Here is a 72,089-nt window from a genome sequence, read left to right as displayed (position 1 = left end):
ACCTGAGTCACAGCCAGATGACACAGTGCCACTGTCTGTCTGTCTGTCTCCATCCTTTGTGGAAATCCACCCACAGAACTGGCTGGGTGAAGGTGCAACCTCACCCAGAGTTAAACCTGAGGCCATATAGTATGATTGTTCCCCATACCCACTGAGAGGGGTTCCCTGTAGCTGCAAACACCAGTGATGCCCCCTCACAGCTGCAGCTGCAGATGAGTGCTCAGCATCCAATGCGGGTTTCCCCAACATAGTGCAGACTTGCAGCGGAGGGGGTCCAACAACATCATGTGCCACAGGTAGCCACTAACTTACAAGAGGCACTTGCAGTCAGTCTGTGGCACTTGAGATCAATCAGGAAATGTGTTGGACTATCATGCAGGTACAGCCTGAAGTCACACAGTCTATCATAAACTTAACTGCTATGTTGTGTGGCATTCAAGAGGAAATTTCCCACCAGGACCAGCTGCAACATGAGGTCATGGAGTCCAGTGATTGCTGCGATGAGGTCTCTGATGGCATATAGGTTCATAGGTTCATAGGTTCATACTAGGCTATCTGCCCGAGGGCATTTACAAGCCTAGCCCATAGTTTTGTGGCTTACGCCACCCCTTTAGTATGGGGAACTATACCCATTATTTTGCTGTGCCTCTGTTGAGCAGTGACACTGAGGTAATCCCTGGGGTATATCTGCGATCTCCCATCCATTGGTCAAGATTTCTCTTGAACAAGGCCAGCGAGGTGCTCTGCCTCACATATACCGGGATTTTATTCCACAGCATAGGGAGTCTTTGGGTGATGAATCTATCCCTCCAGCACGTCCTATTAATAGCCGTGTTGAGGTTTACATCTCCCGCCCTTGTGGCTCTGACGGATCTAGATTTTTTGAGGTGAAGCATATTCATCAAATCTGGGTTTGACATGGCCTTGTATGTTAGGCAAAGGTCACCTCTGAGCAAGCGGTAAGCGACTGAATAGAGCTGGAGTTCTTTCAGTCGGGCAGCATAGGACAGATGTTTGAGACCCTTTATCCTTTTGGTGAGGAACTTTTGTGGCCTCTCCAGCTGCTGCAAGTGTCGGGTCAGATACATTCCGAATGGGGCATTGTACTCAATCATTGGTCTGATGAGTGATGAGTATAGGGAGACTATGACCTCCCTTGATCTAGATGAGAATCCCTTCATGATAAGGTGGGCAATGTAGAAGGTCTTCCTAACTACTTTAGCTACATGGGTGTCGAATGACAGACTACTATCAACCTGGGTCCCCAGGTCCCTGATAACTTCTTCTGTACTCAGTGGATTGCCACCTATTTGGTAGCTAGGGGTAACCTTGTTTTTCCGAAGGGTATGACTATGCATTTTTGGCATTTAACTTTAGGCCATGGCTCTGGCACCAGTTATCCGTTTCTGTGAGACCCTTCTGAAGGATATCTGTGTCAGATGTGTTTTCTACTATGGCGCCCAGTTTGCAGTCATCTGCAAACTTTGTCAGCCATAACCCTCCTGTGTTTGCTTGTACTTCGGAAAAGTAGATGCCAAACAAGAGTGGGCCCAGGACTGAGCCCTGTGGTACACCACTTGTGACAGGCTTTGAGTCTGACATGGCGCCAGCAACTCTGACCCTGTGGGTTCTGTCACTCAGCCAGTTTGCAACCCATCTTGTGATGTATGGATTAACATTTAAGCTGATGAGTTTTTCAATGATACCCGAGTGGGGTATTGTATCAAAGGCCTTCGCCAGATCGAGGTAGGCTGTATGGACTGCCTTTCCCTCATCAATGGCTTTGGTGACTGTTTGAAAAAGTCAACCAAGTTTAGAAGGCATGATCTGCCTTTGACAAAGCCAAACTGGGATGGATCCAAAGTCTGCAAATTCCCTATGTCTTTATTTATGAGGTCCATTATGATCCTCTCCATGGCTTTGCAGATAAGGCTTGTCAAGCTAATGGGCGGTAATTTCCAGGGTCGGTGGAGGCACCGCCTTTGTGAAGTGGGACCACAGTTGCAGTGCGCCACTCCTGGGCGTATCCAGAGGTAAGACTATGATTAAACAGCTGTCCTAGCTGTGGGTTTAATTCCTCGTTGAGTTCGTGGAGCACACAGCCGGGGACACCATCAGGTCCCATGGATGCTGTGTTTTTGCTTTGGAGAGAGCAGTTCTCACTTGGGCGTTGGAGATGTTTGGGGGCTGCAATCGCTTGGTATAGATATCTCTCCTTTTGGGGAGGGGAGAAGTTTGCACTGAACCTGTCAGCCAGTATGTTGGCAATGTCTGTAGGATCAGTAATCTTCACATCATTTTGAACTAGTTCTGAGCATATCTGGGAGTTTCCTCCCAGGTTTCTAACATAGCTAAAGAAGGCCTTATGATTGTCTTTTGAGTCTTTAGCTATTTTTCTCTCAAAATTTGCTTTGGATGATTTTATGAGAGCTCTTAGTTTTTACTTATAGTGATCAAGGGTGTCTTACCTTTTAAGGATTTTGCTCTATCTTGTAGTAGCTTCCTCCTTTTGTTGTAGAGTTTGTTTATGGCTGGGGTCCACCAGAGTGGACGCTTGCCTTTGGTACAAAGAGTCTTTGTTTTGCTTGGGATTGCCTTATCCATACAGTCCTGCAGGTGCTGGTAGAAGGCATTTGTAAGTGATTCAGCGGCTTGAGTAGTGTTTTCCGTCGGCTCGGGGGCCTTAAAGGAGACCACACTAGTCTTTAGAAGTGTGAAGTCGGCTTCGAGAAGTTCTTTACTGTGGTCTTTTTATTTCAGGTGGGGTGGGATGAGGACCTCCAGCGAGATTAGTTTGTGATCTGATCTCACCAGTGAGGGGTATACTTCCGGTATTGAACATTGTGCTCCCATGTTCGTGATGATGAGATCAAGTATGTTTTCTCCTCTTGTGGGGATGGTGACTAGTTGTTCCATGGCATTTGAGTTTATGAATTCCAGGAACTTTTGGGCTAGGGTGTTTGGGCTTGAATAGTGTTCCCAGTCTATATTAGGGTAATTGAAGTCACCTAATATGATGGTGTTTGGTGATACATTTATCCCCTCTAGTGTTTTCAGGAAGGCCATGTGAGGTTCCTGAGTTTGTGAGGGTGGCCTGTAACATGCTACAATTTGCAGGGCAGTCTTGCCTATGGTTAATTGCACCTGGATGGTCTCCGATGCATCGTGCGTTGCCACCAGTCTTGAAGTGTGGGTGTCTTTGATGAATATGGATACCCCCCCTCCTTTCTTGGTATTGTCCGGATTTTGGGGCGGAACGCATGATAAGAGGTAAAACCTGATAGTGCTGGGGTGCTCTCAGGAGCCTTGAACCAGGTTTCTGTCACTGCACAGACATCGATGTTCTCCATACTGAGAAGGGCCTCGAGTGCGTGCATTTTGAGATTTAGACTTCTGGCATTGAGCAGCATTACCCTTAGTTTTTTCCTTTTTGTGTTCTAGGGTGGTAGGTTTAGAATTTGAGCCTTGCCTAAAAAGGCACTATGGGGTGGCAAGAGCCTTTGCCAATATCCGAATCCCAGGGTGACAGGTGCAAGCCGTCCCTTGCGAAGCAGCGTGGCTTGTCCAGCATGTCATCCCAGGCAGACAGACATTGGATCCCCTTTGAATGACACCAGTGTTTAAGCCAATTGTTAAAGCTGATCATCTTATCTCTGTATTGTGGCATCATTCTTGGTGAAGGTAGGATACTGCTCAAGGTCAGGGTCATACCTGCCTGGGCTACATAATCAGAGAGCTCCTCAATGTCTCTTTTCATGTAGTCCAAGGAGGTACGTCTCAGGTCGTTTACACCAGCGTGGACAATGACTGAGTCATATTTGTACCTGCTGTTGAGAGACCTGAGTGCTTGCGTTATGTGGCGGATTCTAGCGCCCGACAGGCAGCTTACTGTGACCTTCTCCTTACTCAGTCTGGTGAGCGGGACGTCAGTGTGTCTGACTATGGAGTCACCAATGACTAGTGTGTCTGGCATTGTGTTTGGCCTTAAGGGCTGTGACTGTTTGACACTCTGACTGTGAGGTCTATGTGTTGCAGGTGTTGTGTTCTGAGGTGGTGGTTGTTTGGGTGTCTGCTTTGGTGGCCTCTGCTGTTTTGGTAGATTTTTGATCAGAGCCGCCGAGTATGTCTTTGTGTGTTTATGTGTATGATTTGAGGTTGTGATGGTACTATGTGAGACTGGGTCTATAGTGTGTGTGGTAACCTTCTCCTCCTGACTGGTCTTGCCAGTCCTATGTTGAGAGAGCTCAGCCTCCAGTTTGGCCGTATAGTTGCATCTCTCGCATGTATTTGTGTTTTGTGGGAGGAGGAGAGGGTTGTCTGTGTACATGAGGCAATTGTAACATTGCCTCAATATTCCCAGGTTCACCAGCTGAGCAGGAGAGGACACTAGCAACTGATCCTCGACATGCTAGAAGGACTAGACAAAAAACTTTAAAAGAGATTCCGGGGACGTGGTGACCGAGAAATGGGGGTTTGCCTTTTGGGGTGCTATCTATAAGAGTGCCGTATCAAGGTAATAAGTACTGTAGGAGCAAGTGCTAGGTTTAACAGATAGAGAAAAGTCTACTTGGAGTCAAGTAGAGATGATCTTATTAGGTATTAGAGAAAGTGCTAGTAACAGGGATGCTTAAAGGTAAGATTGAGAAGAATGCACTCTGCAGTGTGCACTAGAGAAGTTAGATATGAAAGTAGGTAACTTGAGTTTTACCTGTTTAAAAAGTTAAGGTTTAGTGGAGAGTTACTATTTTTAAAACAGCAAGATGGACTGAAAGGGGTGGTTATTTTTGTATTTTGGTACTATGAAATACTGTAGGATGGCCAATAAATTTAAATAATTGAAGGGGTGGGATTTCAAAAGTGATGGTTTTGTGATTACTCACATAAGCCAGTGAAAGTAGAGAGAAATGAGATATATGGTCAGATTAACATAAGAGGCGGGCAACTAGAAAGACAGTAGTATTTAACAAGACAACTTAAATGGGTGGGAGGGAGGAGAAAAATTCTGCCTGACTCAGAACAGAGAGAGCTGTGGTCTCTTTTGAAGTTTTAATATGCTGTTAAACAGAATGCAAGCAAAACACAAGGTAAAGAAAACAAACTACAGTATTCAAAATATAGAAAGGCAATACAGAAATACAAAATATAACAGCAAACTAACCTTTCCTTCACAGCAAAGTGTAGCAGAGTCTGGATGAGCCTTTCTGGTAAAGCTCTGAAATGTTTTAGTTTACTCCTTAAATAGAAATTTTAGTTCCTAGCTCCACCCCCTCTGTTAACAAGTGATTAACCTTAAGTGACCTTTTCTGTCTTATGAATGAGTCCTTAATTAATCAGTTCTTATTTCTGCCTGACTCAGAACAGAGAGAGCTGTGGTCTCTTTTGAAGTTTTAATATGCTGTTAAACAGAATGCAAGCAAAACACAAGGTAAAGAAAACAAACTACAGTATTCAAAATATAGAAAGGCAATACAGAAATACAAAATATAACAGCAAACTAACCTTTCCTTCACAGCAAAGTGTAGCAGAGTCTGGATGAGCCTTTCTGGTAATATTGGCATATATAAGCCAAATCTACTTCCATATCCCTGCATTTTTTTATTCACAGTGACTTACCTCTTACATTAAAAGGTTTGAAAAGAGAAACTGTAACATCTCTGCAGATACTCTGTATATAGCTGCACCTATAGGTTTGATAAGAGAAACTGTAACATATTTGTATATATTTCTGAATATAAACTGTATTCTTCATAGGCTTGAAATGTGGGACTGTAACTTGTATGTTAGTACAATATGTTTGTGCATATACTGTAACTTGGTTGTCTTTATCTGTTTGTAAGTTTGGAGCTTTTCTCCCTGGGCCTCCGCTGAAAATGGACATGTATCCAGTCGGACTATCCCGATCAACAAATGTAAAATAAAATAAAAATAAAAATAAATAAATAAATAAATATACCACTGCCATGTTCACCTCCGTGCAGAGGACTGCCACTCTTACCATCATTGCCAAGACTGCTAGTATTGCCAAGGGTCAGGGTAGGGTATGTAGCTAAGGTGATTGTACAGGGGGACCATCACAAAGTATACAGTCCTCACCTATTTCAGGGAATGTATAATAGTATACCATTCCTCACTGTGGGCAGCAATAGTACCCAGCAGGACATCTCATCAGAGGACTCCATTCATGTTAATGTCCCACAACTGCTCACCATCCCTGTCACAGGAGGCTGGCTGTCCTAATGCAACACCCAGGACATACTTCTCAATTGTCCAGATTTTCCCAGAATGTCTCATATTTTTGGCCTGTTTCTCATAAAATCTATGGTTTTCAGGCAAATCACTAAGATGATCAGAGGACTGAAGTCGCTAAATAATGACATACATTTGAGTTTCAGACTTCATATCCATCAGAAAACTGCACACCAAGACAAATCCTGTTATTCTAGCAACTTTCTAAATTTATAAGAACAATATTTAAAATCTGTCCCTATTATTGGGCCTTTGTTCCCCCTATATTGTCAGACTTTGTCCAAATTTCTTGCGCTAAGAGGTTGAGAGGTATGACCCAGGGGTGTAACTGCAGGACATGGTCACATAGTGATACCCCGCCCATTGTATCCACATTGCAGAAGGGTATCATCCCTGAGTACCTGTCATCTGGAGACCCCTGTCTCTACCTCCTGTGATATATACCCTCATTCAGTGTGTAGATGGACATGTAACATTATGTCCATAGCTCACTGTGCACATGATGGTCACTGTGATCTACTCCACCCACTCCATTGTGTTATATGTGGGACTGTCTGATGCACAGTATGACCATTCTATGCACTGAGCAGCATACACAGATATTAACACTGCATTTGTCTTGTGACCCATCATTGTCAATGTGTGCTTGTCAGGGGTACTATTTCTGGACTAGACGTTAGTGCTTCACCTCTGTTACTGTGTACTTTGTCACCATCTTGGGGTTCTGTGGTTACACTTGCTTGCACTTGCTCCTCTTCTGCACCACTCTCATCTGATGATGGTGTTGATGCACTTTTCATGCTGGCCATGTATGGGCTTGGCCTGAATTTACTGGTATCATGGGACTGGCCCTCTTGTTTCACCACAATCATGTTTTGTAGACTTCAGCTTGGTGTGAACATCTGACAGGCTGTATCAGTATTATACTGGAGAAACCACCAGATATGTCAAGGAAGTGGAAGTGGACTTTGAGCAGACCAACCACAGACATTCAGTTTGTGCATGTGAGGCTTGTACTCTAGCTATGATCTGCGGGTTCCCTTCTGGCACCATTAACTAGAGATCTAATGGATATCCCGTATCACCTGCAACAGAGTGTCAACATATACAGAGAGAGAGATGGAGGGGAGTTAAATAGATACAGGTGACACTGTCATGACTGGATGTTTGGGGCACTCCCAAAAGATCCCCAACTATAAATTTATATATAATAAAAATGATGTGTCCTAATAGTGAGTGCTTGTTATCAGTGGATATATATTCATGCACTGCTCTCTTGTGTATATAAATGTACCCCTTGACACATTACTGTTTGGAATTTAGCTTTAATGTGTACCAATATCAGATGACAGGTACTCAGGGATATCCTTCTGCAATGTGGGTACAATGGGTGGGGTATCACTATGTGACTACATCCTGCAGTTACACCCCTGGGTCATACCTCTCAATATATTAACATTCTAGGGACTAGTGCGATTGGTATCAAGGGGGGGATCAAACCAAGCATGTCTGACTTTTTAAGCATGCTCCATAAATTTATATGTTCTGTTATATGTGGGCAACAACTACTTTGATTGTTTTTGGAACCAGGAAGAGAGATGGGTCCACCCAAGCAGACTTGTTGCTTCCATAACTGCGTATTCCACAAAGGGGAAGCATGCAAGTTTTTTACAGAATCATAACCATGATGCATAGATACAGCTTAAGGTAGCACCTTACACTAAGTGTAAATTGTTTTAGGAATATGCATGGTAAAGTTTCGGTAGAAATATTTAAAACTTCCAGGGAAAACACTGAATTCTGAAAGATGAAACCTTCAGGGTAACGTGACATAGTTTATATTTCTACTTTTTCATACAGAATAAGTCTGTGATGCAGCTGTATTTCTGTTTTCTTCTTGCCAGCCCTCACGAACCATCTAATGGATTATGTCTGTTACTCACCTCAATATACAGTTTGATACTTTAGCACTGAAATGGCTTCTTCAGAATTTCTTAATGCTCCAGTTCATGTGATATTGGTTCACCAGTATCCATGCATTCTGCGTTTGTAAAGTATGTAGTCCAAGTCCCAGATATTGCCTCCTCCACTCTTAGATCAACTGTATACAATTAGGCTGTAGATAGGCAACATGCTGGGGAGGGTTGGAAATACTTAGAAATGACAGGCAACCCTTTCCTTAGTCAGTCGCAGTGAACAGTAATGGTGTATATAATCGACTGCTGGAGCTGCTTCTGACAGTATAAGTTCCAAGGCACATAACACCAGCCTTGTATAGGATATTATTGATATAGTCAGCACATTCAAAATTGACATTTAGCTGACAAACAACATCAGACTAAAATTTCAGTTCTAACACTACAGATGTACAATTGCTTATCTCACTTGCACATACTGATTTCTGTGTGACTCAGAGCCGCTCAACTGTCCAGATTTTTGCCTTATATTTTTGGTCTATTCCTCATAACATTTGTGGTTTTCTGGCAAATCACAGGGATGATCTGAGGATAGAAGTTACTAAATAATGACATACATTTCAGTTTCAGACTTCAAATCCTTCATAAAATGTATGTTAACACAAACCCTTTCACTCTAGCAACTTTCTATGTTTATAAGAACAATATTTAAAATCTGTCCCTGTTTCTTGGCCTCCCCCCTCCCATTTTGTCAGGTTTTGTCCAGATTTATTGTACTTAGAGGCTGAGAGGTTTGAGTTGATAATCTATGTAGTAAATGAAGCATTGGTATGGAAAAGCCCAGTAAGTAGCCATGCCTAGTGATGTCCATTTGTACTGTCCACATAGTCTTGCTTTTGGTTTATTTTATTTTTGTATTTATTTTTTGTCAGTGGGGGTCTGTGGGCTTGTCCATGGACCTTTCTCAGTCATGATCTGAACCACAGGGGCACAAGTAAGTAAAATATTCATCAACAACTAAGGGCAGCAAGCTAATCAGTGCATTTCCATGAGACAGGAGGAAACTAAGCAACCCAGAGAAAACCCACATAGCTACAGCAAGTGCCACACAGACAGTGATGGGAAGTCAGAAGTGAACCCTAAAACTGTGAGGCAGTGATCTTCTGTCTTGCCATATCCTTGGCTGAAAACCTATGGAAAGAGCATGAAGACTCTCCCCACTTACCCATCTACAGCTATGCTTTCTGAAACCCCAAAAACAAACACCACTCTTCGGAAATAATCATGACAGTTCACAGTAAGACTATATTGACATACAGGGACCACATTTCTTGAAGGGATACTTGTTCCTAACAGGAAGGAAGTTTATGATGAGATCATGATGGTACAGATCAACATGTGAGTGGATTTAGTGATAAAGAAGAAGTACAATGTGAGGCCATAACCAAAACAAATGCATACCAGTGGTCAGGGTTGGTACAGTGATGGACAGTGATGCCTGTAGGAGATATAAAACATCTATATTAAAGTAGTTTTACTACTACAAGTACTTTAAGGTGTTACTAAATGTCTCAAAAAACTGCCATTAGGACTGCAAGAATTACATTTAGAAATTAAGTTTATGCCTACTTTACTTATATTTCAGCAGAATATGCAGTAACCTTTACACTTTCAGAAATACCTCTCCACTGTCCAGAATTTCACAGAATGCCCAGAATTTTGCCTCATATTTTGGTTTTCTGGCAAATCATTGGGGGTTAAAGTCACTAAACAATGAGAGAAATGTGAGATTCAGACTTCATATCCATCAGAAAATGTATACTAATGACCTGTTATTTTAGCAACTTTCTAAGTTTATATTAGCAATGTTTAAAATGTTAGTCTTGATTTTGAGCCTTTGTCCCTTCATTATTTTTTGCTTTGTCCGGAATTCTTGTGCTAAGAGTTTAAGTATATGCTTTCGCAGATTTTTCTGTGATTTGGGTTCGCAAATTGCAGACCACTGTTTAAATCTCATAATTAGACTGAATGACAGTGGAATATAAACCTTTATTCAGTAGTGAAATTCACAGTCTTGCAGTTTATCAGGCTGGGAGATGCGTATGAGTTGCTATCATCTTAATGTCAAATCTGGAATACCCACATCCAAAAGCACGAGTATAATAAGAATGTGAAACCATCATTCAGGAGAGCCTGTTGAAATGAATTTTTTGCACTGGTACTCCAAGTAATAGAGAATTGTATGCTAACAGAACAAGATAATGTGTGTGACGATAACGAGATAAGCTACTTGATTTGCAACTGTTATGTGTACGAGGTCTCCTTGCCTAGGGCATCTTGTCCAAGGATTCTTTCATTTACTGTTTCCACTTTATGGCTTTATTTCAGTACTAAGCAAAGATACCTCACTGACAATATCTTATTCATATTCTGAAACTTCAAAATGTGTGTAAGGGTGACTTTCAGGTAATGAACTCCATTGTGCCACTTATAAAATACTGACTTCAGATTCTGCAACTGTTGTTAGCATAATCTTAAGTAACATATTAATACCATGTTTAATAAGGCTTACTGCTTTGCACATAAATGTATCAATAGCTTTATACTTTAAGCACCAAACAACTAAACATCTAGCAGACTAAAGTGACAGTTCTGTTTACTAGCTAAACTCTTAGCCTTAACATTTTCTACTGCAACAGATTACTTCCACATGACATCCAACCAATACAGGACCAAGAGATAAGCCGGGAATACCCTTAAACCTGTTTTTTAAACTGTTCAGCTGGGCAAGTGGTTAGCTGTTGTCAGGGTAACAAATCTGTTAAATGAACTACATTAACCATTGCTGAATCTTCCACAATTAATCATTTTAAGAGATCTTTGCAATCTCGTGTTCAGCCTAATGATGCTGTGATTCATGACATTTTATTTGGTTTGCAGTGTTCTGAAGTGGACTGCACACACACACACACACACACACACACACACACACACACACACACACACACACACACACACACACACACCAAATGCATTTGTACACAGCTCATTTTAATTTTTACTTTGACATTCATTTTGTCTGACTTGGTTACCCAGTCATCTCTATTACCATCATTTTGAACTGTAAGGCACTCAGAAGAGCCCTGGCAACATCTCTGCCAAGATCTACTATTCTCTACTTAGGATGTGCCTTTTTCATAATAGAGTAAGCAGAAACACAGGTAGCTATATTCTGTTTAGCAAAAGGAGCATTTAACCATCCCAATGATATGAGAGCACCTAACCATCCCAATGACCTGACAGCCTTCCCCCTCCAGCCCTATTCAGGTTCTTCCATCGGCGAGCTTTTCATACTTCAACCAGCATTATACTGTGTGCCATTTTCTATGAACCTGTTTAACTATTCACACAGCCATTTAATTTCAAGACATAGGTCTGCCTCTGTAGCTGCATTGCTTTGACAAAGGCTGTTTTCTTTGATGAATGTAGTATCTGTTGACCTTTACCCCTATCCACTCCCTTCAAAGGTATGATATTACATCAAAGAGGTTGTAAAAGGAGAGACTGTTAAGTCTATTTTGTCATCCTAAGTACTGCAGGTAGCTTGAGGCAGCTGAAACTTACCATTCGTCCTCATACTTAGGAATCCAAGTTTTTGAAGCTCTGAAATGTTTTATCTACTGCCACGTGCTGTAGTTATTGATGTTACTCATTCACTACCCTCTCTGTGAAGAAGTTATTCCTTATTCCTAGAGCGGCACAGTGGTGCAGCAGTTAGCATTGTTTCCTCACAGCAAGAGGTTCCCCAGTTTGATTCTCAGTGGCGTGCCTTCTGTGCGGAGTCTGCATGTCTCCCCTGCATTTGTGAGGGTTTCCCCCGGGTCCTCCAGTTTCTTCCCACATTCCAAAGACATGCGTCTGAAGCATTTTTCCCCAGGCCTCCGCTGAAAATGGGCTGTATTCCAGTCAGACTTTCCCGGTAAACAATGTTAAATAAAATAAATAAAAATAAATATATCTAGATTAAACCTTTGTTCTTGTTAAGTGTATTGCCATCAAATCTCCCCTTCAGTACTTTATACACCAACATTTTATGTCTCTGTCCTGTTCTCAGGCTATCTGACTCTTTCTTTACTCATCACTCCCTCCTTTCCTCTCACCATCTTCATTGCTTTTCTGTACACATTTCTAACAGACAATCCTTCATCTGTGGTATTACCAACAAATGATACAGTTTTGTTAATTGCTGAAACCAGGTTCTACCAGCCTGTATTTCCCTGGGTTGCTTCTTCTTCTGCCCTTATAAAATGGCACCAGTACTGCCTACCTTCAGTTACCAGGAACTACACCCTCCTCTTAATGGAACTTGTTAAAGAGTTTTGTGAAAAGACTCACTAGTACCTCAGCAGCCCATTTTAGGATCCTAAGTAGGACATCAACCTCATCTTTTGTTGTGTGCTCCTTTAGCACCCTTAACATCATCCTAACATCTGCTAATATTTCTCCATCCACCCACCCTCCTTAATCTGCCCTGCTTTCCCATATTGGTACTTCCCCTTCCATTTCCTTGGTGAATACTGAAGTAAAGCATTCATTAGGAATTTTAGTCTGATCTGTGGCACCTCTGTATATCCACCCTTCCCCAGTTAATTCAGAGATTCGTAGGCTAGTATCGAGTATATAGTTTGAACGGACATATAAAGCCTAGACCTGACCCCTAGGAAGTATCCTATATTATGAGTGTTATGAGATTAAGAAACTCTAGTAAAATACAATCTTTCATAGCCTGAAATGCAAAACAGAGAGATCCATGTAGGAGTCTGTATAAGATGAAAAAAGATAAATACTTTAGTTTATCTCAATAGCAAAGGGAACCTAATACTTGGATTCTTGGATTCTCTTGATTAAGAAAAGTTAAGGTCTTTCAAGCTAGGATAAGTGTTTGGTAATATGCATAGCAGTAAAAGTGCTGTATTCAGTGACCATGATAATAAGAAAAGGTGATGAAGACTACTTTTAGATCTTGAGAATATACATTTTTTTAATTAACCCAGCAATAAAAAAAAGATTTCATACTGTAGCACACATCAGTCTTTTTTCCTACTACTTGCCTCCATCTTATTTGCTACATACCTGAAAAAAAGACCTTATTTTCTCTTTTAATATTATCTCTAATTTTACAATTTCCCCTTTCCTCTCCATCATACAGATTGCTGCCCTCTTTTTAATCTGCACACCACCCTCCCAGTGGTCATCTTCCTTTCTCCCTATAGTCCCTGTACTTATGTTTCTTATCCCTCATGGAAGCTTCAGTAACAGTTTTTAATTCAAAGACTCATTAAGTACATGCCCTAGAATAGGAAGACTGAATGTGGGAAAATGGGGACTTGAATATGTTATATTTGAGATTACTCTGTCTTTAAGTATTCCCTTTTCTCCAAGATACAACAATGAATGAGGCAGATTGCATGATTAACTTAGACACAGGGGGTGGAGGCTGTTTCTTTCCTGGAAAAAATAACTTTGAAAGAGAAAAGTGATTATCAACATTCAATGTTCTCCTTTAGTTTTACAATTTTTTGTACTTCCAGGAATCATACTTATGGGTCTCAGAATTACAACAGGGAATCTAGCCTCAGTTCCTCGGTGAATCATAAAGATTTTCTTCTTCTCCTTATCTTGGTTTTCCTATTTAAACATTTACAACCCTTTCCCCAAATAGTCTCCTTTATGTCATAACTCTTAAATTCTTCTGCTTTATACCCATCTTGTTGTTTATTAGCCCCATATCTTTTCATAGTCAGCCTCTCCTCTTCCAGATTCCAGTTTTTGTTCTACACAGAATATGATCCATACTGTTTATAGTAACAGTTGGCTGGAGGAACTCTAACTTGCAAATCACTCACCTCATTCTTACTCTTTTTTTTTTCTGCCAGTACTGGATGAAGGATTGCTCCATTTTGCCTCAAGCAGACATGCTGAGTCTCTCATCAGAGCTACTCACCTTTTCCCTGCCTATCCACGGCTCTTGTTTACTAACTCATCATTATTTATGCTTGGCTTGGATTGGATGACCTATAGACAGTATTAACACATTGGTTGTTCCCTTTGGCCACCAGTAACTTTATTGTCATATAGTTACCATGCTCTCATTTCTCTTATCTTTGTCCTTTAGCTGCTCCATTCCTCATTCCCTACTCTCTTAGATAGGTAGTAGGCTAGCTGCCCTTATGGGCCATTTTAAGCCTAGCCATTTTCCCTTTTTGTGCTCAAAATAACCTATCCCATTTGTTTGTAGAGTGGCCTTATCCATTCCATAGTTGATAATTATATATTATTACTAATGAGAATAAATGGGACCAAGCCATAGATCATCTGATGGGACCCATGCATGGGAAAAAGCATTTAGGAGCTGCAGCTGTCCATTGGTAGTACAGGAGGCAGTCCTTGGGTATTTTTTTTTTATTTCCCATCCATAGAGCTAAGTTCTGTTTGAAAATGGGCAGGGATTAACTTTGTTTTATGTGGATGGGAAGTCTGCTCCATAACTGCTGTTTTCTTTGCAAATTATACTTCTCCTGCCAAGCTGTTTTGCTGATGTTGCAGAAGAAGTTTAGATCCTTAGACCAAGCATTTCTGATGCCATTTGACTTGCTACTGTGCAGTAAATCCATCAGTAATGGGTCGAAGGATGGTTTGTATGGCAGACATAAGTCACCTCTTAGCAGTCTGTAGAATACTAAGTATAGTGGCAGGGCTTTAAGTCAGTCCATGTAGGACATGTTGTTTAGGCCTTGTAACCTTTTAATAAGGCATCTCTGAGATCGTTCTACTTCTTGCATGTGTCTGGACAGATACATGCCAAAGAGCACATTATATTCAATGACTGGCCTAATGAAGGCTGAGTAAAAGGGGTCAATGGCATCCATAGATCTAGACACGATCCCTTTGTTTAAAAGCTGTGTAATATAGAAAGACTTTTCTTTACAACAATAGACACATGCTGGCCAAAAGTTAGGTTTCTGTCCACATAAATTCACAAATCCCAAACAACGGGTCAACTCCTAGTGGCATATTATCAGTTTGGTAGTTCACTGGGGTATATGACTTCCCAAAGGATACAATAATGCATTTTCTGGCATTTAGTTTTAGACCATGATTTTGACACCAGTTATTTGTTTATTTATTGTGACAAACCTTCCTGCAGGATGGCTAATTAATTTGGGAATTCAGTGACTGGTTCCTAGCTTGCAGTCATCTGCAAACTTAGTCAGCCAGAGCCCTCTGATATAAGCTTTTACTTCAGGAAAGTAGATGCCAAAGAAAAGAGGTCCCAGCACAGTACCCTGGGGGGCTCCACTGATGACTGGTCTCTTTGTGAAGGTAACTTCTTATTTTGATTTCCCGTGTCCTGTCTGTAAGCCGGTTGGCAATCCAGCAGGTGACATAGGGGTTTATCCCCAGTTTATTTAGCTTTTGTACCATGCATGAGTAGGGAATTGCATCAACAGCTGTATACCATGTTTGCCTTCATCTATTGCTTTGGTGACCTTTTCAAAAAAATCCACCAGGTTGAGTAAGCATGACCTGCCCTTGATTAATCCAAACTGAGCTGGGTCCAGTGTTTGGAGGTTCCCTAACTCCTAAACATACCTCTCAACCTGGAAACATCAAAAATCTGGACAAGGCCCATGAAAAATAGGTACAAATCTGTACACTGATTAACATCTAATTTGCATACATAATTAGATAACCCCACCCGCTCCAATGGAATTGTGGGATATCAACTTTCAAATGCAAGCTGAAGAACAGACAGCCAAAATATGGCACCAGAGTCCCCCTGCAGCCATTCCAATGTCCTATTACCTGGCTATTTCGCCCCATTTACCATAAACACTAATGTGTGCATATTGCTTTACTTCTACAATGATTTAGATTTTTTTACATTTCACAGCACAAAACTGCACAAACACTAACATACATCTGCTAAACAAAGCTATACTGTCTCACAATAAAAACAGACTTGGCTGGCATTAAAACTTCTCTGCCCTTGAAACTCGCATTCATTCACTTCTCACTATAGTTCTCAACCTCTTAGCACAAAAAATGGACAAACAAAGCCAATAATGGGGGGATAAAAATTCAATTCTCACTTCTCACCATAGCTCTGAACTCTTAGCACAAAATATATATATATATATATATATATATATATATATATATATATATATATATATATATATATAAAATATACATATGTGGATTGCTTTTCTGCTAGCTTTATCAGACATTTTGAGAAATTAAATAAGCTGAGAGATAATTTCAGAGGAAACATTGCAAAAAACAACTCAACATGATTTGTAAAGACTATGCAATAATGAGATTGGATTAACTATTTTAGCTGAATTAATGTACAAAGGCCTATGACCCATGTGAAACTAGTACAGCTCTTTTTATACCATCTTTTTATAGATTTGAACAAAGCTTCAGATGCGTTAAAGTCATAATTATTCTAAACACTCTGAATGACTTGGGGTGTGAGCCTAGATATCAGCTTCCTGTCTTACATCTAAGAAAGTCTATCACTACGACAGAAAAAAATGCACTTGCCAGAAGTATCTCTTTTGTTTCTATGAACCAAACAATGGATATGAGCACTTATCAACAACCAATAAGTCCAAAAAAAGTATCTTTTGTTTATATCTTTATTAGCTCGAACACTATTATGGGAGAAAATTTGGGGTCACATTTATGAAATATATGTTCCTATATACACTCACATTTATACTATGTTGTCATTTCTGTGTCTGCAGCAGTGCCAACTCCACAACAATAAAATTTGGAGATATGTAGTGAATTTGCTTATGGAAACTCCGGTGGGTTTCTTAACTACAATATTACTGTGAGTACGTGAGTATGGGGCAGAAAAAAAAAAGAGGATGGGGCATGTTGAATGGATAGGTTTATTTCTATCCACCTTTGATTATAAGACTGGGAAGTACGTGATAACTAAGAACAGGAAAGTGGGGATTTTATTTCAACTTGTTCAGCTCTCCGTTTTGGCTTACATCCCTGGCCTGGATATGGATCTGTCAGGAGATTTGAAGTTGTAATTAACTCCGGTAAAAAAGAATTGACAGGTAACTGTAGAAAAGGTAGCGATATGGAGGATTAATTTTTAATGTGGGGTTGTAAGCGCACACCTTCGTTTAGTGAGAGGACAGACGACATCGCTAAAAATAGAGAAAATAATAAACGTGCCTGGCTAAAATAAAATAATACTTAGCAATACGTGTTTCCATACTCTGCCGAAATACATTAACATAGCTGTTAACTTCTTGTTAGAGTTATACACTGTATATTTCGTAGTGAAATAGATGTCTTATGTAGTCAGTAAGGCTCGTGTGTGGATTCGTTTTGCAGTCTCACACACACACACACGGGTCACGTACTCGTTCCTTACCTGTTTCAGCTTCTGTTCAGTTGCTGCCACCATTAATCCACTGCTCTGCGCTTCAGCTTCCCGGCTTGGTGAACTGCTCTTTGCTGCCATTAATCCCTGCTGTTGTTGCTGCCATATCCCTGCTTCTGTCGAACTGCTCTGCACAAGCGTCTGCCATACCATATCCCCTGAACTGCTCTGCAATGCACAACCAATCCTGGCTCCTCGGTGAACGAACTGCTCTGCAGAAGTGTTTAGCTTCAAGTTCCTGTTCTGTTCAGTAATCCTGCACAAGCGCGGCCTGCCACTTGTAATTCCCGCTATTTTAAAATTTAAGTCAGCCAGCCGGAAATGATGATATGAGCTCCTTCAGCTCAATTCCGACTGGCTGGTAGCCTGACGGAGCTGACGTCATTGCGCACGTGATGACGTCAGCTCCGACAGCGCGAAATTTTAAAAAAAGCTAAGAAAAATCGGAAATGAAGGGGTGCCACTCGGGAATCGTGGCACCCCTTCATTTGGACCCCAAAACTCGGTAAAAACCGAGTAATTCGGAACGGTTGGGAGGTCTGCTCCTAAATGATTAGTTCCATGATAAGTCTTTCCATGGCTTTGCATATATGAGGCTGGTCAGACTTATGGGTCTGTAATTGCCAGTGTTGTAGATGGTCCTCCCTTATGCAGGGGAATGACTGTAGCTGTTCTTCATTTACTTGGCACAAAACATGTACGGAGGCTGAGACTGAACAGTGTTGTTAGAGGTATGGCTAAATCGTGCTTCATACTACTTAAGTTACATTCAGGGATATTATCAAGACACATTGATGGAATATTTTTAGCTTTTGTAGCACTTTTAGGACATGGTCTTGTGTAATTGCTGGAAGTGAGCCAGTTTCAAGTATATCTTGAGGTACAGACAGAGGGGAGAGAGGGGTAAAGTTAGAGCTAAATTTATAGGCCAGTAGTTAGCTATATCTTCAGCCTCAGTGTAGATAACATTTACAATTAGCTCAGTGCATTCAAACATAACTAAAAAGTGCTTTGTAATTGTCTTTGGTTTGGAAGCTATTTTAGCCTCAAATTTGGCTTTGGGTGATTTTATTAAGCTCATGATTTGTTTGTTTATTTCTGTGACAATGTCTCTAACATTATGGGAATTATTCTTCATACTTTTGGTCAAAATGATTTTCCTTGTATTATAATGCTTGTTGATATTATGGTTCCACCATGTTGGTTTGTTTCTAGGGTTTGCCCTGCACTTGTTCCTATGAGGTACAGCTGCATCTATGCAGTTGTTTACATGCTGGCATGGTGTGGTGGTGTACATTTCTGGGTATTCAGTGGAGTTAACTGGGTTTAGTGGTGATGTGAAATTTTCCAAGGTACCACTTAGGAGTAGGTAGTTTGTCTTAAAAAAAATTCTAAAGGTACCTTGGGTGAAAGGGATCTCTGGTTTCAATTTTATTTTGAAGGAGACTGCTTTATGGTCAGACTTAACAAGCAATGAAGGTATGCAAGGATGGTGCAAGATACTTCTATATTAGTATTTCCCCTAGTGAGTACTATGATTCATTGTTCCAGGTCATTTGTACTGATAAAGTCCAGGAATCTCTGTGGTTGTGCAGTAGTGGTAGAATAGATTTCCCAGTCTGTAGTTGGATAGTTTAGATCGCTTAGGAAAATGGTATTGGGTTAAATACTGAGTAATTTTAGTTCCTTTAGATAGGCATTATGGCTTTCTTTTGTCATAGAAGGAGTTCCATAGCTAGCTAATATATGGCATGGGACCTTTCTGATGGTTATTTGGATATGAAGAAGCTCTAGTGCATCATGCTGCTTTAGCAGCATTGATGTGAGTCTCTTCTGAATGTAGACTGATACATCTCCACCTTTTTCCCTTCTTGTACAGTAGCTGCTCTAAACATGTGTAAGGCGTTATAGCTTTACACACCCGGAGTGCTCTGTGCTATTGTAAACCATGTCCCAGTCACTAAACAGATGTCAGCATCTTCCAGGGACAGAAGGCCTTGTATAGAGTGGAGTTTTTTTTTTCAGGCTACAAGCATTGATCAGTATATTTTCCTTTGGTTGTTTCATTATGTTGGTAGGTTGGCACTGCCTATAAAAGGCACTATGGGTGTGGACAATGTCTTTGCCACTAATGAAAACCATAAAAGAGATAGATGCAGGCCATCCCTACAGGAGCAGTGTGGTCTTTTGATCATATCCTCCCAAGCTGACAAATGTTGGACCCCCCCCTTTGAATGACACCAAAATGTAGCCAATTACTGAAGTCAATTATTTTTTTGCTCATATTGCAGCATCATCCTTGGAAATGGTAGAGTGCTGCTCAGTGCTAGGCTCATAACTAGCTTTGGACACATAGTCTGAGAGCTCAATCATGTCTCTCTTAATAAAATTCAGGGAGGTACATCTCAAGTCATTGACACCAGCATGAACTAAGGCACAGTCATACTGGTGTTTGTTTTTCAAATGAATGTGCTGACAGATCCTGACACCAGACAAGCAACTAACCTTCTCTCTTTCCTTGCTCAGCCTGGTAAGAGGCACATCTGTATGTCTTACAATGCAGTCACCTATAGCAAGAATGTTTGGTTGGGTTGATGCCTGCCTTACGAGCTCAGCATCTGCAACTTTGGGACTCCTTATGCTATGTGAGGTAGTAGGCTTAATATGCTGAGTCTGCTTTGTGCCTGTGTTGTGTTTTGGAGGTCTCTGAGATTTAGGCAAGTTAATGTTTAGAACCTCAGCATATGATGGATTATGTGTATTGTGATGGTCTTGGTCAGGTGTGATGTGTGGTGTACTGCTGTGCTGATGATTTTGGTGTCTGAGTTTACTGTGTGTGAAATCTTTGCCTTCAAGGATATTATATATGTACATCTCTCACACACTGTATTATGCTGTTTGAATAGTAAATGATCATCAAACAGAATGAGACAATTCTTACACTTTCTCAAGATAAGCATCTCAAATAGGCAGACTAGAGAAGTTGTGGGGAAGTGCTGGTCCATGATACCGACATGAATGACTCTGGCTGCAGGGGTAACTGTAATTGATTGGAGTTCTATTTTAGAATAATGTTTGGGTGGACTTACTACTGAGTGTTTAAATTTCAGTACAAAACAACTAGCCTGGAAACCTTCTTTTGCCACCAGCAAAAAACAGTAAACTAATTATAGTAAAAAAAAAAATCACTAATTCGATGCTAAAATCAGTGCAAGCAGTATCACTATACTCAATATTAGGCAATTTTATCAAAGGTCTTTTAGCCTTTTGAGTAGTTTAATGGGAGAGACATTGCAAAATTAGCGTGAATTTGATGAAGTGGTGATGACAGTACCCAAGGGTGAGAGAGTGGTGATTGGAGCAGATTTAAATGGGCATGTTGGTGAAGGGAACAGTGGGGATGAGGAAGTGATGGGTAGGTATGGTGTTAAACAAAGAAATGCAGAAGGTCAGATGGTAGTGGATTTTGCAAAAAGGATGGATATGGCTGTGGTGAATACGTATTTTAACAAGAGGGAGGAGCATAGGGTGACATACAAGAGTGGAGGAAGATGCACACAGGTGGATTATATCTTATGTAGGAGGGGCAGTTTGAAGGAGATTGGAGACTGTAAAGTGGTGGCCGGAGGAAGTGTAGTTAGGCAGCATAGGATGGTGGTTTGTAGGATGACGTTGGTGATCAAGAAGAGGAGGAGGAGTGTGAGGGCAGCACCAAGGATCAAATGGTGGAAATTGAAAAAGGGTAATTGTGAGGTGGAGTTCAGGGATGAGTTAAGACAGGCACTGGGTGGCAGTGAAGAGTTACCAAATTGCTGGGTAACTACAGCAGAGCTAGTAAGGGAGATGGCTGGAAAGGTGCTTGGTATCACATCGGGACAGAGGAAGGACAACAAGGAGACATGGTGGTGGAATGAGGAAGTACAGAAGAGTATACAGGCAAAGAGGTTGTCAAAGAAGAAGTGGGATTGTCAGAGAGATGAAGAAAGTAGACAGGAGTATAAGGAGATGAGGTGCATGGCAAAGAGAGAGGTGGTGAAGGCTAAGGATAAGGCATATGAAGAGTTGTATGAAAGGTTGGACACTAAGGAGGGAGAAAAGGACCTGTACCGATTGGCTAGACAGAGAGACCGAGCTAGGAAAGATGTGCAGCAGGTAAAGGTGATAAAGGATAATGAGGGAAACATACTCACAATCGAGAGGAGTGTGTTGAGGAGATGGAAAGAGTACTTTGAGGGGTTGATGAATGAAGAGAATGAGAGGGAGAGAAGGTTGGATGATGTAGGGATAGTGAATCATGAAGTACAATGGATTAGCAAGGAGGAAGTAAGGGTAGCTATGAAGAGAATGAAGAATGGAAAAGCTGTTGGCCCAGATGACATACCTGTGGAAGCATGGAGGTGTTTAGGTGAAATGGCAGTGGAGTTTTTAACCAGATTGTTTAATGAAATCTTGGAAAGTGAGAGGATGCCTGAGGAATGGAGAAAAAGTGTTTTGGTACCGATTTTTAAGACTAAGGGTGATGTGCAGAACTGTAGTAACTACAGAGGGATTAAATTGATCAGTAACAGCATGAAGTTATGGGAAAGAGTAGTGGAAGCTAGGTTAAGAATAGATGTGATGATTAGGGAACAGCAGTATGGTTTCATGCCGGGAAAGAGCACTACAGATGCAATGTTTGCTCTGAGAGTGTTGCTGGAGAAGTACAGAGAATGTCGGAAGGAGTTGCATTGTGTTTTTGTAGACTTGGAGAAAGCATATGACAGGGTGCCTAGAGAGGAGTTGTGGTATTGTATGAGGAAGTCAGGAGTGTCAGAGAAGTATGTAAGAGTTGTACAGGATATGTATGAGGGTAGTGTGACAGCGGTGAGGTCTGGGGTGGGAGTGACGGATGCGTTTAAGGTGGAGGTGGGGTTACATCAAGGATCAGCTCTGAGCCCTTTCTTATTTGCAATGGTGATGGACAGGTTGACAGACGAGATCAGACAGGAGTTCCCATGGACTATGATGTTTGCAGATGACATTGTGATCTGTAGTGAGAGTAGGGAACAGGTGGAGGAGACCCTGGAAAGATGGAGATATGCTCTAGAGAGAAGAGGAATGAAGGTCAGCAGGACTAAGACAGAATATATGTGTGTGAATGAGAGGGAGGATAGAGGAATGGTGAGGATGCAAGGAGTAGAGGTGGCGAAGGTGGATGAATTTAAATACTTGGGGTCAGTAGTTCAGAGTAACAGTGAGTGTGGAAGAGAGGTGAAGAAGAGAGTACAGACAGGATGGAGTGGGTGGAGAAGTGGTTAAGGAGTGATTTGTGACAGACGAGTACCTGTAAGAGTGAAAGGGAAGGTCTACAAGAGGGTAGTGAGACCAGCTATGTTATATGGGTTGGAGACGGTGGCATTGACAAAAAGGCAGGAGTTTGAGCTGGATGTGGCAGAGTTAAAGATGTTAAGATTTGCACTGAGTGTGACGAGGGTGGACAGGATTAGGAATAAGTATATTAGAAGGTCAGCCCAGGTTGGAAGGTTTGGAGACAAAGCCAGAGAGGCAAGATTTGGTTTGGACATGTGCTGAGAAGGGATGCAGAGTATATTGGGAAAAAGATGCTAAGGATGAAGCTACCAGGTAACAGGAAAAGAGGAAGGCCTAAGATAAGGTTTATGGATGTGGTGAGAGAGGACATGCAGGTGGTTGGTGTGACAGAGCAAGATGCAGAGGACAGGAAGAAATGGAAACAGGTGATCTGCTATGGTGACCCCTAACTGGAACAGCCAAAAGAAGATGATGAAGATCATCATCATAACATCGACAGCTTAGGTTGTTGAATCCAAAATCATCGACACCTAAGCGTCGAAAACTAAAAACAGCGAATGGCCAAATCATCGAATTCTTTCCTAGGCAAAGAATTCACCTAGCCGTCCGCAAACAAAATAAACAAACACACCCAAACTTAGTGGGGGGCTTCACACCCCACCCCCCCCCTAACTAAATATACCAACTCCAAGACTGCTCTTCATTGGGGAAAGGGCAAATCCCTGAGAACGGCCTCGCAAATTCTTTCTCGAGGAAAGAATTCAATGATGTGGCCATTCGCTATTTTAAGAGTTCGACACTTAGGTGTCAACAACCTAAACTGTCGACATATCAATAGGGAACCCAAAATTATACTTATATGCTTATTGTCAACAGCCAAGAAACTGGGAGAGGGAGGGAATTATGTTGTCAAATTATCATAAGGGGCAGACAACAGATACACTGGGTATAAGAACACAATTACAAAAGGATAGCTATGAGATAAAAACAGTTAGACCCTTAGCTCTGAGCTGACTAGCCTGGAGCTGCCCCAATGCAAAGACAAGTCCTTAACTAGCCTGACATACACTTGGAACACATGAATGACACCAGGGCTTAATAACAACAGTTAAACCACTTATAACAACAAAAATGCAGTACAACTATGTACTGGAATTGCTAATACAGGCGTATAGATGTTAGCTAAAGCAGATACAGACTGTTAGAATGAATTTAAAATCATATCATGAAATTAAAATGCTTACTTGTCTTTCTCTGTGTTGTAGAACTATTACAGTGTAACTCTTCATGTTGCATTTCTTCATCCAATATCACCTTTCCCTTTAACCTTTCCTGATGCATGCAGCTACCCCCCTCCATCCTTACTTAACTTTACATTCCTAAAGGTCTTGCTTTTATTAATTATAATGCTTCATCATATTCGGACTAATTATATCAAGCTCAGCATATCACCAAATATTCTATAGCACATAAATTGAACATAAAAGTAAATAACAGAAATCTTCAAAAATCACTTACTACAAGCATTTTTTTTTTTCAAATTTCCATTTTTGTCAAAGTTAGACACCACCAGAGTTCACAAAATAAGATAATTACATCTTTGTTCCTTTCAGGAACTACTCAATAGAGTGACCATAACAACTTCAGAAGCAGTTTGGCAATAAAAAGAATCAGGTGACCAAACATTATGCATATACCAAGCCATGACTAAACAAGATATATGACATTCAAGTAATCCCAGTCTTAATCTTTGTCTATTCAGGGCCATCATATCCAATACCCGGTTATCAATTGCTTTATGACTTAGTTTAACAACCCATATCACTTTATTCTCAACTGTTATGCTTTCCAGTTCAAACTGTAAACCGAAGAACAAACTAAAATAAAAAGAAAAGTACAGTTTTGTACCTACCATAAATGTAGATGTCCGAACAGGATAGCATCTGCATTGTTAGGACTGCAGATGCATCCTTGAAGGACATAGTACAGTTTTGTACCTACCATAAATGTAGATGTCCGAACAGGATAGCATCTGCAGTCAGGATTAGGACTGCAGATGCATCCTTGAAGGACATCAATAGGAAACTCTCCAGCAACCCTCCGGTAATCTGAACCAAATCACTTGAAATGTAGAAGATGAAGAAAAGAATGTTTATTTAAGCTCCACACAAGCTTTTCGTCAGTTTAAACAAAACCAACTTCTTCAGAATGGATACAACGTCATGACATTAAGCCTCCTATTATACACTTGAACTTCCTCTCACATGATCTCATAAAAGTAGTAAAAATACAAAAGTTACATTGTAAAATTAGAACTGTACAACAAAACATATACTATATAATCAATCACTGTACAGGTGAAATTCCTAGGTACAACAAAAGTGCACCGAACCAACCTGAACAGAGAAAACAATTAAAATATAAAGCATGCTTTTACAAACATTTCCTACTTAAAACTGCTAAATTTAAAGCACATGACATGTAATGTAAAATACTAACAAATCCTGTTTTAGGATATATTAAACTAAACTATGTTAGTAAACAATAGCCTTTGCCCATATTCCTACCTTGGTCTTAAAACTTTATGTAGGAATACTACCTCTGTTCATTTAATGAACTTGTATCCAAAATTTACAATTCATCTATGTATGTATATATATCAACAAATGCAGCTGGGACTGTTAAGAACCTTTCCAGTTCATCTATATTACTGCTTAGACCTCTTTCTTGACTCCATTATTCTATCTTCCTCTGTTTGCCTTCACTTTTCTCACCTTCCCTAACTGCATCTACTGCAGGAATGTCCTTCTTCACTACTGTCAATACTCAGTGCTCTTTGTCTCTACTTATCCAACCAGTTTTCATTTCTGTTACTCCTGCTACTTCTGCTACTTCCACCTGTCTTCCTGTCATCCTTGCTTCCTGTACCATCGCACCTGCCTTCTTACAGATTGTTTCTGCCTTTTCCCTTCCATCATTTCCTCCTTTGCATTAATCATCTAACTTTTAATACTATCCTCACATCTTCCATTCTGTCTTTCTACTTTCTCCCTAGCATTCCCTCATCATCCATGTATCTTCTTATTGCTTTCCTGATATCCTACTCACGTTTCCTCCTTGTACCTATCATTCTCCCTTTTTATTTCCCTGTGTTGCTTTGTTGCAGACTTTTCCACATTGCCTTCCCATTCCTTTCTTAGTTTAAATGCATAATTACCTGACTGTGCTTTTCTAGCCCTTACTTCACTGAGGCATTCCTCTGTAAACTGAGATTCAGCGTGTCACTATTGTCGATTTTCTTATCCACCAGAGCTCCCCATAACCATCCACTATTCCTATCCCAAAATACCCTTATCCGTATCATAGTTCATAAGCCACAAGTTAAGTTTCTTATTCTTCATAAGACTGCCTACCCTTGGTCTAGTAGAACTTAGGAGAGTGCCGCATTACTCTCTAGGACCCACCAGGTCCCTGGTCCTTGCTGCCACTTCCATGAACCTTTATGTTGCCAGTTCCATGATCTCTTCTACCAGACAGTTTGTATCCATACAGAGTGCTATATCTGGGCATCTAGCCTTTATAACCAGCTCAGTCAGTGTTTGCCCAGGCCTAGCAAGTGTTAGCTCTAAGGACTTTTCTGCTTTACCAAACACCTCCTCTTTACCTACCTGCAATGTCTAATACCTGTAATGACTAAATATTTCAATAGCAGTACCTCCTCCATTACTCCTAGTCTAGGTCTATCTTCCCCACCTACCATGTATGCTATACTTACAGTTCCATATCCTTGGCAGCCTCATGCTAGACCTACTTTCTCCTGACACCCTATGTTGTTCATCTACCTCCTAGCCCCCTATTTCAACTGATTATCCATCACACATCCATTGCTACTAACTGTTTAACTCTCTGTTCATTACGTCCTTCTTCTGCCTCCAGTGTGTATCTCTCTTACCAAGCCATTTATGAAGCTGTCTCCCCTTCTGTCCTTTCCTTTTCAGTTTCTGCTGTTTCCTTCACTGCTGCTATATTTCACATCTAATCCTTACCCCTTTGTATGATTGCACCTACTCCCACCTACGTTATCACATTATTTGTTTCCTATCTCCTTCCCCTCCACGTTACCCTTTTGCCACTGCTCCCTATCTACTTCTGACAACATACTGTACCCATAACCCCCACCTTTTCCACCACTTGTTCTCTCCTTCTGCTGTCCTCTCTTCTCCATTTCTCTCAATCCCTGCTTTTCTGATTCGTCAATCCACTACCATTTATAACTTCCAGAGTCCCCCTTGAAGTTCCCCATTCTCCAGCAAATCATATATCCTTATCTCCCAACACATGTGCCTGTTTTGTTTTGTGGGAATACTGGCTCTCCTTAATATACAACAGTTTTGTATATTATCTTCAAAATTACTTTAATCTAGACACCCAAAAAGGTTCTAAGTTTTGTGATGTTGGCATCCTACCTGCCACTCTTCGTAACAGCTGTCTAGGTGTATGTCCTTGGTTTGGTTCCCCATCTAAGTTTATTAGCTGCATTATTCAGCATTAAATAATAATGGAACCAGCTCACTGTGGGCCTCCTGAGATATAATGAACTAAAGTTTGCTGAATGATTCTGGTTGAAAGGAAAATAACTGAATTCAAAACCAAAGAGAGGCAAATCCCCTGCATCTTTTTATGGGGAGAGCTACTACCTCACAGTCTTAAAACAACAGACTTCAGGATCACAGGGACTTGAAAAAGTAACCTTCCTGTTTTCCAGTGGTCTTGTTTTCAGACAGTTCTATTCACTGGAATGCATTTAGAAGTTTCTAAATCAGTAAATCACAATTCTACTGAAACATGGTATGTAATGTTTTTATCAAATAATTCTGACAATGAATTAAGGCATGATCCAGAAACATGATCCCATGCTCATTCATTTAACAATTAGAGCAACTTGCCTACAATAGAAATAATGGGACTTACCCCTGCTGACAATGTGTCTGGTCATGTTCCCCAAGAAAAAAGTAAAATGGAGCCACCATGTAAGCTTACCACATGGAAGGCAAAAAGTTTATGTGGGAGGGGGGTGCCAGCTGCAGTGTCATTCAGGTGGCAAAATGAAGAATGGAAAATTAGGTATACTGTACTCTAAAATGGAAACTGGCTCCTCGGATATGGAATAGCATGTCACTGCTGAGAAATAAGCCAGTATTTGTACAGAAGGTTGAAAAATACTAGCTAAATGTAATGTATCTTACCTCTTTGCACAAGTGAAGCAAAAGGCAAGCAATTCATATCAGACTTATTATAAAACCAGACTTCTCAATCAGGGGTGGTGTCTTCTACTCTGAAGTTGTCCCTGGGACAGTCACTGATTGGGTGTGGGAATGCTTGCAGTTACCTTGCTGTGTTCTGTATAGTTGGGGTTTGTGTCATTATATGAGAGGGTTGCCTAAGTTTAATTGTGAGCTGCAAAAAGGAAGAGTATTTCTGTGCATAAGAAGATGCATGATTTGGAGGAATAGTTTACCTGGTCAGCATATGAGTACTGAATTGTTATTGCATGTCTTTATAAGATGTGGACAGTCCATAATGAACTATGTGCCAAAACACAAAGCTGCTCATGTGCAGTCGATGGCAGAACACCATGGGCTAAAGATCACTGATAAATTCTGCAGCCATGCCATCATGCAGAGAAACTGTATGTTATGGATATGCAGTTCAAGTGAGGTCCTTACTTGTCAACTTATAACAACTTAATGTGGATTTATGTTAGATGGCAATTGTGACAGTTGTACAGACCCAGGGAAATCTAAATGTGAGAGTGCCCTGAGAAAACCTGGCAGATGTTTCTTTGTAGGATGTGGTCAAATTCTATTTGCAGAAAAGCTTCTTTGGTATACAAAAGCAAGTCAGGGACATGGAATCTGATAGGATGCCTTTTATGACCTGCGTAGAAGAAGCAACAGCAAGGACCAGAAGGTCATTGGTAACTGTCATGGTGGTAAGGCTAGGAATGAATGGTAATCAGTGAGGGAATTTGTCAAGTTAGAGGCCTTCTGTGCAAAACCAGCAAGCTGGTTACGAGATCAGACTGAGAGGTACTAAGAAGCTAGATATGTAGCATGTGCAGCAGTCAGCAAAACAAAATCCTGGGTGTTGTAGGAGATTTATCAATGTATGAAAAATGGCAATTAAATGACCTCAAGGGTGTTTTGGCAAACTATCTCCAACTTCAGTGGGTGACTACCCTGGCTGCCTTCAACAAGGGCACAGATACACTAAATTTTACTTAGGACATTGTTAAGACGTAAAAGGAATATACAAAGGAACTCCTGAATATAACAGATATGCCCTTCTTTGGGAAAGCCATTCCAGAAGCAACTAGTAGAAGTGGGCCCAGTTGTATAGATGAGGTCACAGTAGCTATGATGGAGTTGTACACTGGCTAGACTCCAGGAGAGGATGACATCTGGTTGGAAATGCTGAAGATATTGAATACTCTTGAGTTGTTATGGTTAATGTGCAATGGAAGGTGGCACGGTACCTCTAGACTGGTAAACTGTGGTGTTTACCTACATTATCAAGAAGAGGAACAGGGCAATGTGTGATGATGTGGGGTATTGCCAGCTATGCCAGGAGAAATAAGGCAGTGGATGTATAACGTATGCCAGAACAGCTAGCTAGAATTTAGTAAAGAATTATATGTTATTTGAATATCAAACTGATTTGTACAGATGCTTGTGCTGAAAATGTATTTCTAAAGCTGCTTGTGTTAAAAATGTACCAACAGTGTGCCCTGCTGGACAGAAATAGAAATAGAAACAGAAATATATATGTATTATTATAACTTTTGAAATGTATGTATTGTAACAAAGGATACTGGAAGAGAAAGAGTTCATCTCAGTCCAGCTGCAGACAACTTTGAAAAATGTTCTGAAATTAAATTACTGAGCCTAGGCCATAAAGATTGTATCTTACAGTTCTTAATGCAGCCAGAGACAAAAGGTCTGTACTAGGAAGCTCTCTGTATTGTTATTGGGGTGAACTAATTGTTACTTTGGAAAGATGAATGTTTGAAATTGTTTGATGACTTCCAGAAGCTGTGCCAGATCTTAGCAAGCACTATGCGTATGTATTATTGACACATATGTGCTAAATCCTGGCAGTTTCTAGCAATGGGGGGGGGGGGGGTTGCATGGGAACCAGAAGTCAGATGACCAGATGTGTATGATGTCATTCTGTAATCCATCACTAAAATAATGCTTAATATAAGGTGAGCCTGAAGTCTCACGGCAGTCTGTTTTTGTAAGCTGTCAAGGAAGGACCCCTCACCTACTTCATCTTTCCTTGCTCTAGTAAGTCACCAGAAAATAATAATTCTTTAGATCAGTCAGGAAAATATATTGAGATTAATCAAGTATTGTTTTTTTTCCTGTAACTGTGTAAACCTGTCTACCTGTGTTATTTTTAATATTTCCTGTTATTGAAACTCTGGTATTTGTTGTAAATAGATATTTAGTATTTTCATGTTCTTTTCTTACTTATTATTAAATACATTTAAACTTTCATTGTGGCTGGTCCTTGTAAGCTTTGAGAGTGCCTATATTTTTATTCAGTGGCACTGCGACCACTCCTGAAAGCCATGCTGTTTGGTCAACATTACCATTTGTATTAATATTAATTTCACTCAGTATAATTGGGTACCCTTGCAAGAGCCTAAAAGTAGCTGGAATCACAGAAGGCAATTTCATTGGTTAGAGTGGATCGTCTTTGGACACAGACCTGTGGCTGGCTCAACCAGTGTACTCTGTGTACTCTGCCGGTATCACTAACCTACCCCTCACTTCTTTAGTTCAAGATAAAAAAAATACAGTTATATCAATAGGCCCCTGTGAGCTCTGCAATTGAAAAGCAAAAAAAACAAAAAACAAAAAAAAAAAAAAACTGTTCTTTCTGCTGGCATGCCCCCACCCCATCTGTTCAGTTCCCATTTCTGCGTCCTGCCCTGACCCTTCTTCCACATTTTTTATTTAAAAAAACATATTTTCCTTTTAAACTGTAGCAAACTGCTTGCTACAAATGCAGCAAACAGTCACTACAGCTTATATTCCACCTACATGGACTGCTACTGTCTGAAAATCAAATGTCTGCCATTATTTTCTGACTTCAGTCCTTAATGATTTGCCAGTGATTTGCCAGAAAACTACAATTTTATGAGAAATGCACCAAAAATATGAGCCCAAAATCTGGACAGTGGAAAGGCATGAAGGAGACTGAATTAGACAGCAGATATAGTGCAAATAGGAAGAGAATAACATATACCTTAAGGGCAACAGCATTAGTAAGGACAAGGAAATATTTTCTTACTGAAATGGCCAGTAATGTCACTGTTGTCTATGTACAAAAATAGCAAAGAAACCTAAAAATCATTTATCGGATAAGAGGTACTGCAGTGGAGTTTTTCATACTATTTTGAGATACCATGATTATAATAAATAGCGGGCACATGGGGACAGAGTCCCTACATAAGGAGAGAGGGGTGAAGTTCTGCCCCAGCAATAAAATAGTATTTACAAAAGTTTCCCAAATGAACAGCTGGATGACTTTTCAGCATATTTGTCTATTCAGGAAACTAGATGTTAGCCACAAATCATAAATCACATGGGCATAGTTTAAGGTTGATGGTCAACATTACAAATGGTCACTGTATGCTGAAAAGTAAGCCGTCACATAAGAACAAGAGAACCAGTGGGATAAAGAGTTATCATATGATGAAACAGTGACATAATACTATGAATCATAAGAAATATAGCACCATAATTAGCAAATATGCATAGCAAACTCTGCAACACAGAACATGGTACAGAACTTATTTTAAATGGTAGCACCTATTCAGACCCAGTAGGTATAGGTAATATACTTTCAAATAAATTTAGTGTAAATTTTACACCAGAGATGACTATCCAAAGATAGACCAGATAACATAGCAAGCTGTTTGTTAAATAATATTAAACATGCTCTGGGTGAACCCTTCCATAACCTATTTAACCTGAGCCTGGCTACAAGCTCGTCTCAGAAAAAATGGTGCAGAGAACTGGGAATCCCACTCCATAAAGGTGGACCTACTACTGACCCTGGAAACTGTAGGCCTATCAGCCTGACAAGTCTCATTTGTAAGGCCAAGGACTACATTGTAATGGACTTAATTAACATGGACATTAAAATAATAGATGATAGATCTGCAGAAATTTGGTTTTGTAAAAGGTAAATCCTGCCTAATGTACCTGGTAAACTTACTCAAAAAAGTAACACAAGTTGTCGACAGTTGTCATACTGTACACACAACCTACCTTGATGTGACCAAGGCATTTGAAGCCATCACAAATACTAGCAAAATTAACAAACTAAATGTTACGTTATAAGGTTGATTAGAAGACTATATAAGGGATCGGAGGTGTGAATTAAAGTGGGTGGGGGTCCTCTCCGATACTTTCTGTGTGAGTAGAGGAACCAGGTAGTTTTGTCCACTTTCCTCTGTGTTGTTTGCATTATATTTAGAACCATTGGCAAAGAAAATAAGGGACTCAGACATTCAAGGCTACAACTAATATGGTAGTCAGGAAAAGCTGTCTCTATTTGCAGACGATACTATTTTATACATGACAAAACCAGAAAGGGATATTACAGTGTTGTGGGACATTTTAAGATAGTTTCAGATCTTCTCAGGGTACACAATTAATGAAGCTAAAACAAAGGCAATAGTGGTAAATTATGTACCAACACACAGATTGTTCCAACAATATACATATTTATGGGGACATAATAAAATGAAGTATTTAGGAGTATGGATTTGAAATGACTCTGTGGTGGCAGCTAAGGATATGTGGGAAAAGACTAAACAGAATTTAATACAAAAATTGAGAAACTGGCAGTTTTGTTATATGGCTATGGATACTAAAATACAAGCCATTAAAATATCTTTAGTCCCTTTAGACTTATGCACAGGTCAGGCATACTTTTATCAACCAGAGGAGAAGTTGTGGATAGCGATTAAAAAAACAGTTGAAGTATTTTATCTGGGAGGGGAAGACAGCAAGGGTCAAGTGGGATAAGATGATTCTACCAATAGAATAAGGTGGACTAGGATTACCTAATCTGAGGGGGTATTTTAGAGCAACACAATTAAGGCTCTTATACATAACACAAGCAGAAAACTATAATTCAAAGTGGAAAGGAATGATGCTGGCACAGGGAGGAAGCTCAAGAAATAAGGAGAGATTGGAATTTTGGATGCAGACTCTTAAGGAGAGCAACCAAAATCATGCAGAGTATTATATTCATAAAATAGCAGGTAGTATTCGAAGAACCAATCCAGCACTAGAATGGAGAAAAGAGATTTTGCCAATAGGAATGACTGTGGTCACATATACAGATAATAGGGACGAGGGGGCTGGAATTTATTGGAGAAAACTGGCAAAGGAACCAAGGTATTGGGAGTAAGTCACTAGAAAGGGAAAGGTAATAGAATGGAAAGAGGCCAAGAATTTATTTGGACTGCAGGTTATAGATTACCTTTTCTAGCAAGGATTGATATCAGAGTATAGGCAAAGAGAAAGAAATAGGGGGCTCCTAAATGAAATACCAGCACTGGTAGAGTTTTTAATAGAATCTTGAACAGAAGCTGCCATTAAAAAAGAATAATTAGTAAAGCATATAAAATATTGCATGAAAATTATAAGACTCAATCAGAGAAGCTTAGCAAGGATTGGGAAGAGGGGCCGAGCCTAGATGGCCAACTGAGAGCAGTGAATTTTGAGAGCTCCAAAAACTAGTATAATAATATAGGAAAAGTGTATTATTTTCAAGTTTAAAACATCAGACATCTATAGATAAACTACTAAACTACATAAATATCAATTTTGGTGGAGATATACAAAAAAAATTCCTGTCAAAGTAACTTGGAGATATATTGAGTCACTGAATATGAACAACTCAAGGAATTCTCATCAAGATACTGTTTTGAAAAAAGAACTGCAGTTGATGACATCTGCCTTACAGGAACTATCTTTGAAGATGGATGTCTTTAAAAATGACTTAGAAAACCTCAAATTAAATTCTCAAAAACAGACTGACACCCTTAAATAACTATTACAGCAATGCCATACAAAAATAACAAATATAGAGACTTTTCTAAATTACACTGAAGGGAGACTCAAAGAGGAAGAATTCCAAAAAGAATTTCTACTTAAACAAAATACATGGCTGCTTAACAAAATAGATGTCTTAGAAAACAGGGAAAGGAGAAACAACATAAGGATATTTGGTCTGCCTGAAAACACTGAAGGAGAAGACATTATTTCATTGTTAACAACCTGGATTCCTGAATTTTTAGACTTGAAAGAGGGACTTTCATTTGGAATTGAAAGGGCGCATACAGCACTGAGGAAACCTGCTTCTAACTCAACAAATACTCCACCTAGATCCATCATTATAAAATTTCTTTCATTTCTGGAGAAGAAACTAATATTAAAATCTGCTTGCAGAAAATCACCCTTAAAATACAGTCAAAGCCTGATAAGGTTCGACAGTGATTATTCTTCCAGAATACTAGAACAAAGGAAAAAAAGTCTGGCCAATAATAAAACTGTTAAAACAAAGCAACATTAAAGCACAGCTGGCCTTTCCAGCCAAGATAAATATACTTTTTGCCAATGAGATGAGAACATTTAATGACTTAGAAGAAGCTACTATATTCATCAAAAATAACAGCATAGTGTCTATCCCAGAAGAAATGGAATGTATGGCCACTACTCTTAAAAGAATAAAAGAAAGAAATCTTTGGACTGATGCTAGAAAGAAGAAACAAAAAAACTGATTCCAAGATAGCTGTCCCAAAAAAATAACTCTTACAACTATATCTCTCAAAGTATCAACTGATATGGTTCATCACTTGTCATCTGTTTTTATTTAAAAAAAGAGGGTTTCTTAAACAACTGAAAAACAGTAATGTTTTATTAAGAATGTTCAAAGAGTCCAATAATTCTTCACAAACAAAGGTAGGTCAAGATGTGTTACTATTTATATTATATATAAGCCAAACAAAGCAACATATAATACAAAAATTGACGTTTCTTTTCCCCTACTTGAACTCAATGAATACTTATCTTGTTCATTGTTCATTGATTTTACTTATAATAATTTAAGTAATTAATTAATTAATTCAATGAGGTACCATTCTTCAGAGTTCAGACTCAAATGTAACAAATTAACATCATATATAACAGCAGTAACAGTAGAGTGTTTTGAAAAAAATGCTGTCATGGAGACTAATGCCTTCTTCAGTTAAAGTATGATTTAGAAATGTCATGTATATCCTGGTTAAGTAATAGTAGCAAGCTCTTAGTACAAACATCATCATTATTCTCTCTAAATATAGTTAAAATCAGTTATGGCAGGTATCATAGTTATGAGTGCTGTTTGAGCGATCCTGATATGGTGTGCTTAGATGCAGCCATGCCTGGCAGCTAGTACAAATGTCATTATTATTCTGTCTAAACATAGTTAATATCAATTATGGCAGGTATCATAGCTTCGAGTGCTGTTTTATTAAGTCTGACATGGTGTGCGTGGATGCAGTGTGTCTGGAAGCTGTTGTATGTTGCAATTTTCGTCTCTGGGAAGCTGTGGGTTGTGGCTTGTTCATAGGTTTATAGGTTGGTACTAGGCTATCGGCCCTAGGGCCTATGCAAGCCTAGCCATAACAATTCCCTGGATATTTCTTCCCACAATATTTACTTCTCTGGACCCCTGTCTAGCAGGGCGACTGACATGATCCCCGGGGTGAATTTCCTATCTCCCACCCAATCACCAACGTTCCTTTTGAAGAGGGCCAATGAGGCACTCTGCTTGACATGTATGGGCAGTCTATTCCAGAGTATGGGGAGTCTCTGGGTCAGGAACCTATCCCTCCAGCATGTTTTGTTCATTGTGATGACAAGGTTTAGATCCCTGGAGCATGCGGCTCTGAGGGATTGGGATTTCTTTAAGTGGAGCATGTCCAACAGCTCAGGGTTTGACATGGCCTTGTATGTTAAGCAGAGATCGCCTCTGAGTAGACGATATGCCACAGAGTATAGCTGGAGTTTTTTTAGACGGTCAGCATATGGCATCTGCTTTAGGCCTGTGATTCTTTTAGTGAGGTATTTCTGTGGCCTTTCCAGCTGTTGCAGATGTCATGGGAGGTACATACCAAACGGCGCATTATACTCTATAATGGGTCTAATGAGGGATGAGTACAGTGGGACAATGACCTCCTTTTTTCTGGATGAAAAGCCCTTAGTGATGAGGTATGCCACATAGAAGGATGTCCTGACTGTTGTGGCGATGTGGTTATCGAAAGTGAGACCACTGTCCACTTGTGTCCCTAAGTCTCTCATCACACATTCAATGTTTAGTGTCCTGCCACCTATGTGGTAATTCATGGGTACATGTTTTTTTCCAAAGGGGATAACTATACATTTTTTGGCATTAAGCTTGAGACCATGGCTCTGGCTCCAGACATCTGTTTCTGTAAAGACCTTTTGTAGAATATCCACATCATTTGGGGATTCAATAATGGCTCCCAGTTTGCAGTCATCTGCAAACTTTGTTAGCCAGAATCCCTTAGTGTTGGCCTGTACTTCAGAGAAGTAGATGCCAAACAAGAGTGGTCCCAGAACTGAACCCTGAGGTACTCCACTTGTCACTTGTCTGGTGCTGGATTTGGAGACGGCTACTTTTACAGTCTGGGTGCTGTCAGTAAGCCAGTTGGCAACCCATCGAGTGATGTAGGGATTTATGCCCATCTTAGTAAGTTTATCTATGATTCCAGAGTGAGGGATGGTGTTGAAGGCCTTGGCGAGGTCCAGATAGGCTGTGTGGACTACCTTACCCTTGTCCACAGCTCTGGAGACTGATTTGAAGAAGTCAGTCAGATTCAGGAGACAAGATCGGCCCTTCACAAACCCAAACTGGGTGGGGTCCAGTGTCTGAAGGTTGCCAATGTCTTTGTTTATAAGTTCCATGATAATGCGTTCCATGCCCTTGCAGATCAGGCTTGTCAGACTGATGGGACGGTAGTTCCTGGGATCCAAGGTGGATCCTCCCTTGTGGACCGGGATAACTGTAGCTGTGTGCCACTCAGTGGGCACAAAGCCTGAGGTGAGGCTATGATTAAACATGACACTTAGGTGAGGTGCCAGATTAATTTCTCCTTATTGACAAAGAGAGCTGAGTGCTTGAATCAGTTTCAGGCTTCCTAGTGCTTTCCAGCAGGTTCTAGAGCAAGTGCTAGTCACAGGGGTTCAGATTTTAGTGCTACTACTGAGAAACCAGCTAGTTCTAAGGGAAAATTTGAAGAGCAGACTTTCTAGCACCTGCAATAGTTTAACTGTAGCCTTCCAGTGCTGCACGATGTGAAAAATGTGCAAACACATGCGTTGTTAAGCCAGAAAGTTGAAAGGGATAGACATCAGCCCAAAAAGGCTAATAAAATTACAATTTCAGAGCTGGAAACCACTCCTCTAGCGTTAGATAGGCAGTACAATGCTCACCAGTCCCACTGATAAGCAGTAGGACTTCCCTCTACCACAGCAAGGTCTGGATAGCTCTGAGCACAGAAAATAAAGTCCTGAGACAAGCAAAGCCTGGGATATGGACTGGCTAGAAAAGGTGGGAAACGAGCAAACAAGATAGTATTTTTTTGTTGAAACAGGCTAAACAATGCAATAATACAGTAAATAAACACAGAAAAGGCTAACACACTTGAGTGTGTAGTCCTAAACAGTAAATGCAATTAAAACTCTACAAAATTAGCAATTTAAAACTTTTTAAATGAAGCAAGGCAAGTGCACAACTGAAAAACAATTTAAAAGGCAGTAAGTAACACAGCCGAATAAGTAGCTAGTCTACATATACAGAGAAGTCTACATCTACAGAAAAGCAGCTAAAACACACAAACACTTCAAATGCAGTGCAACCTAGAGCACTTGAGTTGTAGCAATATTAAGGCAATTACAGTTATAATAAATGCTCTAAAATATACTCTATATTTCCAAAATGTTTGAGAAGCACAGTCAGAACCAAGGAGATTCAGGCAATATATATATATATATTTTTTATAGTTTATTTATACGTCTGCCGAGTGAAAGCTGGGAAGGCTGGAAAAATGTGTTATCACTTGTTGTGGTGGCTTGTTGGGGGGGGGGGGGGGTTGATTTGTTTGCTCGCCGTTCTTTTCCTGGATGCTGCCTCACTGAAAGGGAGGGAAGTTAGGCTAGAAGTTGCAGTGAAGTGAAGCTTTGCATCATGAGCCTCTGGTATGCAGTACACAGACACACTAACAGAAACAGACGCTCCCATGTTGCTATGGTAATGAAGACAGAGTGACGATAATGCTTAACAGCTCTGAGGAGCCTCTGAGATGATTCTCGGCAATGAAGTTTTTGGTTTAAAAAAAAAAAAAATATATATATATATATATATATAAAATAAAAGGGCTGTTTTAAACTACACGTTTAGCTCATTAAGTTGATTCTTGATAAAAAAAAATAATAATAATAAGCGCAATTTTATATTTAAAATGTATTTTGGTCCAAACACATTAAGGACTTACATAAGGGTGGAAGTCTGAGTTATTGTGAAAGACTAAGAGCACTTGGTCTTGTGCAGTACCCTTTGCAGTGGTCTGGGAGGTGAGCTTGCTTGGACATGTTGGGCATATGGGGATAGCTGATTCTAGGGGTGTTTGGGGTTGCCAGGAAGTAAAAGAGAATTATCATATTTCCTTTGTGGAAATATCTGTAGGAATGGAAGGTGTGTTGAGCTGTTCACTGGCAAAGTGGCCACTGCATGGAACAGGCTGGCAAAATGGAACACGACAAATATTGGTTTGGATATTTTAAGAACAGCCTGGAAAAACACCACATAAACTAGTGAATGGTATTCTGGCAAAACTGGATGGGCATTGTTTCCCGTGCTCGAAGTACTGCTATGTGTGTATGTAAGGATGGAAATATGCTTATGATAAATAAGAAACTAGAAGGGTCTCATAATTTAAAGTCTATGGACTGTATAAACATGCTTGGAAGGAGCTAATAATAAGAATAAACATTAAAGCTTGTGGTGTCTTAGATAACTAAGCAACAGCCAAAACACACACACACACACACACACACACACACACACACACACACACACACACACACACACACACACACACACACTAGTTATGTAATGTATGACTTTAGTAAATCTAGACATAAAATATATGATCATCATATATAATTTAGATATTAAAGACTAAGATAATTAACCATTCTTCATTTAAACAAATACCTATATTTACGAAATACATATATGAAATCATATATAATGACTTTGACATGGGAAACAGTATTTCAAAATTTTACAAAATATTGATAAACTATAAAACAACACCCAAAACCTCATATTGGAAATATATAAAAAAAGGACTCAGTACATTTAACTGAACATATTAAAACAAATATCTTATTATCGATAAAATATACATCCTTTACACAATACTGGAAAGATTTTAATTGGAAATGCTGGCACAGGGCATTCTTAACCCCAGACAGAATAAGTCAAATTAGTTCTAACATAAAAGGACTATGTTGGAGATGTGAGCAAGTACACAATGAAGATTGGAGCCACATTTTCTTTGATTGTGTTAAAATTAAGCCATTTTGAAATGGTTTTAATAACTTTCTACAAGCTTTATTTAATGAATCATTTTATTTAACTAAAGCTCTTGTATTATTAAATGAGAATGAAGGTCCTCATTTGAATAGGTCAAATATGTATCTAGTAGGGACTATACTTGCAATCTCAAGGAAGTGTATAACAAGAAGATGGAGTACAAACACAATACCAACTTTGGAAGACTTCTACAGCCTACCAAAGACCACAGTATTATTGGAAATTAAAATTAAAGAACTAAGAATCTATCCAAAGCCATTTATCAACAACCCTTGGGGAAAAGTCTTATAGTTGATTTACACTATACAATAATTGATCAGACACTCTGATAATGGATTGGACATACTTATAAAGTAACTGTATACATTAAGATCTGTTATAGTGTCAAGCTAATGTAAACAGTGTACATAGTTATTTAAGATGTTATGTATAAATATTATGGAATTCATTCAAATGTATTTGAAAAATAAAAAAAAAATTGAGAAAAAAAAGAAAAGAAAGGATGGGGAAGAGAGATTGGATAAGCAAGTCACAAAGAGACAATGGGGGGATATATCTATAGCTCCCAAATGTGCAACAAAGTCTAGAAAATGTAGGATATTTGGCTGGAAGTGTTTACATAGGTATTTTTTGTACCCCAAGTAGACTCCAAAGAATTTTTCCTCAGGTGGATAGCAAATTTTGAGGTGTGACAGGCAAGAAAGAGATAGCTGGGAACATTTTTTTGGGAGTGTAATGAGCTGGCAGACTTTAGGGATTCCCTGCTGACCACTATGCCAGAGATACTGGGTGAGCAGATTTGACTGATTGCCTAGACATAATAAAGCCTTGCTGAGTCTAATTATGGTGGCTGCCAAAAAAACAATTATTAGAAAATGGAAATCAAAATCTAGACCAACTTTACTAGAAGAGGTGAATATAGTAACAAAGATAAAACAACTGGAACTGGGATCTTTAGAAAAGGGAAGTAGCAAACTACATAGAAAAAATGGTACTTGTGGGAGCAATATATGGAGCAGAAACGAGGTTTAAGAGGCAGGATTTGAATGAGCCATATAATGCTTAACTGACAATGACTGGATGGCTTATAAGTGATGTATAATGCTTACAGCTACAGCTGTTTCAATGGTGTCTGTGATGTAAACTGCAACTAAAGTGATATAATTTTGTAAGTTTTTCATTTATATAAAAGTAGGATTGCCTTTGTCATATGTGAAAATTTAATAAGGATGTTTGAAAAAAAAAACTAACTGTGTTACAAACAGACCTCTGTGTGGTAAGATGGATAACAAATTGGCTAAAAGGCAGAACCCACATGATGTTGTGTTGGTAGACAAACTAGCATTGACAATACTTCACTTTAAAATAAATATGCAGTTGGAGACTCGGAAACCAGGGCTGATAATTCCCTCTCTTTTGACCACCATCTAGCAACGGTTGTCATGAAATCCCTCTACTTGGCACGGCTGATTGACAAAGGAATATCATCCAGATCTAAAGATGTTATTGTAGGTAATCATTTGAAATGTCAGGAAGAGGTATAGCAAATCCTGAAACATAAGAGACTGAATGGCCAAAAAAAACGGACTTACATCTATCAAATCTGAGATGGCCAATTCCCAGAATATTCCCTTTTCTCTGAGGTATGGTGATCTTGGAGTTGATTAATATAAATTTGGGGGTGCGGGGGTGATAAAGGAGAAGAGCAATGTTTGGGATTCACTCTTCTACTTGATTTTCAAACTTTTTTTCATTTTTTCAGTTTGTCAGCATTCGGCCTTAAGAGTGCCAACATTTCATAGGGAGCCATTATTGCACCCTTGTGTTCAGCATTGATCACACCAATTATAGAATACAAATCCACCTTTGGCATGTGCCTCACCATGCATATCTAACAGCCAGAAAGATCCTAGAGGTATCTAACATAGAGGATCACAGGGTTAAGAGCCCTAGGCTATCAGAAATGATATGAAACACTGTCCCTATTTTCTGTGTCTTAAAGACACATTAATGGAGACCTATACCTTTCCTTCTGAGCAATCAGGAACTTAACAGTCCTGGATCTTTTGTACCTTCAAAAATCAGTCCCACAAATACCAGAACAAGGGATCTAAAGATGTTTCAGCAGATCAATAAAACAAGATGAAGCAAAATATTCATTATTCAACATCTCCGAGACCTCTGTAAATAGATTCTCCCTGCAGATAAAGCAGTGTGGTGCACTATCTTCTTTCCAATGGGACCAGGATAATTAGATGAGTATTCATAAATTCACCCCAGACGTGACTATCTTACCCTCCTTGAGAGGGGAGGTACAGTCTAGGGTGGGAATTGACAAGGCATAATGGTTGAAAGACTCAGTAGGCTTCAGCTATTAATGGTTCTTGTGATTCCTATATGCCAACATGGCCATCAGTTATGACTATTATCTTATACATAACCTACGATCTGCAGTACCATGTAGTAGTAGAAATTCATAATGCATGAATTATAAAACCACTAAAATTAAAACACAAGGGAATTAACTAAAGTAAAAGTGAACTTGTAACACACATCAGTATGAATGCTTCCATTCTACAATGTAAACATAAGAACTAATACTGCTCTGACTACACTAAGAGCTAATTCAATTATCCAACTTATCACCATACTAGGAACCAAAGGTCACCAAACCAAAACTCCACTCACCATACCAATCCACCACACCAAAGGTCTGGATCAAAACACAATTTTATTGAGGTTGAGAGCTTTCTTCCCTTGAGCAGGACTTCATCAGAACAAAATCACAATTCAAACCTAGTCCTTTATATGCATCACAAATTGACTCAATTAAACAATTACACAATTAAACCATTGAGCCTTATTTAATTAGTTACATCTAAAAGTCACAAGAAATGTTAAAACTATGTCTAAAAAATATATGCTGTGTAACCTGTATTAAAAACTATGCCAAATTGCACTGAAAATGCACTAAACAAAAAACACCATAAAACATTAATAACCCTGAATGTGTTTCCATTTCAATACACAGGCAATATTTATATTTTCATTGATTCCAGGGTACTGCGTGGCATTTAACCTTAACTTCCACTTAAGCTCACAGATGTCTAGTGCATCCACAACCCTATCCTGGGAATCTTTAATCACCTGCTGCAAAACCATACATTTGAAAACATGATCCCTACACTCATGAACATGACTAAAAAGTGCATTGGTCTTTTTATTATTTCTTATATCCAGCAAGTGCTCACCAATCCTTTCTTTAAACCGCCTACAAGTTTTCCCGACATAAAATGTGGGAAAATTTAAGCACTTTGCCAGATATACTAAATTCTTACTAATGCAATTAAAGTGCCCAGTTAACTAAATCACTTTACCATTCAAATTGTAATGATCCTTTGTTTCTAAAATATTTTTACAACAGGCCCCATCCCACATTTAAAATTACCATTGGTCCTAAAATTGACTAGGCCATTGTGGAATGTACCAGATTCTAAAATGTTCTTTAATGACCTGTCTTTTCGATATACTATTAACGGGGCCCTACCCACCTTTTGAGCTGTTTGATAGTCCAGTTGTAAAATTTCCCTATTGCCCCTAATAATGTTGACAACTACTTTTGAATTCAAATTAAATGTGGTGATAAAGCTAAGCTTCATATTTGTCCTATTCTTCCTATAAGACATTAATCCATCTAGCCCTAACCCTGTCCCATCTTTTATGCCTAATATAGGTTTGTAGGTGCCATCAATAAGCTTTCTTAATACTTCATTGGGCACCTCCTTCAGCATCTGGGGGGATATCCTCTCTGTTTGAACATCTGAATTATAAAGCTCACTTCATCATTAAACCTTTCCACATCACTGACCATTCTGGCAGCCCTAACCAACTGTCCTTTTATAATGGACTTTTTTGGTGGTAGGGGTGCCAGCTGTTAAAATTTAAATAAGAATTAGAAAATGCTGGTTTTCAGAAGATTTCAGATGTCATCTTATTATTTAATAAATCAATTACCAAATGTACATCTAAGTAAGAAATAGATTCCTCACTATAACTGAATGTAAATTAAAAAAAATCCACTGTCCCATTGATATACTGTAAAAATTCTTTTAACAATTCCTCTGTCCCTTTCCATATGAAAAAATATCTTCCAAAAATCTGGTATAATGGGAAATCCTAGACCAGAAATTACTTTGAAATACAAATTCCTGCTCCCAAAAGTACAGTACATAGTTGGCAAAAACAGTGGCCTGTTTAAAATATTGCTTGTTTTTGAGCACTAATTCCATTAATACCAGAAATTTATTAGGTTCATAGGTTCATACTAGGCTATCTGCCCAAGGGCATTTATAAGCCTAGCCCATAGTTATGTGGCTTTCGCCACCCCTTTAGTTTGAATAAAACTATGCCTATTATTTTGCTGTGCCTCTGCCAAGCAGTGACACTGAAGTAATCCCTGGGGTATATCTGCGATCTCCCATCCATTGGTCAAGATTCCTCTTGAACAAGGCCAGCGAGGTGCTCTGCCTCACATGTACCGGGATTTTGTTCCACAGCATAGGGAGTCTCTGGGTGATGAATCTGTCCCTCCAGCACATTCTATTAATAACCGTGTCAAGGTTTAAGTCTCCCGCCCTTGTGGTTCTGAGGAATCTAGATTTTTTGAGGTGAAGCATATTCATCAAATCTGGGTTTGACATGGCCTTATATGTCAGGCCTTATATGTCATATTGATCTGATCTTGGTCATATAATTTTGTTTTAATCAATTGAGTCTCCAACCATGTTAACTCCATTTCATGGGGAATTACTGAAAACAAGTTACAGACATCAACTGTGACCAAATAGATATCCTTACTGATTTCTACTGTACTTAATTTTTCCAAAAAATTCCATGAATCCTTGCATATATACGGAAAGGAAAACAAACCTATTTGTAATTGAACATCCAAAATATACTAATAAAAAATGTCTTGGCTTGCTTCCCATCAACTATTAGCCTAAAACTAGGGTTTTTTAACCCTTTAGGGATTTTGGGAATGCCAAAGACATTAGATACCATCGAGTGATCATTTTTCATATATTTGTAGTCATTTTCAGTAATTTGGCCTTGAAAAACCATGTCCTCTAATGCCAGATCAATTGTTTTGTTTATAATATTCACCTCATTTAATGAGATTTCTACTTAAGCACCTTCCATGAACAATGTGTTCATACTATTAAAATAATCACCCTTTTCCATCACTACAATTCCACTACCTTTGTCGGGTTTCATAACGCAGATATTTTTGTCCTTGGCTATTTCCACCAACAATTCTTGTTCATTTCTGCTTAAATTGTTCTTCAGTTTAGGCTTAGGCTGATTATACCAATTCCTAATGTCAATCTCACATATTCTCTCAAAAGCACCAGTGAGATAATTATTAGGTGGGTTAAATGTGCTGTTTTTTTTAGCACCTCAGAGCCACTATGAAATTCATTCCCAAATAGAATTTTAGAGTTCAATTTACATAGAAATAACTTTACGTCTATAAGGATCTCCACAACATTGCCTCTTCTACTAGGCACAAAATTTGGACCCTTTGCCAACAAATTTGCATGATCAATGGTTAACTGCTTGCTTGAATAATTATAAATTTTAAAATCACCAGCTGCATTTTCTATAATATGTGGTAAACCAACCCCTTCATCAATTAGGGCTATTAATAATTCCAAGTCTATTGCCTCATGATTATCAGTTGTTATGAAACCACCACCACATTGTTCAGTTTCAATCAAAGTCCAGTAATGCTAAGCTACTTTGGCAAGGACCTGCCTCAAACTCCGCCTGATAATTAGAATGCCAGCTGATGTTCGTAACATAACAGCTATCAGTACTTATGGCAAAGCAATCCTTTAAAGCCAAGCCCATTAGTTCTTCCACCGAAAAATGGTGATTTCTCTGCATTTTTGGTCTGGCCCCTTGCTGGTTGTAATCCATCTCCCCGTTTGCTAAAAAAATGGGACTGCTGCTGTTCCTTGCCACGCAGCCACTCAGAATGCCTTACATCTCCTTCAGTGTATGCATGCTGATTCGGATGCTGTTGCTGATGTATCCTTGGGGATGACATCACTTCCTCTTCATTGTATGATCCTTGACTGAGCTCCTGGTTGCTGTTGTCATAATGACCCAAGGAAAATGGATACACTTTCTCCTTTTGGTATTCAGTTAGGTCTCATTTGAGCTTGTTACACTTTCATAAAAAATATTTCCACATACACCATCCACTTTACTGAAAATATTAGCGTAGTTAGTCTAATAGTGATCAAAAAACAGATCGCTTCTAATAAGGTTATTATTCTCTTCCAGACTTTTAGAAATTTCTTCTTCTATCACCATACTATACTCAGGTTTCTACAGTTGTTAACTGCAAAAGTAAAGTAATTGCTAAAGAAGATTAATTAGTTCCAGTTCATTCATTCAAATAAAATATGAAATTAATTATTGGTCATGCTCCCCATCTTCTCTGTATTCACCCATCCATTTGTCATCCTTCTCTCATAGCTTTCAAATGTTTACCAAAAAAAAAAGATGTTAAAAACAAAGACATTAGCATCAATGGTGGTTAAAGAAATATGTAGGTGTATTTAAAGACAATGGTGGTAGACTGTGATTTTAAGAGAAATGAGACTTAAAGTGGGTGAAAAGGCATTTGAGGGTCACATAACACTAGGATCTGAAAAGCACACAGAGAAACAGTCTCCTCTTGAATGCACAGCATAGAAACTGTGGTACACTATGACATAGTGCAGCCATGGTTTTAATGCCTGCATAATGAACTGCTTACTGCAATGTCCGCATATAAACCTGCACCAGTGGTATGAAGGAACAGACCCTTTAAATGTCACCCAAGGGACCCAATTTTTATTACTGGCTCAGGTGCTTGACCACACAGGCAGAGGAGGAGGGACTTACCCATCCTAGGGGTGAAGGAAGTGCATATGCCCGGGAATAGATGTTTGTTGGTTAGATTTCCCTGTTGGAGACTGGGTGAAACTGCATGATACCTACTTTAGGAGATGCCCTGCCGAAACCAGCTCATTGTGGAAATGAGGGGTAATGCAGCACAGATGCATATTGCACACCCAATCCATGGGTTGTTGATGAGCAGATACAGATGATAGTATTTAAAAAGGGTGGGACATAAACAACTTCAATTACTGCCTTAATGATGGCTTCTCCCAGCTGTCCCTCAGGAATAAATAAGCTTATCAGCTAAGAGGGGGCTGATGGGCAGTAGATAATGGGGCAAAGTATCAAAAAAATGACCAGAGGTGTAGTACACATGTTGGTGAAAGTATTACCAAATTAAAATGTATACTGCTGTCTCACCAGAAATCAAAGCACACACATTTGCTTTTTTGTTTGCTTGTTTTTTATGTAGCTGTGTGTAGATATACTACGCCACACTTGTTTGCATGAGGTACCACTGTGTAAGATACCCGTAAAGCAAATATCTAGATGTCTGTCATGTCATCAGTGTTCCCTATCAGTGCACAACACAAAGATATATGTGCTCAGCAGTCAATGTAAAACTTTCACCAAGTTGTTATTTGAAGCACACTAGCTCAACAAAAACCATGTCACCCAATAATATCTCTGTGTGAACTTGATCATAAATGGACAAGATGCTGCTTATTTTTACATAGACTAAGATACTGTACTACTATAAAAGATTTATAAAGAGGTGGATACCACACATACATACCTATGGACACTGAGAGACAGTATTTTAATGAAAAACATAATTCTCTCTCCTCAGGTGCTATGGCTGTATTATATTTACATTCTATGCCAACATCTGCAGAAAGATGCAACTCTGCTCATGGAGGAGCTGCAGTCGTCATGTCCACAGTTATGTTAGGTAGCATGTAGCACACCATGACCACAAATGCACTTCAGTTGGCGCATACTGCTGCATATCACCAAAGATGCCCACTGAGTAGAAATGTATCTGCTGTCTGCTATCTAGACAGCAGAAATTATCTTCAGATGAGCAAAACACAGTATGTGATGCCTCATATCTACTCCTGTGCTGTGATCCATCCTAGTCTTAGCAGCCTTGGCCATAGTTCATATATCACATTCCCTAACAGCCAGCCATAAAAAATGCTACTACACTAGAATGTATGTTGTAGGACAGAATCTTACCAGATGTGGGAGTCACATGCCTTGCTAACATGTTTGGTCCAAACAGTTTATTGTACAGCCATGACTGACACATATCACCAGCACATTGATTCTGAATGGAATTCATACCTGCTGTGAAAGTTGGCAGCATCATCTTTGCCAGGTGCCTGTAACAACACAGATGCAATTTGTGGCACTGACACTAATTATGCCAGGAATACCTACTATGTGGAGGAAGTCCTGCATTTCAGCTATTCGCTCAGTAACATTTTGGGGCATTTAGATGAATTTAGTTGCATGGGGTGTTATGCATTCCAAGAAGAGGCCTGGACTCCAGTTTGCAGATGCTTGGAATATGATGGTGGTATCACTTGCAGGACCCCAAATGTGCCTTTGGCTGAGATAATCACCTCTGTCACTAAATTAGTTTTCATTGCTAATGGGTCACCACATGCGAGTATATGTTTCTATATTGTGAGACATGTCACAAAGTCAATCAAGCACTGCTACACCCACACAATAGTAGACCGGTTCCTCACAGGTGAAAATTGTAGTACTGCAGCTAGGCTTGACATGAGTGCCACCTGGCTGTCTGCCATCTGTGTCTTGGAGCTGGTAGCAAGGGTTGTGAAGCTATTACAGTCAAATCCACATTCCTGATTCTACTTGTCTTCTGAGTACAAGTGCCATCTAGGTCACGCATATTTTTGATTTTATGTGTTTTAATAGATGTCTGACTCATGTATAAATTAATATACATGCATTTAGATCAAGGTTTGGTCATTTGCATACCAGTAACAGTCAACTTTACTCATGCAGTCTAAAGATTATGGCCCTTTGTTATACTTTCTGTAAACTACACATTTCAGTGCGTCAGTTTTCTTGTTGCAGACAAGTGCTACTGAGTGCACACCATGTTTCCGAATCCTACCCTTTATTTCTAACTAAATATATATTTATGCAAGACATATAAAACCTGATGAAATTCAAATGGTACATTAATATAATACGGAGAATTATGATCTAGTCTCATATCATGACTGGCTTATTATGTGTTTGAGACATGGATGCCAAAAAAATTACCTTGAGAGCTAAGCATACGCTCAAGGTATACATATCAAGAGTAATGGGTAATTTTTTCATAGCATCTGTAAATTTTACAAAGAATTGCAAAGCCATGTTGAAAGCATAGCAATGCTAAAGATGATGTGTGTGTTTATTACACAGGTAGAGAAACAGACAGAGACAAGAGACTGACAGCAAAAGAGAAACACTGAAATAAAAACATATGTATTCATCAGGAAATAGAATACAGTTTAAAGTCAGTTCACTTCAAGGGCATAGTTGTTTTGTTATGAATGCAAGGAAATGCCTAGGGGTTTAACCTGGTTCCATAAGAGTAGAAAGACAAATAGTAATAAAGGTTAGCTTCTTTCATTACCTAACAAAAATGTCCTTGTTATATCTGCAATATACCTACTTCTAGTCATTAGTTCGCTTGGCTGTCTTGGTTTGTCTGGTTATAAAATGCTGCTTCGGTGTTTTGACATTTTAAGAGTTTTTACTTCCTACTAAATTCCTGAAGACAGCAAGCTTAAGAACACAAGGTACAGGTAAGGACATTGCTCTCACCAGTGATGAATGTACTTGACTTTTTTTTCAGCAGGAGCACTTTTTTGTATTTGCTGATAAGAATTTCTACATATATGAAGAACAGTTATGCAGTAATTAATATTTAAAAGATAAAAACTGTTAGAATTAAGACATTTTATAGTCTAAAGACAAAATAAGATGTGTGCTGAGCATACTTTAAAAACATTTGTTTACCAAATTGTATTGGCAACTTCTTCAGTGGTGAAATTTATTTGTCACATGCCTTCTAGAAACTGACTAGTGTGTCACCTGTGCTAAGATGTGCATTGCCTTACAAAATGTGATGTGTAACAGTGAAACAAGCATCACTCACTGCATCTAAATAAAGCTGTCTCCTTCGTAAACTCAGGGTCTTGGGAAATGGGGAATTAAATTTGCACAGTGTAAGAATTAAGAAATAAAAATAAAAAATTACTTCAAAATATTCTGTCACAGCACAGTTATTTATTAGTTTATTGTTATACTTCAGAACTATAGCACTTCATCTGGTCTTTGAATTCATATGGAAGAAAGACTGATAAAATAATAATGGTTGAAAGCACAGGCTTATATAGCTCAGTTCTATCACTGTGAAGCCATTTTGGCACCACATTTTCATAGGTTCATAGGTTTATACAAAACTAGCTGTATGTCAACCATTGTGGGGTTATCCAGCAATGGTACAGAAGAAGAAACGTCAAAGATGAGCTAATGTTTCAGTAGATGATGTTAAGAGTTCAAGCTAATTTAAGAGATAATGTACAAATATTTTCAGCTAAGAATACACTATAGGTTCATAGGTAAGTGCTAGGCTAGATGCCCTAATTGGCCATTTTAAGTCTAGCCAATTTCTCTCAAAGATGAGAATCAAACTCTGTACCTTGTGCTTGTGAGGTAAACACCTTAACCATTACGTCAACCCCCAAAAAAGAAATATCAGAGAAAAGGGAGAAATATGGAACCTGGAAAATTTGGAGGTAATAACATTTAATTTGAAATAGTTAGAAGTTTATAACCAGTGATTCCTGGGGTGAATTTTCAGATCACATTCATCGTGTAATTGAAGTTTGAATGATACTATGGTTTCACATAGCATAATATGTATATGTTTGTTAATTAGATCTCAGAGGCAGTGAGTGATGAATTTATTCATGAAGCAGGACTTTGTGATGTTTTGTCATAGAGTTAGTTCTGTTTTATGATGTAGTCCTAGAGCATTACCATTTTCTGCACAAGGATAGTATTATTAGCATTTTTGGTTTCTCAGTATTTACATTTTCATATGGAAGATGCCTTGTTTCTTATTTTGCTATGAGGATTATACTTAGTGACTGGTGTCCTTGTTCCACAAAACTTAAATCCACTGAATGATACCTCGCAAGAAAAAGACATCAAGATGCTGGCTCTCTGGCATGGAGGCATTACAGCCTAATATAACGCAGATGACCCAGATACATTCAGCTGCATGGGTAATGAAGGATACAATGGATGGGAAGGGAAATGAGTAGCAGTCGTTTGCCTGCCTATTCTTAGGGCAGGGGAAGAATGTGTGTATGTGTGTGTGTGTGTGTGTGTGTGTGTGTGTGTGTGTGTGTGTGTGTGTGTGTGTGTGTGTGTGTGTGTGTGTGTGTGTGTGTGTGTGTGTGTGTGTGTGTGTGTGTGTGTGTGTGTGTGTGTGTGTGTGTGTGTGTGTGTGTGTGTGTGTGTGTGTGTGTGTGTGTGTCTCAGGGATGGCGTCCCTTTGTGTGAGTCTTTAGAGAAGAATGACTAAAATATGGGAAGCATCAGTACATGACATTCTTGTGTTGCACACATTACAAGCCATGCCCTGACACAGTTGCTGAGAGGTACAAGGGAAAATTTAGGTGCATATGGCAAAAATGTCAATCCATCCAGGATAATGGCTTACTACTGCTATAATCTTGATCTAAACGGCAGGAGCTATGAATAGCTAGAACTGGGAAATTAACTGGTCAGTGGGACACTAAAAACAAACTGAATAGCGAGGTGCAGAAAACTATGCCTAATACTTTATTTGTATTTCTTGTGTTCAGGTTCTGGCTGTTCTTTCTGATGCAGGAACTGTGAAATGCGTAAGCCCTTATACATGCAAGATAATTTAAAAAGACTGTAGTGTAGCCTGTATTGTAAACGAAAGTGTAACTTTTAGTATGAAATGAAGTAATAAATAAATAAATACTCAGGGAAAGATACATTTAAATATACATGGGAAAAATCTTCAAATAATAGAATTTTAATACTAGCAGCCAGGGCTCAAAAATGAACAAGAACATTATTAAGTGTTTTGCCTTGCAGCTGACTTTAGCCTGTGTGAACTGTCAAAGGAGTTATTTCCAGAACAGAGTATTTATATCCATCAGCTTGTATTACTGTCACAACATAAAAGCCTGGTCACTTATCTGCACTGCCAAATCCATTTGTGTTTCATCCCTGAAGTGCCAGTTCTTTTAACAAGATGCTTCTTGCATAAGCAAACACATAGTGTCACAACATGAAAGCCTGGTCAGTCATCTGCACTGCCAAGTCCATTTGTGTTTCATCCCTAAAATGCCAGTTCTTTTAACAAGTTGCCTCTTGCACATGCACATATTGTTTTACTACAAACCTTTGGCCTCTCTCTGACCCATATGCTCTGTTATAAAGAGAGGACACCTTGTTTTTCACAAAGCAAAGCCTGATAATTACTCATATTACAAGCACAATATTTTGCTCTGAAGAGATAAACCTGTCTCTGTTACTGCTACAATTTTGTTTCAGGTCTTCAGAACACCACCCCTCTAGTAAGTTGTAGAATTCTATCTGTTTCCATGAAGATTCATAGCTTCAGTGACAGGGCATGTTGTTTTTTTTAATTCTGCAATGTGGTTGATTAGTAACTTTATTAGAAATCAATCACATGGGCTGAAATTGCATTGGTGGGGGTCGTCAACATTATAAATGGGGAAAAGGACGAAGGGACAGAACCAGAGCATTCAAATGAAAATTCAGAGCCAAAGAAAAATGATTTCTCTGACACCACATCTGGTTACATAATGGTTACATGCACATATGTTTATCTAGGCTTAACATTTAGGACACTGGTGAATTCAATGCAATAACAGTTCAATAAAATATGGCCAATATCAATAACATAGAAGCACACAGCTTTGACTCAAGTCTGAATAGTGTCTTGGGCACTTGTTTGAGCTGGCTTTGAGAAAGGGAAGATTGATACCACAACTCTGGTACACCTTTCTTCAAGGAAAAGGTGCAGAATGCATGCCTGTGGCACTTGTTCCCTTTGTAGGATGCCCGTTGCAGACCTGGGATCCAAGAAGAGTTCTGGCTTTAAGGGAAGACAGCAGGCAAGCTTGAGGCATCCCTGAGCTGTTGAAGCAAGTGATATGCCCACTCTGATGTCTATTTCATGCTGAATCCTGTGGTGGAATAATGAACGTATACAATGGGAGTTAGAGCATTAATGGAACCTCCCCCTTCCCAACCTTGGCTGGGTGACAATTCCACTCTCCACTGCTCATCTCCCATGCCTGGGAAGAATGAATTGGGCTTTCACTTCCTAGGTTAAATGAACAGACTGCATTATGCAGGCAGAGGGAAGGGTGTCTGATGATCATCAAGGCAGGGAATAAAAAAATAAGAAAAAAGTAAGAAAAGAGTATCAGCCAAATTAGTTTTTGGTAACCATTCATAGCAGGTTTTCAAGACATGGGCAGCCTATCACAGGTGGTAATCCAGGAGATTAGAGTACAGATAAGTTTTATAGGTAGCAGAATAAAATGTAAAGTTAAATGTTCAGAAAGCTGACATATATTTGTGAGGCATTAGTTTCTGATGGATACAATAACCAAAATGAGTACAAATATTGTTTATAATTGCAACAGTAAAATGGTAAAATAAGCTTTGGTTAAAAAATGAAATAACATTTAGGTAGCAGTCCATACAGAGATTCATTATGGATGGAACAAAGAGGAGGCAGATAGCAAATAAACTTCAAAGGATTTCAGCTATTAATATAAAACTGGAAAGAAATTTCCATTACATTAGTAATCCATGCACATGCACATCTGATCCACCACTGAAACATAGGAGGAACTGAGTCATAAGTGAAAAAGAGACTAGGTTGAAAGAAATGAAAGATTTGTAGAGCACAGAATATATATGGAGCCGAAACAAGGCACATACCAGGAAGGAAGTAGTGGCCAGTAAAAATATAGCACACCCAAGAAAGTAACCAGCCCCATAACATACAGGGAAAATGCCCTGACTATGGTCCAGGTGACCCAGCTTCAATTAGTAGCTCAGGTATTTTACGTGCTGGCATGGGAGGATGGATGTGCCCTTCCTGACAGGGGAGTGTTGACTTGAATGCTCCTCTCTGTAGATCTCCAGTGGCAAGTGGAGATACATAAGGAGTGTATTGTCTTAGGAAAGCAGGGGTAGTAGCTGAGTCACAAAAGGGTTGGAATGATGCACCAGTATATCCCATAGCATATCCATCCCAGGACATTATGTGTGCATGCAAGGGGTGGGAAATAAAGAAGGTAAAGCAGAACAGTTCCTGGCAGCAGTGTGATGCAGCATCAGGATCATTGATCTCCTCACCAGCCTCAAGCCTCGGCAGGCTAAGATGGGTCCAGTAAACATGGTGAGCAAGGACAAGACCTGAGGATGAGCCAATAGCCAGCTGAAGGTAGCTAAAAAAGTCCCCACCCCCCAAAAAAAAACTCACCAGAAAGAAAATAGCACCTGGAAGCACTTTCGTATATCAGTAAGAGTTGCAGCTCTTATCAAAGTCCTCAAAGTGACTTCTAAACTGGGATTTAGATTCAGCCATACAGACAGGTTGTGAAGGCATTTTTACAGCCTAAATGTCAGTCCTGAAAAATTAAACTGAGGTGAATCCTAGCTATTTATGATGATCATTGCAGATACAGATTCCCTAAGTATCAAATCATAATTTGTGTAACATGAGAGAAGCCTTCTTATGACCAACATAAAATAGACTGCAGTTAAAAAATCATAGGTAAGTCAGCAATTGTAAACTAAGTAAAACTTTTCCATCACTGATTGCTAGAAACAGGTTTAATTTCTTAAAAACAATTTGTTGCTGTAGTTTCTATGGAACATAATGCTAGAGTTTTCAGTCCCAGATGAATGAAACCAGAGAGTAGTTCCCTAGACCCTTGTACTAGCAGCTAGTACCCTTGGCCCCTATCTAGTAGTGCTGTTGGTGTGATTCCCAGTGTGAACTTTCTGTATACATGTATATATATAGATATATATATATATATATATATATATATATATATATATATATATATATATGATATAGCAAAACCAAGAGGAGTCCCACGTACGATTGTATGAAAACAAAACCCAAAACAAAAAGGAGCGAAAGTCAATTCAATATGGTATAACCATGAAAACTCTGCTGAGTATTCACTGCTCGATGTCCAACGTACCAAAAATACTCCAAAAAAAGCAAGCATATAAAAAGCTGTTTTAATAGTGCTTTCGCGGTAAACAATACCGCTTCATCAGATACAATCCAAACATTTAAAAACTGTTTAAATAAAACAATGTATCAAACCTGCCAATCAAATTAACTGGATAAAATTCAAATCTAAAAAGGCCAACCAATTATATTGAAGTACACATTTAAACAACGTAATACGTTCCTATGAAACCAGCAGCTGATCTTTCAGTATACGTCAAAGCCTAATCTAAGTAACACTTAGAGTGTGCACTGTCTTGTTTGGTTTAAGCATAACAAGTAATATTATTTACGCACTGTTACTTACAAAATATACATGATATCAAATGTACTAGAATATCCTAACTGCCAATAACATAAACATCTAGCCAAAATCCACGAACATAAGACATATAAGTCAAAAGGTAATCCAATATTCCCTGCAAACAGAGCTTTGTCTAAACTAATGTAAGCTCAATAATGCCTGTGAACACACGAACAAAATATGCACGTGTGAATAAATACAAACATAATCATAACTTAAATAAATAAAAATATGTAAAAAGTCCATATGGTCCGTAGCAAGATGGCATCAAGTGCCGGGGATAAGAAACTCTGTATGAAAAATGAGCCTGTGAAAAAACTTCACTAGACAAAGACAAAACATATGGTACCAAAACAGAGTTTAGCCTCTCCACATGACCTAATATATAAAAATAAAATGTAACTGGAATGTCTGGAGAAACCAAGACATGATGTTAAAAACAAAAACTACCTATAACTGCTACAGGGACAAATGGGGAAAATAGTAATTAACTTAGGGTTCTACCTTTAAGACGGGGTTTGAGGGAGACCATCTCATTCAACCCCCTACCCCTATGAGCAGCTAACCTCAACAGCCAACGTAACTCAGCTTCTTCTGTTCTGTTAGTAATATCTCCAGTTCGTGGAGATACGTTCTCGAGGTGCAGAACCTGAAACCAAAATTCATGTTCATGCCCTTCGTTTAACATGTGCTTTGCCAAAGCACTGCTATCATCTCCCCTAGCCAAACAATAGTAGTGATCTCTAATGCGTTCCCTCAAGGAACGATTTGATTTGCCAACATAGTAACAGAAGCATCTAGTGCAATGAGCAACATACACTATATTACGACTGGTACAATTGGCATCAATTCTAAGATCCCATAATCTGCCACTGTCTGGATGTTTAAAATAGTGCGATTCATCTATGTAACGGCACTGGGGACAGGTTCCACATTTGGTGGTTCTCTCAAGTCCAGTACGAGCTGAGAACAGACCAGAGTTGTGACAAAGAAGTTGTTTTAGGTTAGACATGTTACTGTAAACAAACTTGGGAAAACTACCAACAATGTCTCCTATTCTCTCGTCCGCTGTCAATATGTTCCAATTATTCCTGATTACTTGCATGATGGAACTTGTGTTTCCACTAAAGGGTATCACAAATGGCTCATGTCTAGACATAATATTCCTGTCGACATGAGCTCTTTCGCTGGCTGAAAAAAAGGGTTGTGCTCTATTTGTCCGGAGTATTTCCATATTAGAATATATCTCATTTATTTCATCTGCCCGGTACCCACGACTGATTACGCCTACCTTCAATTGTTCTAATTCATCATTGAAGTAAGAGTCAGTACTCGATAGCCGGGACAGCCGCATGGCTTGTCCCTTGATTATATTTGTAAAGATTTGTGGGTTGTGCATACTCCTTCTATGTAAATAGGAGGATTTGTAACAAGGTTTTCGATGTACACATGTTCTAATCTGCCCTTCCTCTCTAAACACTTTGACATCTAAATAATCAATGGTGTGTCTAGAGTGTTTCATTGTAAACTGAATAAAGCTACTAACATTGTTTAACAAGGAGTGGAAATGCTGCAATGACTCAACAGACCCTTCCCAAATAAAGAAGAGGTCATCGACGAATCTTTTGAAAAACTTAATCTGTGTATTACCCAAGATATATCTGGTCTCAAACTCAGCCATCACCAAATTGGCGTAGCTGTTAGCACAACTTGTGCCCATCGCTACGCCATTGGTTTGTTTATAACAAATGTTGAACAGAAAAACATTGTTTTCTAACACTAGCTCCACCAAAAGGCAGAGGAAGTCCGCCTTGGACTCCATACATTCAGTTGTTCGACATATAAAGGATTTCAAAAATGCAATTCCTTGGTCATTAGGAATGCAGGTAAACAAGGAAACTACATCCATGGTCACAAACATAGTATTTTCTGACCAGCTATAATTACATGTATCCATATACAGACTTCTTAAGAATTGTTCAGAGTCACGCAACACTACATCATGGTTGATCAAAAATTTTTTGAGCTGATGATCCAGATAAATAGAGATTGGCTCTGTTATCCAGCCTGTGCCGGACACTATGGGCCTAAACTCAGGTAAAGATAGATTTTTGTGAATCTTAGGCAACCCACTTATTGTGGGTACTAATGGAAATTCAACCTGAAAATACAGAAACAAATCATTGTTAATCAAACCCAATTGTCTACACTCCTCAAGCGAACTTAAAATGCTGGACTGCATATTATATATGTCATCAAAGGTGACAATTTCATATGAGTCACTGCTGAGAAGTTGTAACATTTTCAATTTGTAGTACTTACTGTCCAGTACAACGACAGGGCCTCCCTTGTCTGCTGCCCGGATAACAATGTCCCTGTTATTGCGTAGTTTTAAAATCGCCTCATTCTCACATTTCGTTAAATTCTTATTCATATTGCCAACAGGATGACTAAATTCGGCATACAAATGAGATTCTACAGCTTTAATAAAAACTTCAAGATTCGCTTGCAGGTGCGGTACAAACAAACTCCTGCGTTTGAAATTCACATATTCAGTGGTAGACTCTCCAGGCCCACCCATGTCATGCATTAACTTTAATGCGACTCTCCGTGCAAATAACCTCACTGACAGCAAGGCTTGGCTAATGTCCATGTTGGTTGTGGGTATAAAGGATAATCCTTTGTTAAGGACCATCATTTCAGGAGGAGATAGTTCATAATGCGAAATGTTGCAGACTAAAGACTGGGATGGCAGAATCTTTGAAGTGTCCTCTGTTGTTGAGCCTGTGGAGGGTCTTTCCTCTTGGCCCCGCGGCTCATGTCTGAGTCCAATGATCTTTTCCGCCCTGCTCTTATGGGTAAAGGAAAATCCGTTGGATTCTGATTGTCCAATTGTATCTTTCTTCTAACCGCACCAGACAACGTAGATGTAGTAGAGAAATCTTGTCTGGTTTTGTTTGGAGCACTAAATGAATGAACTACCGCCTCTTCAGTAGGTGTAGCATAGACTGAGCTAGATTCAATCGGAGAAGTAACATTGGTGGAAAGGGGCTTCTCAATAATCTTAACACCATCCCTATGCAGGTGTTCATCAATCACCGATCGATTAGACTGCACCGGATCTAATAACAAATGTGCAGAGGATACTGGATCATTATGCGTATCCACTCCTATAACTTTCTGGACAGTCTTGCCCCTGTTGCCATGTATACCAGAACCTAAGTTCTGTAAAGATCTCGTATCTGTAGTGCCAGCCAAGGTAGATCGATCAGTACTCAATGTACTTCTCGGCCACACAAATACGTTATTATTGGCAAAGTCAAAAGAATCTCTTGCTAGTTTCTTATGTTTGTTATTTAGAAGATTTTTCTCATAACGTACAATCCGATCCATAAGCTCATTCATATAGATATCCGTGTTATCTATCCCAGATTGCTCAAGTAACTTGCTCTGAGTATCAAGTATTTTGCTTTTTAAATCATTCTCAATGGGACGAAAAAAGTCTATAAGTAGTTGTATGTAGTCCCTACTCGCTCGTAGGTTCATCTGTTGCCACTTGGCTAGAAGTGTTGGATAAGTATTGCCGTAGGTTGGCATAGTCAGTATACGGAGACCTCGAGGAATAACACCAAGGCTTAAAAACGCTTCCATATGAAAGTGTTGAGATGTTAACCTCTTAAGTCTATACAGTTCGTTTTCTATGTCTCTCTTTAAATTTCTTACTAACTGTTCATTACGAGCATCAAAATTTGTATTGGTGACATCTAAACACTCATCCACTCCAACCAATGGATTATTACCATCCTCCAATAAATTCCGTAGCCTCGAATGAATAGAGTCAACGGGAACCTCCGACGATTCTATACCATTGCATGCTCCTTCCATAACTCCCAATACACAAGATATAGCAAAACCAAGAGGAGTCCCACGTACGATTATATGAAAACAAAACCCAAAACAAAAAGGAGCGAAAGTCAATTCAATATGGTATAACCACGAAAACTCTGCTGAGTATTCACTGCTCGATGTCCAACGTACCAAAAATACTCCAAAAAAAGCAAGCATATAAAAAGCTGTTTTAATAGAGAAAATGAGCGCTTTCGTGGTAAACAATACCGCTTCTACAGAGTTTAGCCTCTCCACATGACCTAATATATAAAAATATAAAAATAAAAATAAAAATAAAAAATTTGGCTAGATGTTTATGTTATTGGCAGTTAGGATATTCTAGTACATTTGATATCATGTATATTTTGTAAGTAACAGTGCGTAAATAATATTACTTGTTATGCTTAAACCAAACAAGACAGTGCACACTCTAAGTGTTACTTAGTATACTGAATGATCAGCTGCTGGTTTCATAGGAACGTATTACGTTGTTTAAATGTGTACTTCAATATAATTGGTTGGCCTTTTTAGATTTGAATTTTATCCAGTTAATTTGATTGGCAGGTTTGATACATTGTTTTATTTAAACAGTTTTTAAATGTTTGGATTGTATCTGATGAAGCGGTATTGTTTACCGCGAAAGCGCTCATTTTCTCTATTAAAACAGCTTTTTATATGCTTGCTTTTTTTGGAGTATTTTTGGTACGTTGGACATCGAGCAGTGAATACTCAGCAGAGTTTTCGTGGTTATACCATATTGAATTGACTTTCGCTCCTTTTTGTTTTGGGTTTTGTTTTCATATAATCGTACGTGGGACTCCTCTTGGTTTTGCTATATCTTGTGTATTGGGAGTTATGGAAGGAGCGTGCAATGGTATAGAATCGTCGGAGGTTCCCATTGACTCTATTCATTCGAGGCTACGGAATTTATTGGAGGATGGTAATAATCCATTGGTTGGAGTGGATGAGCGTTTAGATGTCACCGATACAAATTTTGATGCTCGTAATGAACAGTTAGTAAGAAATTTAAAGAGAGACATAGAAAACGAACTGTATAGACTTAAGAGCTAACAGCTCAACGCTTTCATATGGAAGCGTGTTTAAGCCTTGGTGTTATTCCTCGAGGTCTCCGTATACTGACTATGCCAACCTACGGCAATACTTATCCAACACTTCTAGCCAAGTGGCAACAGATAAACCTACGAGCGAGTAGGGACTACATACAACTACTTATAGACTTTTTTCGTCCCATTGAGAATGATTTAAAAAGCAAAATACTTGATACTCAGAGCAGGTTACTTGAGCAATCTGGGATAGATAACACGGATCTCTATATGCATGAGCTTATGGATCGGATTGTACGTTATGAGAAAAATCTTCTAAATAACAAACGTAAGAAACTAGCAAGAGATTCTTTTGACTTTGCCAATAATAACGTATTTGTGTGGCCGAGAAGTACGTTGAGTACTGATCGATCTACCTTGGCTGGCACTACAGATACGAGATCTTTACAGAACTTAGGTTCTGGTATACATGGCAACAGGGGCAAGACTGTCCAGAAAGTTATAGGAGTGGATACGCCTAATGATCCAGTATCCTCTGCACATTTGTTATTAGATCTGGTGCAGTCTAATCGATCGGTGATTGATGAACACCTGCATAGGGATGGTGTTAAGATTATTGAGAAGCCCCTTTCCACCAATGTTACTTCTCCGATTGAATCTAGCTCAGTCTATACTACACCTACTGAAGAGGTGGTAGTTCATTCATTTAGTGCTCCAAACAAAACCAGACAAGATTTCTCTACAACATCTACGTTGTCTGGTGCGGTTAGAAGAAAGATACAATTGGACAATCAGAATCCAACGGATTTTCCTTTACCCATAAGAGCAGGGCGGAAAAGATCATTGGACTCAGACATGAGCCGCGGGGCCAAGAAGAAAGACCTTCCACAGGTCCAACAACAGAGAACACTTCAAAAATTCTGGCATCCCAGTCTTTAGTCTGCAACATCTCGCATTATGAACTATCTCCTTCAGAAATGATGGTCCTTAACAAAGGATTATCTTTTATACCTACCACCAACATGGATATTAGTCAAGCCTTGTTATCTGTGAGGCTATTTGCACGGAGAGTCGCATTGAAGTTATTGCATGATACGGGTGCACCTGGTGAGTCTAACACTGAATATGTGAACTTCAAACGTAGGAGTCTGTTTGTACCCCACTTGCAAGCGAACCTTGAAGTTTTTGTTAAAGCTGTAGAATCTCATCTGTATGCTGAATTTAGTCATCCTGCTGGCAATATGAATAAGAATTTAACGAAATGTGAGAATGAGGCGATTTTAAAACTACGCAATAACAGGGACATTGTTATCCGGGCATTAGACAAGGGAGGCCCTGTCGTTGTACTGGACAGTGAGTACTACAAATTGAAAATGTTACAACTTCTCAGCAGTGACTCATATGAAATTGTCACCCTTGATGACATATATAATATGCAGTCCAGCGTTTTAAGTTCGCTTGAGGAGTGTAGACAACTGGGTTTGATTAACAATGATTTGTTTCTGTATTTTCAGGTTGAATTTCCATTAGTACCCACAATAAGTGGGTTGCCTAAGATCCACAAAAATCTATCTTTACCTGAGTTTAGGCCCATAGTGTCCGGCGCAGGCTGGATAACAGAGCCAATCTCTATTTATCTGGATCATCAGCTCAAAAAATTTTTGATCAACCATGATGTAGTGTTGCGTGACACTGAACAATTCTTAAGAAGTCTGTATATGGATACATGTAATTATAGCTGGTCAGAAAATACTATGTTTGTGACCATGGATGTAGTTTCCTTGTTTACCTGCATCCCTAATGACCAAGGAATTGCATTTTTGAAATCCTTTATATGTCGAACAACTGAATGTATGGAGTCCAAGGCGGACTTCCTCTGCCTTTTGGTGGAGCTAGTGTTAGAAAACAATGTTTTTCTGTTCAACAACACTTGTTATAAACAAACCAATGGCGTAGCGATGGGCACAAGTTGTGCTAACAGCTACGCCAATTTGGTGATGGCTGAGTTTGAGACCAGATATATCTTGGGTAATACACAGATTAAGTTTTTCAAAAGATTTGTCGATGACCTCTTCTTTATTTGGGAAGGGTCTGTTGAGTCATTGCAGCATTTCCACTCCTTGTTAAACAATGCTAGTAGCTTTATTCAGTTTACAATGAAACACTCTAGACACACCATTGATTATTTAGATGTCAAAGTGTTTAGAGAGGAAGGGCAGATTAGAACATGTGTACATCGAAAACCTTGTTACAAACCCTCCTATTTACATAGAAGGAGTATGCACAACCCACAAATCTTTACAAATATAATCAAGGGACAAGCCATGCGGCTGTCCCGGCTATCGAGTACTGACTCTTACTTCAATGATGAATTAGAACAATTGAAGGTAGGCTTAATCAGTCGTGGGTACCGGGCAGATGAAATAAATGAGATATATTCTAATATGGAAATACTCCGGACAAATAGAGCACAACCTTTTTTTTCAGCCAGCGAAAGAGCTCATGTCGACAGGAATATTATGTCTAGACATGAGCCATTTGTGATACCCTTTAGTGGAAACACAAGTTCCATCATGCAAGTAATCAGGAATAATTGGAACATATTGACAGCGGACGAGAGAATAGGAGACATTGTTGGTAGTTTTCCCAAGTTTGTTTACAGTAACATGTCTAACCTAAAACAACTTCTTTGTCACAACTCTGGTCTGTTCTCAGCTCGTACTGGACTTGAGAGAACCACCAAATGTGGAACCTGTCCCAGTGCCGTTACATAGATGAATCGCACTATTTTAAACATCCAGACAGTGGCAGATTATGGGATCTTAGAATTGATGCCAATTGTACCAGTCGTAATATAGTGTATGTTGCTCATTGCACTAGATGCTTCTGTTACTGTGTTGGCAAATCAAATCATTCCTTGAGGGAACGCATTGGAGATCACTACTATTGTTTGGCTAGGGGAGATGATAGCAGTGCTTTGGCAAAGCACATGTTAAAGGAAGGGCATGAACATGAATTTTGGTTTCAGGTTCTGCACCTCGAGAACGTATCTCCACGAATTGGAGATATTACTAACAGAACAGAAGAAGCTGAGTTACGTTGGCTGTTGAGGTTAGGTGCTCATAGGGGTAGGGGGTTGAATGAGATGGTCTCCCTCAAACCCCATCTTAAAGGTAGAACCCTAAGTTAATTACTATTTTCCCCATTTGTCCCTGTAGCAGTTATAGGTAGTTTTAGTTTTTAACATCATGTCTTGGTTTCTCCAGACATTCCAGTTACATTTTATTTTTATATATTAGGTCATGTGGAGAGGCTAAACTCTGTTTTAGTACCATATGTTTTGTCTTTGTCTAGTGAAGTTTTTTCACAGGCTCATTTTTCATACAGAGTTTCTTATCCCCGGCACTTGATGCCATCTTGCTACGGACCATATGGACTCTTTATATATTTTTATTTATTTAAGTTATGGTTATGTTTGTATTTATTCACACGTGCATATTTTGTTCGTGTGTTCACAGGCATTATTGAGCTTACATTAGTTTAGACAAAGCTCTGTTTGCAGGGAATACTGGATTACCTTTTGACTTATATGTCTTAGGTTCGTGGATTTTGGCTAGATGTTTATGTTATTGGCAGTTAGGATATTCTAGTACATTTGATATCATGTATATTTTGTAAGTAACAGTGCGTAAATAATATTACTTGTTATGCTTAAACCAAACAAGACAGTGCACACTCTAAGTGTTACTTAGATTAGGCTTTGACGTATACTGAATGATCAGCTGCTGGTTTCGTAGGAACGTATTACGTTGTTTAAATGTGTACTTCAATATAATTGGTTGGCCTTTTTAGATTTGAATTTTATCCAGTTAATTTGATTGGTAGGTTTGATACATTGTTTTATTTAAACAGTTTTTAAATGTTTGGATTGTATCTGATGAAGTGGTATTGTTTACCGGGAAAGCGCTCATTTTCTCTATTAAAACAGCTTTTTATATGCTTGCTTTTTTTGGAGTATTTTTGGTACATTGGACATCGAGCAGTGAATACTCAGCAGAGTTTTCGTGGTTATACCATATTGAATTGACTTTCGCTCCTTGTTGTTTTGGGTTTTGTTTTCATATATATATATATATATATATGTGTGTGTGTGTGTGTGTATGTGTGTGTGTGTGTGGACACTTAATTGTATAGTTAATATAATCAATGTGTACAAGATCAACAGAAATTGGTCAATCCCAAAAAAATATCGAAAATAAGAAAAGCCCCCCTACACCACACATGTGGCGGGCTGCACCGCAACACCCCCTACTAATGATATGTACCAACTTCAAGATCATTCTACAGGCAAGAAAGGGCAGATTCCCTGATCTTCAGCAGCCACAATCTCACACAGAAACAAAGCTGGCAACATTTGATCGTCTGATTTTCGATCAGCTGTACAGGCTTTTTTTTTTGTCGTGATTGCATAATTCAGTCATCTAAATGGATCCCATATATATTTCAGTGCATATATATTCTACACACAGTCACGCGCACGCGTACAAACACACACAAACACATGCACACACACATTTTTAAAAGAAGGGATCTTTGTCACCTTAGGAATGGTGGATTTCTTTTCTGTCATTCCACGCATAAAAAGTTTGAAATGGTTTCATGAAGTCCTGCTTATATGTGATTTTATTTGAATGGGGAAATCAATGTTTTCATGACAATTATGGAAACTGTCTTGGACAACAATTTCATGTATTTTGGATGATAATTTTTTTAAAGAAATAAGTGGTGCGACTATGGGAGTCGCATATGCCCCCTGTATGCCAGTCTAATTATGTGGTACTGGAAACATCAATATGTTTCCCATTCTCTTTTTTCCAAATATTTTAACATATATCTAAGATTCCTGGATGACATTTTTATCTTTTGGAATGGCTGTCAGGGAACACTGAGGGACTTTTTGGAATATACAGATGGCGCCAATTCTTTTTTGAAATTCACCCACAATATGTCCCATGTAAAAATAAATGTAAAAATAAATTACCTAGATAGAACCATCAGCAAGAACATCAAAACAGATATGTATGTTTCGACCATTTACAGGAAGCTTACCTTCTCTAATTCATATTAACATTTTCAAAATTACCACCGCTTTCTGGCAAAAGAAAGGTTTGGTTACAGATCAGATGGCGAGGCTTGCTAAGATAATTTCAGATGGCACCAGATTAAAAAGTTAACTGTAAACTTTGATAGATTTGCTTTTAAAGAGAGGCTACCTCTACCAACTTCTGTCAGCACTAAAAGATGAAATCCTGCAAGGCAAGGGGAGCAAGTGTAAATCAGTTCTGGTGGAATGGCTACCAGTCATTGACACTTCTGTTAACTATAAAAATCACCTGTTAACAGTTAACAGCATGACAATGATACTCAAGTGTGGGTCTGATATCACTACTATAAAAAGCGCAATGAAAGATAAAAATTGGAGTTGCTTTGACGGTGCCCTAGAGACATTGGGAGAAGAGTCAAATTTTACATATAAAAGGCATGTGAATATAAAGAAAAATTAAAATTACAGGCACCAAGAGCAAATAGTAGTACGAGCAATGGAAAGAGACTAGTGAAACGTGGACATTGTAGGCAGCTAAAATTGAAGCCTTAACACCTTAAACATTTAATTAATATTTAATGGAAAATGTATTTGTGACACAAAAGGAGTGATCTATTTATGTTTCTGTGATTACAGTCACTGTTTTTATATGGGTAAAATAGAGAGAACCATATGCATGTATATTTATGGACACAATTATGATACAGAACATAAAAGTGACAATAATGCACTTTTTAGACACACCCTGCATTGTAAACAATACTTCAGGTTTTTGTTTATTCTTCATGAGCACATTCCCACCCAACCCAGTAGAGGCCCATGGGAAGCGAAATTAGAGAACGTATTTAGCAGCTGCATCTTAAGGCAGGCCAATTACTGGGGTTAAATAATACCATACCTAAAAGCTGCCAAATTACGAACTTCAACAAATGTACAATTTCTATTGTATTTTGTGTGTTTTCTGTAAATACCTACCTGTTTTTTATTGTTACGTTCCTCAGAATGATGGAATATTAAAAATAAAAACATTCTTTCTATTAGAATGTTACTTTTATAATTAACTTAAGAAGTGTTTTATTTGTATTTTAAATAGTTGAATTTTTATTTATTTCTTTTTATCTTAGTGGGCAAGTGCACTTTAAACCAAGGTAATGGTTTAGTATTCTGACTATTAAATGGGTTAGTTAAACCTGTGACATCCTGTAAAAACAGTTCTGATGAAGTACTGATCTTTGGAAGTAAGTGTTTAATAGTTCCTTATTTAATTACTTTGTGGAATTCTTGAGAGTTGAGTCACGTGGCATATGGCACTGGTGCATTTGATTTTGGTTCTTAGTTTCGTGGCACTGGAGGATCCCATGTGTTTGTGTTTGGTTCCAGCAACATATGGATCATGAATTGCCAGATGTGCAAGCTGGTTTTAGAAGTGGTAAAGCCACAGAAGATTAAATTTCCAACATCCACTGAATAATGGAGAAAGCAAGGAAGTTCCAGAAAATTTTATTCTACTGTTTTATTGATTATTCTAAAGCCTTTGACCCTGTTAACCATAACAAACTGTGGCAAGTTCTTAGAGAAATGGGGGCTACCAGGTCATATTATTTGCCTCCTGAGGAATCTGTATGAAGAACAAGAAGCAAGAGTTAGAACTGACTATGGAAGAACTGACTGGTTCAGGACTAGGAAAAGAAGTAAGACAAGGATGCATATCATGCAAAATGATGAATTAGGTGAATCAGATGCTGGAATCAGTATGACTGAGAGAAATATTAACAACCAGGTATGCATATCATATCACTCTGATGACTGAAAGTGATTAAATGTTGAAAGCTTGTTGATGAATCTGAAAGTAGAAAATGGTTTGTTGCTCAACATCACAAAATTATCATATAGTTCCATCATTTCTTTGAAAATATTTGGTGAAAAAAGGAGGCGGTGATTGACTTCATTTTCCTGTGCTCTGAGATTTCTGCAGATGGCGTTTGCCACCTTAAAATTAAAAGCCACTTGTATTTCAGAAGTAAAGCTGTGGCAAATCTGGATAAGATTTTAAAGAGCAAAGATATTACATTATCAATAAAGGACAATACAGTGAATGCTATGTTTTTTCTAGTAATAACATATGGCTGAGACCTGGACTATAAATAAGGTTATGTACTGGAAAATTTATATTTTTTGAACTGTGGAGCCAGAGAAAACTTTTGAGAATTCAATGCACTGCAAGAAGAACAAATTAATTAGTACTTAAGGAAATTAATCCAGACTGTTCACTAGAAAGCATAATAGTATAACTAAAACTCAAAAACAATTGAAGTGACAGTGTGCTGTGGGAGCAACCAATGGAAGCAGGAAATCACTTCCTTTTATATACACTCCTAACTAATTAGTCTATTTAAGCCCTAAAATGTACATGAACCCAACTATTATTCTCAAAAATACATAAGTAATAAATACAGGAATATTAAATACAAGAATAGAACATCTATTTGCTAATAAGCTTTATAAAAACATTCATTTATACATTTTAAAACATCACAGTATAAACAATAATAATCATATTTATAAAAAAAAATTTAGCAGAGCAAAGTTTTAGAACCCACTCTACTGAAATATAATCATTCAAACTAGGAGTAAAAAGGCATTTAATTTAAACTGCCTCAGCAGTTCTTTATACTATAGCATGTTCTCCATGTCCCTTCCATGTGGATTAATTTAAGCACTTACCGGTTGAATAAATATGTTTTACTCCATAATACCCAGACATGTTTGTTCCAACTTCATTTTTTGTTTGTTTTATACGTTTTGAGTGACTTAGCGGAACTTCATCCTCTCGGAATTTCTGTTTTTCGATCTCTCAGTTTTTCCCACATAGAAACATGAACACTATGTACAAATATCTAAATAAACAATCTCAAAGCCACCACAATTCCCTTTCTTAAACCTAACATTAATTCTTAAAATATTCCCCAGTTTTATACTTTCTTCCTCAATTATATATGGACAGTGATTACAAAATCCACATTTCTTAGTGCTTTGTCTACTATTTTTTTCTCTTATAGCCATGGAATTGGTTCGTTCAAACATACTTTTTAAATGCTGTCCTGTCTTAAACATAAACTTCGGGCCTATTGCAGCTACCCCAGAAACTGTAGGGATAACTTTTAAAATGTTCCAGTTCCTGTTAACACTGTCCTTATCTTTCTTGGGGATATTGTTAAATTCACTTACCATAGCCTTCTCAAAACTAGAAGAGTCACTAATAAGGGGGGTTTGATCACGTACACCAAAACCAATACTTAAAAGTGGTTTGTATGTTTTACCTCACTCATTAAAACCTCCCCAATAATTTTGTCAATAAGATATTTAGGATACCCACTATCTAAAAACAATTGGGAACATTTATTCAGTTGTTGAACAGCATCTTCCTTTTTGAGGTTATCCTTACCACCCATACACATTTAACCAAACTTTTTTCTGTGAAAATGAATGAGCACTGTTGAATTGTAAATATGCATTACTAAAGGTGGGTTTCCTAAAAATTTTTGATTTAAAACCCTCTTTGGTAATTTCAATAGTAGTGCAGCCTGCACCCGCACCTATGCTAACCTAGTTCTTTTAGCCTGGGAACATTCTTATGTTTTTGCTTGGAATTTTCCAGTATATTACATTATACTTAAGACTTCTGGATGATATTTTTATCTTATAGGAAGGGCCAGAAACTTACATTCCCAAATGTTTAGACTACCTGAATGGTACAACCTCTTTTCTCAGGTTTACCTATCATTATAATAAAAAGTGTATCAATTTTTGGATAGTACTATTGAAATTACCAAAGAGGTCATTCCTTATGGAGAACAGAGATTATTGTTGTGCTGCTCAGGATTTTATACTTCAGACAACTGACACTCTGAGAATTTCACTTCAGCCACCTATGTATATATCTGGAAAACCACCTATATGAAACCCATTCATCAAAATCTGCAGAAACTACATGCAGTCAGCTTTCACATAAAAAGGAAACAACCTGTTGCAGTTAATTGGAAGCACAGACTAGAAACACACAAATACAGGCTACTGGTTTGTGTGATAAATGCAATATCTTGTATTGTGGGATAAATTCAGTTTCATTTCTTGCAGATTTGTCATCACAAAAAAATGCTCCTTAAACCTATAGTACAAGATATTCATGTACTATACTGCCAACCTCCAAGAATTGTATATATAACTAGATTGGCCAAATGCCTTCTCAGATATTCAAGATAAGTGGGTCCCCATTTGGAATATATATATATATATATATATATATATATATATATATATATATATATATATATAGTGATAAATAAAAGAAGAATGCTAGAAACAGATGATTTAACCATGCATTCAGATGAAATAGTGCAAATACAAACTGCCCAAAAATGGTAAAACAGCAACTAAAATATGAATAAATCACACAGAACCTAGCAGAACCTGAGCACAATTCATGCAGAGACAACCCAAAGATTTTAGCAGTACTAGAACAAACTGAAAGGAAGGATTGCAAAAATGTTTATGAAAAAAATGCATTAGCATATGGACGTGACTTCCTGTTGATGATATTAAAAGAGAGATCGCAAATAGAGTAAATATTCTCAATGCAAGACCAAGAAAGCTGCCAGGACCCATATTAGTTAAACTTAAGACATATCAGCTAAAGGAGGAAATTATTTCTATTTTGTGGAGGAAGGGAACAATCTTAAAGGTTGCAGGCACAAGGGTTTGCACGAATAATGACTTTTCATTACTAGCACAAACCAACATAAAAGCTTTTCTGCTTTCCATAAGACTCTGCACAGAAATAAAACTTTGTTTTAAGTTATTATGTTGGACTTTATTTTGAGTCTTCTATCCACTTGATTTAAAAACCTTCACAGCACCTCGACAGACATAAGATAAATCAGCAAGGAGAAAACAACATCTTTAGGTAGGAGAAGTTGGTGAGGGCACAAGGAACCAGTCAACAAGTACAGAAAAGCCAATGATGGATACTTCTAAGGAGAGATTTCCTGTAAAATCATTTCCTGTTTTCCAAAGGAAAATGATTTATAAAACAAAGGAGATTAAATCATTTTCAAAAATGCAAAAGAAAAATGAAAAACAGTACAATGGGAACATTGAAAGAGGACACTATTTAGAAAGGCTAAATATGTATATGACAAAGGATGTGACAGTCTTAAAATGTGAGCTGCATTCTGAATGGTACATTAAAACAACTAAAACTGGTAAGTATTAGACAGAAAATAACTGCTGGATTACTATAAATATAATTCTATAAGTATTATATGGTAACGTTTCATTTAAAAATGAAAGTTTATAGTTAACTGAATGGGGGAGATCTGCATGCTGTCTGATAAATCATTGTTTTCATACTGCAAACTGTCTTTGTTACTTTGTTACTTCTGCTTTTAATAAATATGGTATGACAGGAAGGGAGAGGGAGACAAATGACTGATGAATAAAAAGGAAGTTAATGCATTATGTGAAGGAAACCAACGAACACTCTTGTATAAAATTAGTTGTAATAATGCATGTACTGGGATAATGCCTGCAAAATTTTTGGGATATTTACGTTAACTGAAAATAGTTTATATAGCAATATTCACAAAAATAATGCACCAGGAACACTGGCTGAGGGAAAAATTGTTGAATGAAGGTAGTTGTTTGGTATAGCCAAAGTACTAAACTTGCCTACAGGAAGATATTTTTGAACCGCTGAGACTTGTAACTAAGACTTAGGAAATAACTATTGCATTTGATTTTCTTCTCATATTTGTACTGACTGGTATGATTCCGTTGCTCTTGGAAGGTGATTTATCTTCTTTGATAAACTCAGCTAGTCTGCAAGAGGATAGAGTCACTGTGTCAGGATAGTAAAGCTTGACCTTTTGAAAATAGCTCCAGCATCTGAAACATTTATTGGCTATCTAGCAACACAGAGACAGGACAACTTTAGAAATAAAATGCTACAGACAAGAAATAAATAGTTCAGTGATTTATAATAGATGTTATTCTGCCCAACAAAGTTTGAATAATAGAAACATTCTAACACTCTTAACATGGCTATTCATGCAAAGCATCAGGTCTATGGCTTTGCAGAATATGTACATAGTTAATATGGTGTTTACTTATTTGGGAAAGGAAGAATTTTGCATTGTAAAAAAGATTGGGCTCATTTGAAACAATACTACAGAAAAATATATAAAAGGAACACAAGAAGTGATAGCAACAGACTCTGAATGACCATCTGTAATAGCCATACAGATAATATAAGTAAAGTAGAATAAGATATGATATTTATTAAGGCACAAATGTACTTATTGGCTTGGGTGTTGTTGATAAGAAAAAAATAGAGGGCACAACATGCAGTAATAATGTTGCAGGAAACATAAAATCAGAATGACCATAACATTTCTGTAAAGAAAAGTAGTAAAGAATGATTTTTTTTGCTGGAAAAGAAGGAGTGCAAAAGAAGAGGGTCCAAATATTAGTTAAAAAGGTATAGGAATAAAGCTTGAGGAACAAATGAAGAACAGGCAGGGAAGACTTACAGTAGTGAGAGGTTATTGTCAGAAGGTAAGAATTACTCCAGCTCCACTAAATATTCCATTAAAATAGTGAGAAAGGATATAAAGAGCAGTATGGAATATACTATAGCCTTTTATCAGGGATGCATGATAGAGG

Source organism: Protopterus annectens, chromosome 8.part1 (assembly GCF_019279795.1).
Source record: "Protopterus annectens isolate FY-2018-M chromosome 8.part1, PAN1.0, whole genome shotgun sequence".
Taxonomy (NCBI): Eukaryota; Metazoa; Chordata; order Ceratodontiformes; family Protopteridae; genus Protopterus; species Protopterus annectens.
This window is presented reverse-complemented; position numbering follows the sequence as displayed.